Source organism: Microcaecilia unicolor, chromosome 3, assembly GCF_901765095.1.
Source record: "Microcaecilia unicolor chromosome 3, aMicUni1.1, whole genome shotgun sequence".
In the NCBI taxonomy this organism is placed as follows: domain Eukaryota; kingdom Metazoa; phylum Chordata; class Amphibia; order Gymnophiona; family Siphonopidae; genus Microcaecilia; species Microcaecilia unicolor.
The window spans coordinates 245,160,673-245,220,639 of NC_044033.1; the positions used below are offsets into that span (position 1 = coordinate 245,160,673).

At 44.2% G+C, this 59,967-nt stretch overlaps 1 protein-coding gene across 1 annotated transcript; it reads left to right on the top strand.

Annotated features, from left to right (window-relative positions):
* Positions 1 to 1,148: 1,148 nt before the first annotated feature.
* LOC115466392 (zinc finger protein 665-like) lies at positions 1,149 to 30,203 on the top strand. Its single transcript, XM_030197590.1, has 6 exons — positions 1,149 to 1,387; positions 1,683 to 1,809; positions 17,340 to 17,450; positions 17,591 to 17,704; positions 27,432 to 27,560; positions 27,881 to 30,203. The coding sequence occupies exons 1-6, from the start codon at positions 1,364 to 1,366 to the stop codon at positions 30,103 to 30,105; spliced, it is 2,730 nt and encodes a 909-aa protein (XP_030053450.1). The 5' UTR covers positions 1,149 to 1,363; the 3' UTR covers positions 30,106 to 30,203.
* Positions 30,204 to 59,967: the final 29,764 nt, after the last annotated feature.

The following is a 59,967-nucleotide window of genomic DNA, read 5'->3' on the forward strand; positions in this document are numbered from 1 at the left end:
GCCATTGACAAACAATTAGCTTTCCTACGGAATTTAACTACTCATATTACTATTCATAATAACCTACTCTCTGATGTATGGGATCAATTGTGGCAATGGATCCCTTGGACCTGGCTCCGCCCTATTATCCAGTATTTAGTCATTGGTATTTTTGTTTTCACTATTTTTTGCTGTTGTATACAATGCATTCCTAACCTTTTTTCTTTATGTTTTCCTCGTCCATTCGCTCCAACACGTCACTCTGCTCAATATGTTTATAAGCTATTACAAACATCTCCACCTCCATCTCCAGCTGGCACACCACGGAGATTTCATTAAAAAAAAAAAAAAAAAAAAAAAAAAAAGGTGGAGATGTAGATAGAATGTATTTGGATACAGGCAGCAGATGATGTTTTGTATATTCCTGAGAATCTAGCATGTGATGTTTTTGTTCTTTCCTGAGAAAGTAGCAGAATAGCAGGTGATGTTTGTACATTCCTGAGCAGGTTCACGAGCTGTTCATGTAGAGTTGTTCTTGTAAGCAATGCATGATCATGGTTGTGTAAGCAAAATGTAACCAATAGTAATGATAATACATGTAATATCCATGAATATTCATAGAGTATATAAGAAGGGGATTGACTCCCAAATAAAGAGTTTTTTGCCCAGACACACGAGAGGAGAGTTATTTTGCAACACCAATATCCTCTCTCACTGTATGCTCTGGTGCTCCAACAGCCGCTCTCTCTCTGTATTCCAAGCCTTATTCTGGTGCTCTAATAACCTCTCTGAGCAGGGACTGTCTCTCTTTGTTAAATTGTACAGCGCTGCGTAACCCTAGTAGCGCTCTAGAAATGTTAAGTAGTAGTAGTAGTAGTAAAGTATTCCTCTGGTGCTGCAATAGTCTCTCGCACTGTATTCCAAGCCTCATTCTGGTGCTCCAATAGCCACGAAACTGGAAAAGGATGACGACAAAACGTTGAAGCCAATTAGATTAATCCAAGGGATAATGAGCTAGAGATAGGCTCATACAGTCTCCTGTTCTGAATCTGGTACAGCTGCACTTTAAGAACAGGGGAATTCCTACCTATGACGTCAGCTGAGGGCTTTGCGCATGCTCAGATACTGTCTCTACTTGGTCCAGCGTCTGCAGGGCAAAGAGCAAAAAGACTCCCATGAGAAGCAGAAAAGTTCTGTCTCCCGGTACTGGGAACCCTGTAAGTTCCAGTCCTAGAGCTGCACAGTGGAGAGGAGCGGGAGGCACTTTAACTGAGACCTTCAGGACTGCGATCCGCCTCCTCTCCTGTCTTTCCGGGGAAAGGAAAATCTCCAGCCTGATCCATCCCTGCAGCTGCAGAATTCAGGGGGAAACAGGAGAGAAATTATGACTGCCTTTGTTTTTGATCAGGTAAGAAGTTGTACTTTGTCCTGGTGTTCCACTTTCTGGCTCATGCACACATATTTGCAGGCACAGAAAAAAATAAACATTTCTGCTACCTTTGCTAACGAAATATCATAATTGTTTGAGGCTTCTGCAGATGAGGACAGAACCCATGGGGATGGGGTGGGGACAAAGTCATTCTCAAAGTTTCAGATCTTCTAGCTTCAGCCAGTAAAGAGACAGAAATTGAACTACAGAAAAAACATTATACAAAAGGGCCTAATCTCTTTCTAACAACCCTAACTGTATTATCTTTACACAGGCATCAGTCACATTCAGTGATGTGGCTGCTTATTTCTTGGAAGTGGACTGGGACAGTCTGGGAGAATGGCAAAAGGAGCTGTACAAGAAGGTGGTCAAGGAGATTCACAACTTCCTGTTCTCTCGAGGTAAATCTGCGTATTTGCCATCTTTTCCCCACAAATACATTTGTTATATATTAAGTAATTTGTATTCCTTGAGCACATTTTCTGTGTGTTTATAAGAACATAAGACGTGCCATGCTGAGTCAGACCAAAGGGCATCTTAGGCTTTTCCTGTCTTTTAAGAGATTAGTGTTTAACCTAAACTTTTCAGCAGCATCCCTCAGTATTATTGGCTTCATATCACGTCTAAGGGATGCAGGGCTGGAGTTACAGGGTGGCAAGCAGGGCACTCGCCCTGGGCCCCCATACTACAGGGGGCCCTAAAATCTCAGTGAAGGCATTTGTTTCCTCATCACAGACTTTCCAATTGTAAAAAGTGAATTTTAGTTTCCGCCCTGTGCCCCTGAATGTCTAACATCAGCCCTGAAGGTTATAAGGCTGGAAAAATCCCAGATACCAGGGCTCTAAAATTAAGGGCTTGACTCTGATAATCTTCCATCCAACAGGAAAGACGCCACTGCTGCAGGTCAGGCAAAAGATGCTGCTGTGTATTAAACCAGATCCTTCATACATGCCTCTCTTTAACCTGACAAAACTGGTATGGCATAGGGGATTTATCTCTGATGACTCCTAAAGAATCACAACTTTAGCGCAAAGGCTTGATATGTTAGATCTGCACAGGGATTAATTTCTGGGGGCAACAGCCTGGAACATGGATGTACTATTTCTTTTCAGACCAGAGCACCAGGGATATTCTGCACTGGTTCAGGGAAGAGAAGGGAAAGGGGTGACCCTGAAGCAGAGAACAGTCACTGTATTTCCTAATCCTGCCCGATTTCTCGCTTCTAACCCCAGCCCCCCTTAACTCGCCCGTCGCTCCACAGTTTCACTTCCCATTTTGGCTACAAATTAAGCTCTGGATCTGTACATAATTATATTACACCTGCAGGTAACCAGATGTCACAGATCAAATATTCTCTTTCTGCCTCTCATGTCCTCTAGGTAGAGTTATCTTTAAAACCCAGAGCTTGGACTTCCGGTTGGAGTACGGAGTAGCAAAGACGCATGAAAGAGCTGCTCCGGAGCGTCTCAGATTATCTGCAAGTTATACCCCTGTTATCCCTCAGAGTGGATTGAGAGATTTAATCATTGGCATTGAGTGTACGCTAAAGAAGCCAGAGGAATTAGTTGCAGTGGCAGATGGCGTCTAAATCGCTGCGGAAAGACCCGAAAGAGAAAAACCGTGCCAGTGAAACTAAGATGGCGGATAGGGCCATGCCGCCGTTCCCAACGCCTAGCTCCCTATGGGCGGCAGAGATTACGGAAGAGGTAAAGGCGGCGGTTGAACAGGAGGTGGGGAAGAAGCTGCAATTAATCCTGGACAAACTGGAAGGATTAGATGAGTGGCACGCAACGATGATAACAGAGTTACAAGCGGTACAGCAGAGAGTACGACAAGCAGAAGAGGATATCTTAAAAGTCTTGGAGGAGCAACCACATCTAAAGTCCCGACTCGCGGAAGTAGAAGTGAAGTTGGAGGACTTAGAAAATTGCTCCCGAAGAAACAATCTTTGCCTAGAAGGGTTACTGGAGGCACTGCCAGAGCGGGATTTGTGCACATTCCTAGAAAAATGGCTGCCTAAAGCACTCGCAAAAGCTGAGTTAAAGGCCCCTCCGAAGGGACACCACCTTGTAGTGGTGGAGGGGCTTCTGTGTTTCAGTGACTCAGAGGGCTATGCTGAAGGGTTACCCATATCAGACAGGCCTCTGAGGAGAAACCAGACAAAGAGTGCCCCAAACTAGGGAGAGTGGAAAGATGGCGACCTGAAACTCGTACGCTCAATGGCCCAGCTGTCCTCTGAAGTTCTGTGTTTGTTTACTTGAAATTTCCTCTCTGCATTTGCATTTACCTTAACTGAGAGGAAGAGGACAATGGGGGGTCAACCGCCGATGGCCAGCATTTTGTCCCCTGTGCAGCAAGTGTGGGACCGCTGCGCGACGAGCTGCCCACAGATGACTGGGTTGGTGAGTCCTTTGATTAGCGCAGGCGAAGGAGCGTCGATGCTCTTGGACCTGGAAACAACTTCATCACTCCCGAATCATTTAACCACCATGTTCAAAAGAGTGGAGGAGTGAGTTAGGAGTGTATGCTGAAAAGGAAATCGTTTACATCTGAACCCGTGTCAGCGGTGCCACTCCTAAACCCGTAAGAGCTATCAGCTTGGAGCTTTTGGCTCCCATGGAGGTTACATTGAATATCATCTGGAAGGCGCTTCAGGACCTAACGGTGGTAGTAAATAATTGGATAATCTAATCAAATCCTTTGAGAATGAAAAATTGATACAGCAAATGAAGTTCTACAGGAGTATAGGAAACACTTAAGATTTTGAAAATGATAATAGACCAGAAAAATTTGAACAAAATGAATATTATTACAGATGATTAATATCGAGATTGTTGTTTTCCCAGAGTTCCGGGTATGACTCCTAAAGTTTTTTCCTCTGTAATGATTCCTCTTAATATATTAATTGAAAAGAAGTGAAGCCTGTGAAACTGGGATTACCTTAATCAATGGGAATTGGATTAGAGACTCAAGTGTTTGTATTGTTAAATAATTTCTGGTTTTAAAAGAGAAAAAAATGAAATCAGGTGTATTATTTCCACTAATATTGGACAATAAGTATGTTTCCAACGAAATAAATTGACTATACACTGTTTGGGTTTGAAGAAGCCAACCAGACGATCAATGTGGAATAATGATTCAGATAAATAATAACTTGGAATAATCAGGTTAATACCACGTTTTCTTTGTATACTGTTGTTTAATTGATCTCTTTGTCTTGTTTCATTCTCCCTATTTTGTGGTCTAAGGAAGAGTATAGAATTACCTGATTGAAATAATTCTTGTGTGGTATTTTCTCTGTATTTCTGGCAAGTTATTTTAGTGCTTGTAAAATTAAGTTGTTATAAATAAAATAAAAAAAGAGATCTCGCGATGCTGTGAGCTGGTCAGACGCTTCGCGCTACAGCTCTGGGACCCCGGCTCCTAAACGCCCCCAAAACAACCGAAAAAGGCTGATTTACTCCCCTCACGCGACTATAAGCAACGGAGAATTTTATGGACAGATATTTACGCCGTTCACCCGGTCAGATGGCGCATAAAGCGGTGAAAAAAGAGAAAAATAAAATCGGGAATGAAAACAAAATGGCGGACAACGAAGGTGAATTGAGAACAGAGTTCTCGGAAGCCCAACTAGCGCAGATTACAGCAGCGATTATGAAGGCACTAGCCCCGCAATGGGACTCCTTGTCCGAAAAACTTGACAGTTAAGCAGCTGGCTTTGATGGCTTACAAACCCGCGTGGGAGATGCGGAGACTCGAGTAATGGCTCTGGAAGACAATGTGAGAACACATGGGCCTGAGATCGCTAGCTTGAAGCAGCAATTGATAGAGCTGACTGATAAGTTTGAAGATCTCGAGAACCGCTCGCGGAGAAACAATATAAGGTTAGTTGGCCTACCTGAAAGCATACCGGAGGCTAATATGGCAGAGTGGCTGGAACAATGGCTGGGCAAGGAACTGGCTCTGACCGATTCAAGAGGACCATTGGTAGTAGAAAGAGCCCACAGAGTAGGCCGAAAAAGTGAAGACACTAATCGGCCCCGAGTGGTAATAGCAAAAGTTTTGAACTATAAACATAAACATGAAATTTTGCAAGGCTTCAAACTGAAGAGAGACACTCTGACCTATAACTCCAAAAGAGTATTGATCTTCCAAGACTTTTCCCGGACGGTACAAGAAAAGAGGAGACAGTTTCACCCTATCTGTACAATGTTGATTAAGAAAAAAATCAAATTCATGCTAACATATCCAGCTCGGCTACGAATCTTTCACCAAGAGAGGTGGCAGCACTTTGACACAGTACAACCTGCAAGAGCATTTCTGAACGGCCACGGATTGCTGGCGGGAGACTGAGAGTGGCTGAATAACCACGGGAGTTTGGTCATGAGACATAAGCAATTTGCAAGGTGAGGGAAACACGAGAATGGGGGGGGCAGGCGGGAGTCGGGGCTCCTTGGCGTCATAAGAGATCCCCACTTCCAGCTAGCACTGGAAGGTTACACAGGGTTTTGGCAGAGGGTGAGGGGGGGAAGGGAGGGAGGGATAGGAAGAACGGGCAATTAATAATGTGTGAAAAAGAAGCTTCTGGGCAAGGAAGACGGCGATTAATAAGGGAGGGCAGGTGCCGTCGATTTCCGGGAGGGGAAGGAATGGACAAAGAATTAGGCATAATACATAGGACTAGGACTAATACAAAACAACACCATGCGACGTAAACATGCCAATTAGACTAGCTACATGGAACGTAGGGGGAATAACTTCCCCCATAAAAAGAACAAAAATCTTGGCTGCCCTAAAGAGACATAAAATAGACATCGCTTGTTTACAAGAAACATGGCTGTCAGACCAAGAACATAAAAAACTAAAAAAGCAGTGGGTTGAAGAGGTTTATGCGGTTTCGGCCCAGGGGCGGAGGGGAGGAGTGGCTGTTTTAGTAAGAAGAGGAGTGTCCTGTAAATTGACTACAATAGAACGAGGAGAACAAGGGAATTACATACTGCTCCAGGGGTGGGCGCAAGGGAAAAAATTCCACTTGCTAGTAATATACGGTCCCAATATACCGGATAAAAAATTTTTCCAACGCCTGATGGCTAGATGTTTAGCAATCCGGGAGGGGGAACTGATGGTTGTGGGAGATCTTAACTTGATTTCTGACTCCACCCTAGATTGCTCAGCGACCGCATCCCCATATTACCGAGGTTATAGATCTCAGATGTGGCAGACTTTCACCAACACACTGGGACTGGTGGACACTTGGCGGACCTTCCACATAGGAGAAAGGGATTATACTCACCGTTCCCGGGCCCACAACACACAAGCTCGCCTAGACTACATATTAACAGATCGGTCTCTGTTCTCCCGGATACAGGCAGTCCACATAGGACCTGAGGAGATCTCGGATCATGCCCCGGTGTGGGCAGATATTGAATTTACTTTGGAGACAGAGGGGGGTGGCCCAGGCTGGCGTTATCCATCTTACTTGGCTGGGGACCCCCACTTCAACCAATATATACATACTAAATGGGCCGAGTTCAAAGAGTATAACGTACAGCATAAGGACCGGCCTAAACTATACTGGGCATCCTCGAAAGCAGTGCTGAGAGGTGACATAATTGCCTATGTATGCAGAAGGAAAAAGCAGCTCGCGAACAGTATACTACAGTTAGAAAAACAAACCCAAGTAGCTAAAAGGCAATATATTAAACATCCTAATGCACACACAATGGAGGCCCTGAGGGTGACACAGGTGGCTCTTAACACTCTTATACATGAGAAGACTACCCACTCCATGAATTATCAGAAATATAGGCTCAAGCGATTTGGGAACAGATCAGGGAGATTGATGGCCAGAATAATTAAGGGGTGGGGAGGCTCCAGGGTTATAGAAGCAATTAAAGGCCCTAATGGACAGATAATAAATACTCATAAAACAATACTAGACCAGTTCACAAAATATTTTGCCTCTTTATATGGGGCAGATGTGGGGGAACAGGGGGCGCCCTCGGAGATCCTACACTATCTAGAACAGGCGAAGGTCCCCAGACTGACAGAGCTAGAACTAGAAGCCTTAAATGCACCTTTACAACTCACTGAATTACAGAAAGCGATAAAATCTTTAGAGACATGCTCAGCCCCGGGACCTGATGGATACTCTGCAGAATACTATAAAAACCTGCCGATGGAAGTAGTGGGAGATCTGTTAGCTTATTTTGAAGAGGTAGTTGAGACAGGTTCATTTCCCTTACATGAAAATACAGCACTAATAACCCTGATCCCGAAACCAGAGAAGCCCAGAGAGCAGATGACGTCTTACCGGCCCATCTCCCTCATAAATGTAGAAGTAAAGCTGCTAGCTAAGATATTGGCAGAGAGGATGGCAGTGCCTCTTGCTAGGATGGTGACCCCTGAACAGGTGGGTTTTGTCAGAGGGAGGCAGTCTTCTTTTAATGTCCGACGTCTGCTGCTGGCGATGGCTCGCTGCCGGGCGGGAGAGGACCCCGCCCTGGTGGTGAGCCTCGACGCAGAGAAGGCTTTTGACAGAGTCGCCTGGCCATATCTTTTCCAAACGCTAGAATATATGGGCTTTGATGGATGGTGTGTAGAGGTGATACGAGCACTTTACAAGGATCCACGGGCGGGACTATTGGTGAATGGAGTACGGGGCCCATGTTTCCCGATAATGAGGGGGACTAGGCAGGGTTGTCCCCTATCGCCACTCCTCTTTACTGTAGCCCTGGAGCCTCTGCTCCGAACTGTGATATTAGCGGAGGGGGTGAGGGGGGTGGATCTGGGGCGTGAGCAAGTCAAACTCTTAGCTTATGCTGATGACCTACTCTTGGTGCTACAGGAGCCAGCATGCTCTCTCCGGGGCATGTTAACCTGCCTGGAGACCTATGGACGCTACTCTGGATTTAAATTGAACTATGATAAATCCTGGGCACTCCCAATGATGCCCTCGGTGAGGAGCGCCTGGCGTGGACCTTTCCCCCTCAGATGGGCAGAAGATTCCCTCAAATATTTGGGGATACAGATACCAGCAGACTTGAAGAAATTATATGAACTTAATGTGACTGTTTTAATGTCAGATACTAAGTCAAAGCTGGAGGGATGGGAGAGTCTTCCACTATCCCTATTTGGGCGAGTGGCACTATATAATATGTTCATTATCCCAAAATGGCTATATGTCTTCCAAACAGTGCCTCTTTACCTTTCCAAGGCAGATGAACGACAGCAGAATAGACTTTTAAATAAATTTCTGTGGAGGGGGAGGAAGCCACGGCTCCCGTTAAGGATGATGTGCACCCCAGTGGAATATGGGGGGGTGGGCCTTATTAGCTTACGTCATGTGACTGTCGCCTGCGAAATGCGCCACATCAATGACTGGCATAGACGAACCTCAGATTTTTCAAACACCCCCCTGGAGAGGCAGATGTCCCCAGTTACAGACTTGGGATGTCTCCTGCACTTGTCAGATGGGGAGACTCCTATGGAGTTATGCCAGTCAGGCATAATACCGGCGGCGCGGGCCGCGTGGCGCTGGATATGCCGACTACATCATTTCTCACCAAGAATAACACCATTCCTGCCTATATGTGGCAACCCGAGGTTTCCTGCGGGTACTTTGTATCCAACATTTGAACGCTGGGAGAGACATGGACTCAAATATTTGCTGCAAGCAGTTACCGATGAAGGGAAAGTTAAACCTTTTACGGAGCTACAAAGAGAGTACAATATTCCCAACAAAGACTACTGGCACTATTATCAGCTGGCACATTATATTCGAGGCCTTCCTTGGATGGACCTGACTGAAGATGTTAAGGAAGAGCTATCGACGGCATTCTCCTTTGAGGCTCAACAGCGAGTGCCACTGACCTTCCACCACAGATATATCAAAGACTCAGCCTCTGAGTTGGATTATAAAAAATTAGCAGAGGCCTGGACCAAAGACCTCGGGACCACTATTCAGGTGGAGCACCTCAAGTCCTTTATTCTGGGCATTCGTAAGAGGTCCAGATTCACTGAGCACTGGGAGACATGGTATAAATTTGCGCTCCGAATGTACATTTCTCCACGTAGAGCATTCCACATGGGGTCCTCCGCCTGGGGTGAGTGCCCGAGATGTGGCGCAGAGGGCCTACTGATTGGACACATGTTCTGGGGATGTGGGAGTGTGGAAAAGCTGTGGAGAAGGGTGCTGCTGCAGGTCTCTGCTTGGTGGGGAGCTAGGTGGCACTATGATGTCTTATTGCTGTTTGGCAGACCCCGCCTAGGAGTGCCAGCGCCTAGAGGCTATAAACCTTTTGCCAATAAGGTGACTTTAACAGTACTACAATTGCTCCTGGCGGGATGGACATCCGGGCAGTCCCTAGGAATTCAACAATGGCGTATCAAGTTGATTGAATTGATGAGACTTGAAAGGCTGGAGATACAGGATTGGAACTCGGAGAGAGGTGTGGAATACCAAGACTGTTGGAACCCCTTCTGGAGATCGTTGTCACCTGGAGCTCGAAGCAGACTTTTAAATGTTTAAATGCTTGCCTGTTCTTCTGGGAAGGGAGGGAGGAAGGGAGGGATAGGGAGTTAACATTGGGAGGGGGAGGAGAAAAATAAAATGTTTGGTGACGCAGTTAGAAATGAAGATATGACATGATCTTGTTTATGTTCGTGTTGGAACATTGTATCAGTTGTGTTACCAATAAACAGAATTAAACATAAATAAAATAAAAATTTTAAAAAAGCTGAGTTAACGGGATCCCTCCGGGTGGAGAGAGCACACAGACAGGCGAGAAGGATTGGACAGGCCTAGAGTGGTCATTTTCAGGATCCTCAATTATGCGCATAAAGTGTTAATTCTGCAGGCTCTGAGAGCGGGACAAAAACTTGAATACCAGGACTCACGAGTACTCTTCTTTCAAGACTTTTCAACCAAAGTATCCATGGCGCGGAAGAATTTTGCTCCTTTGTGCACAAAGCTCTTTGGTTTGAAATATAAGTTCAGCTTGCTATACCCAGCTAAACTCAAGCTGATTGATAATGGGCAAGCTATATTTTTTGATCGAGTGGAAGAGGCAAATTTATATGTGAACAGAATGCTGGCTGCCAAACAAGCGGGCTAAGGATTTGCAAGTAACTGGAAAGAGGAGGAATTGAAGCAACAGGACAGGACACATTTTGTGGAAAGTTCAACCTATGTTTGAAGTTGTACGGAATGGGTTGTTGGAGTACAAAGATTTTTTTAAAAAAAAGGACTTGGGAAACATCGCTGAGATAATTGCAGACACCGGGACATTGTCGCAGAAAATGAAGGCTCGAAATTGACTTTCGTATGAGGCCGAGAAATGAGGCCTGTGGGGGTGGTGAGCTTTTGAACTGGAGGGGGGAAGGGGGATATGATGATCAGTATTTTTAGGGGGACGCTCCAACCACTGTAAAGTGGGAAGTTATGCAAAGAGGCATAAGTGGGATGAGGATAAGGGGAAGGGGATTGGGAGGGGTGGAGGGGGGAAGCGAAGAGGAGACGGGGGGAGGGGAGGTCAAGGGAACATCCTGTATGCATGCTGTGTACTTATTGTTTTGGGACAGGAACGGAAGTTAGATTTAGAGGCTGATTGTTATGGGGGAGTGGAGGCTGGGACACTCTCTTGGAATGGGGATAGATTTTCAGAACAACACTTTGACATGGAATGTTCTAGAATTGAAAAAGGTGTAACATGACTACATTGCAGGTGATGACATGGAATGTGGGGGGCATACACTCCCCGGTCAAAAGACAGAAGATATTGAAAACTTTGAATGATTGAAAGGTTTCAATAGCATTTTTGCAAGAAATGCATCTTTCGAGAGAAGAACATTCTAAGTTGAAGCGATGGTGGGTAGGAGAATTGTTAGAGGCTCCAGCAGTGGGGAAGAAGGGTAGTGACCTTAATTAGAAAAGGTCTCAATGTAGAGATAAAGCGTGTAGTGGTCGATCCGGGAGGGAGGTATGTCCTGGCCTCAGTGGTACTAGAACGGCAATCATTATTGTTATGTAACATTTATGCACCAAACACCTATGAAAAACAGTTTTTTACACAAATAATTCACAAGATTCATGCCTTGGAGGACATACCAGTCTTGGTGGGGGGAGATATGAATGATGTGATGGATCCTTCGTTAGACAGATCTAAACTGACGGGGAGAGAATTGGCCAGAATAGAGAGAGGCATTTCTAGACTGTGTGCTGCTCTGGAATTAGTTGATGTGTGGAGAACACTGTATCCTGTGGAGAAAAATTTTATGCATATTTCTAGGGTTCATTTAACGATGTCTAGAATAGATTACATTCTGTCGTCACGAGAGCTATTGACAAAGGTGGAAGAAGCTCAGATAGGCCCAATAATGATCTCTGATCATGCTTGGGTGAGAGTGCAAATAAGGCTGGGTGAGGGAGTTCCCGTATTTGGGGCATGGCGCTTTCCGGCCTTTTTATACCGGGACAGTCAATATTTGCCCTTTTTGGTAGACAAATGGCATGAATACAGAGACAATAATGAGCAACACAGGGAGGATCCAATTCTCTTTTGGGAGTCGGCAAAGGCCATTCTCCGAGGAGAAATTATTTCCTATGTAGACTTCAAAAGGAAGGTCAGAGATGGGGAGGTGATAAGATTGGAGAAGCAGGTGACAATTCTTAGGAAGCAGTATGGGCGAGGGCACTTGTTGAGAATCAGGATGCAATTACTAGAGGCGCAACAAGCCTTAAATGAATTATTGCAGGAAAGAGCACAGAAGTTGAGCATGCATTACAAATATCAGTTATATAGATTTGCAAACAAAAGTGGGAGGTTACTGGCTAGGTTAGCTAACAAGAAGGCTAGTACTAGGAAAATACTCACAATGATGGATGATACAGGAGAGCGGGTCCATACTGATGAAGGAATAAATTCAATATTGGCGATTTTTTTCAGACAACTGTATAAGCCGCAGGTGGAGATTATGATGCCTATTGAAGCACATCTTACTAGCATTGAGTTGCCACAGGTGTCGGAGGAAGAGTTGGAAGTGTTGAATGCACCAGTTGCCATAGAGGAGGTAGAATGGGTGATCAAGCAAAGTAGATTAGGTAAGGCAGCGGGGCCAGATGGAATGAGACCTGAATTTTATAAAATCTTAGGTGCCGAGATTAGTCCATTGCTCACTATGGTATTTAATACATCCATACAACAGGGAGGCTTGCCTGACCATCTTAATAGGGCACCAGTAGATCGCCTTGACTCATATAGACCAATTTCACTACTAAATGTGGGGGCTAAGTTCTTGGACAAGATACTGGCAAATAGGCTATCAAGATTTCTCCCCTCTTTGTTAATAGAGCCACAGGTGGAATTCACCTGTGGCAGAGTGATTGCTAAGAACATGCGACGCATATGGGTGGCTCTAGAAAGGGTGAGGACAGAACAGGCTCCAGCTCTGCTAATAAGCTTTGATGCCGAAAAGGCATTTGACAGAGTGGATTGGAATTTTCTTTTTGGAGTAGTGAAGGCCTATGGTATTACTGGTTTCTTTGCACAGGCGTTAAAAGTTCTATATACTGAGCCCAAAGCGCAAGTATATGCCAATGGGCTACTCTCTGAGTGGTTCCCAATACAGAGGGGAACGAGGCAGGGATGCGCGTTATCACCGCTCCTATTTATCCTCACACTGGATCCTTTATTGAGAGAGATTCAAGGCAATATAGCTATTCGAGGGGGTCAAAATTAGAGAGGTTACTTTTAAGACAGCTGCTTTTGCAGATGACCTGCTAGTATTGTTGAAGGAACCCCGTCAGTAGCTGCCAAATCTCATGGAGAGTCTATAGGAATATGGTGATTTGTCCGGATACCAATTGAATCTTATGAAATCAGAGGCGTTAGCTAGCACTGAAGAACTTAAGCGTGAGTGGGGGGATAGTTTCCCATTACGTTGGGCACAAGGGTCATTTTGGTATTTGGGAATCTGACTGCCGATGGATATGGGCAGTGGTGTGCTGGTAAATGTTTAACAACAGGCTCTCTCCCCGGTGCCCCCCCCCCCCCCCCCCCCCCATTGCAGAGCTGGCTATAGCTGGGGAGAGAGCCTGGGGGGGGTGGCAATGCATTACTCCAGGAAAAAAAAAATTAAATGATTCCAGGTTCCAATCTAATTCATGTTTAATGTGCGATAAAATGCCATAAATAAGTAAATAAATACAAACTTTTAATGTTGAGCACCTGATTCTCAAAGTGAACATATTCCAAACACTGTAATGAAAATAAAATTATTTTTTTCTACCTTTGTTGTCTGGTGACTGTTTTTCTGATCATGCTGGCCCAGTATCCGATTCTGCTGCTATCTGTCCTCTTATCTCCGTTTCCAGGGCTTCCTTTCCATTTATTTCTTTCCTTTCCTCCTTTCTTCTTCATTTCTGGTCCTCAGCTTCTGCCTATTTTCTTCATCCTTGTGCAGTTTTTCTCCTCTCTTCCTTTCCCCTCATCTCATCTCATCTCCTTCCTCACTCTTCCCTCCCCTCCATCCATGTCCAGCATTTCTTCTCTCTCCCCTCCTCTCCCCTGCCCTCCATCCACCCATGTCCAGCGACCCTTCTCTCCCCCTGTCCTGCATTCACCCATACCCAGTGACCCTCCTTTCCCCTGCCCTCCATCCACCCATGTCCAGCAGTGACCCTCCTCTCCCCTGCACTGCATGCACCCATACCCAGCGACCTTCCTCTCCCCTGCCCTGCATGCACTCATACCCAGTGACCCTCCTTTCCCCTGCCCTCCATCCACCCATGTCCAGCAGTGACCCTCCTCTCCCCTGCCCTCCATCCACCTATGTCCACCAGTGACCCTCCTCTCCTCTCCTCTCCCCTGCCCTGCATGCACCCATACCCAGTGACCCTTCTCTCCCCTCCATCCACCCATGCCCAGCGACTCCCTTCTCTCCTCTGCCACCCCTCCCGAGTTGTTCACCGGCGACTTCTCCTCCCTCCCTCCGGATCCGTCCCTCACCGACCCGTCCTTCGAATTCTTCGGGGCAGGCAGTCTTGCCTGCCCGCTACCAGCGCTGACTCTTCCCTGCCGGTTTGCGCTTCAAAATGGCCGCCGAGACTTCAGCAGAATTCTCGCGAGGCCACCTCTGGAAGTATCGCGTCCATTTTTAAAGCACGAACCGGAAGGGGAGAGTCAGCGCTGGTAGCGGGCAGGCAATCTTGCCTGCCCCGAAGAATTAGAAGAGTCAGGTCAGTGACGTGAGGGACCTGATCGGGCGATCGATGGGCGGGAGGGAGGAGAGCCGGCTCGCACTAGGGAACAACCAGTTCGCAAGTCGGTACATAATTTAGCAACCGGCTCTTGCGAGCCGGTGCGAGCCGGCTCCAGCACACCACTGTATATGGGCCAAATATATGATCTTAATGTTACCCAACTGCTAAAGGACATGAAAGACCAATTAATAAAGTGGTCCGCACTACCTTTGTCTTTGATGGGCAGAGTGCATATATATCACATGATAATTTTTCCACGTTGGCTATATACCTTACAAGCTCTCCCAATACAGTTGCTGAGACGAGATTTGACTGCACTTCGGAGAATTGTGGTGAACTTTTGTTGGGCGGGTAAGAAGCCTAAGATGAAATGGCAGCATCTGGTGGGGGCCCAGAGGCAGGGGGTTTGGGACTACCGGATATGTGTACGTACAATCATGCATGTTTATTACGCCACCTACGAGATTGGATCCTGGGCACTACCACCTATACAGATATGGCTATGGAGCGAGCATATTTTCATCCGTGGCATGTGAACTACCTATTACATGTAAAACAGGAAAAAATGCCTGAGAGGGTTAGACATAGTATGCTGTTGGGACCTTTGTGGCACTTATGGAGGGAGTTGCTTAAGAGGTGGGGACAGGATCCGTTCAATAGCGTATTACTTCCATTATATGGAAATAATGATTTTACACCAGGTAGAGAGAATGTTGTTTTCCGAAGACTTAAAGTTCAGGGAGTAACACTGCTAGAAAGTTTTATTCAGGAGGACGGAACAATAATCTCCGCAAATGATTTTAGGCAGAAATGTTGAAGGGGACCGGTAATGATCTTGGCGTATCATCAACTGTCTCACTATATACAAAGCTTTCCGAAAGATGGCTTATCGTTGGGCTTTGGGAAGAAGTTGAGGGAATTCTTAGAGGAAGATGCAGTCGGACAAGTCTCGGTTTCCTGGTTTTGTAGGGAATTGGAGAAAGGGCAACCAGCGAGGAAGGTGCAAGAGGTGGCAGCACGATGGAGCCAGGATGCACAGAAACTAATACCTGAGTGTCTCATAAGGATGTCACTTGTAGGGGTGCCACGGGTATTACACAGTGCAGATCTCCAAGAGTGTCGATTCAGAGCAGTACACAGAGCTTACTTCTCCCAAAGGCGGGCATTTCATGCAGGGGTAGTAGATAATGACAAATGTAAAAAAATGCGAGCAGGGGGGTGCAACATTTATGCATTGCATTTGGCAGTGCAGATATATTAAATCATTCTGGCACAATCTAGCTAAATTTCTTAGTGGGATCTTAGGATTCCTGGTAGTTCTCACATTTGAAAGAATGATGTTTAGTATAATTGGACAATGGGGAACAGGCACACAAGGGGAACATATTTTCTTAAGTAAGTCTTGCATAGTGGGGAAAAATGTATTCTCAATCATTGGATTTCGGACATACCTCCCTCCTACTGGTTTTGGAGGAATAAGCTCCACCAACTTATGTTATGGGAATCAAGGGGGGGGGCGAGACTCTCGTCAAAAAGACAGTGGAGATTTCTGGCCACATGGAAACCATATCTAAATAAAGTGTCTCCAAGAGCACGTAGTCAAGTCCTGGTTGCCATGGGGCAATACAGGGAGAAAGGAATCATAAGTTTTGGGGTACGCATACAGGATTTGGGAGGGTGGGTGGGTGGGATCATAGTGGGGAGGGAGATGGATGGGATAGGAAGGGAGGAGGGAGATAAGGATTTATAATAGGACACGATTAGTAAATCTAGACAGGGGGTTTGGAAGTGGAGTTGGGAAGGGGGGGGGGAGGAAATGTTAAAGCTTTGATGGTGCAATCAATGTATTGTCATTATTTAGAGTGTTTGTTATTCACTAGTTGTGTTCTGAGATGGTGGAATGTTAACTTTCTTGTGCCATCAATAAAAATTGTTGAACCTAAAACCCAGAGCTTGGTTTTATTTTTTTTTCCCCTTTTTGAATCTTTTTAATAGGAAGCAGAGATTACATTTCCCCACGAGGGTGCCTGCTTACAGAGAACATTGGCCGCTGCAATGCCCCTGATCATGAACAGAATTGACTGTATCCAGTGGCGTACCGAGGGCGGGGCAGTGGGAGCGGTCTTCCCCGGGTGCACACACAGCAGGAGGGGTGCAGGGGGCGGCTGTCGGCTCCGCTGGTTCCCTTCTCCCTCTGCTGTTACTTCCTGTTACTACTACTACTTAGCATTTCTATAGCGCTGCCAGGGTTACGCAGCGCTGTACAAGTTAAAACATGGAGAAGGACAGTCCCTGCTCAAGAGAGCTTACAATGTTCCGGTTCAGAGTTAGCAGGAACCTGTGGAGCCGACAGCCGCACGGCTGCTCCCAGCACCCCAGCAGGGAAGAAGAAAGCACCCCGGGGGAGGGGGGGGACACTGCACCCGGGGGAAGGGGGAGTGCGCAGCAGCGAACTGCCCTGGGTGGCAGCCGACCAAGGAACGCCACTGACTATATCAGAAATTGTCCAAGGTCTAATCTTAATCAGGTGGCAGGGTGTAGCTGCCTCTTTTCAGTAGACTTGTCATGAAAATATACACCTGTATGCACACACCGGCACACTGCCCATAAAACCTCCAGGGACTTCTACTAATATAATTTAAAATGCAATTTTCTATCTATTATTGACAGGCTATTCAATTCTTAATCCTGATGTTATCTTCAAGATTAAAAAGGAAGAGAAACATCTCACACAACACTATGAATTAGAGGGAAAAGAAAACATGAATGACCCCAGCATGAGTAAGTAAATGTTTGGTAGTTAAAGGGATTTACATTTTCAGATCACAGGAGATGATGTGGAAACTTAAAAGCTGCTTCCTACTATAATATTATAAGGCCATCAGTGAATCTTTGTTGACATGTTTGTTTTCTCATCACAGGTCTTCCGATTGTAACGTCTGTGTTCTCACTGAGCATTAAACAAGAAGAAGATCTTCCCTTCATGGAAAATCGTGAATCAGAGATGCCTGAACAGATTCACCCTCCTGTAACAGGTAAGCGTAAAATTCACTTTTTATTTTATTTATTGTTTATATTCGTAAAACTGCCTTATGCACTTCAGGCAAATGATAGAACAGAGAACGTGAAATATAAATAATATCCAACAAGTACAGTATAATAAAGACAATAAATAACAACCAGACCAAAAAGATAAATAGAATTAAAATACAATTTAAGATCAACAAAAGCACTAGAATAAACATTTTAAAAGCAGAGCCATCCGAAACAACAAAGACAAATTTTATACAAATAAAAGCAGATGAAAATAATCAAGTCTTACAGATGGACCTTTTTTACTAAAATGCAGCAAGTTGGTTTACAATTATAGTGGCGGAGTAGCCTAGTGGTTAGTGTAGTGGACTTTAATCCTGGAACTGGGTTCAATTCCCACTACAGCTCCTTGTGTGTCTGGGCAAGTCACTTAACCCTCCATTGACCCAGGTACAAATAAGTACCTGTAGATACTATGTAATATATAGGAACAGTTTTGAATGTAATTGCAAAAAACACGGAAAGGCAGTGTTTCCATATCATCATGCTGATCAATCCATAGACTGGTGGGTTGTGTCCATCTACCAGCAGGTGGAGATAGAGAGCAATCCTTTTGCCTCCCTATATGTGGTCATGTGCTGCCGGAAACTCCTCAGTATGTTCTCTATCTCAGCAGGTGGTGGTCACACACAGCAGCAGCTCTGGCTAGGTCTCCAAGCCTAATTCTTAGGTTTTGTCGAGTACCTGGGGTTGAGGGCTCTTCTTGAGCAAGTGCAAACCTGGTGGTGCCAGGTCCCTCCTTTTCTCCCCCCTCCCGCTGGCTCCGTTAAAAAAAAAAAATTTTAGACGTCTTTTAAGGGCGTTTATTTCAACGTTTATATCAGCGTTTATTGCAGCTGCTCACTGGGACACCAGTTCGTTACAGCTCGGAGCGAGAAGCAGGTTATTTTTACCTTTTGTAGTGGGCAGGGGGTTCCCCGTTCGGTCTCCACGTAGCTTATGTCGTCGGAGGGCGAGGGCGTGAAGAATCGCTCCCCGGACCGCGTATGCGCGTCTAGCGGGGATGCGGGGGTTTCAAAGCCTGAATCGCCTTTTTTGGGAGTCAGTTTGGGGTCCGGTCAGTGTCCCGGTTCTTCCTCCAGTGCGGCGGTTTTTCCCCGCCATAAGCGCCCATCCCCCGCTGCTCGCCCCCCCCCCCCCCCCCCCCCCCCCCCATTTTGGCCGCCACTCTGCTCGGACGGCTTCTTCTTGGGCCGCCCTTGTGGTGGGAGACGTTAATGCTATGGTCGCCCTTGATTCGGGCGACGGCAGGAAAGCGGCAAAAGTTAAGCGCCGTTGTTCCCGCGCGGCTCCTTCTCGGAGTTTTGCGCCGGATGCCATTTTGGATGCGCAGCATGTTTCTCCCCCGCTCTTGCGAGCGCCGGTTGAGGGTGCGTCTAGGGCCGTGGCCCAGGCTGCAGAAGTGCACAGTCTGGGGGGTTTCTCCCCTGAGTTCATTTTGCTGCTGCATCAGGCTTTTCTTATGCAAAACGCTGCCCCTGCTCCCCTGTCTGATAAAGGGGTTGAGGCCTCCGGAAGCAAACGCCCTCGGGTGGATTTCCAGGCCCTAGAGGACTCTGTCTCCTCTGATGTAGATGAGGGCAGCGTATCTGAGTTCTCCCAACGGTCCTTTGGGGATTCCTTGGAGGAGACGGATTCCCGCTCAGATGGAGCGGATGACCCCTCTGCAGCGCGGATCTTTTGCTCAGAGGATTTGCCCAACCTGTTAGTGCAGGCCATGAGCATTTTGAAGATTTCCTCTCCGGAGGACGTCTATCCCTCAGCCTCTGCTGGCTCAGCCATTATGCTGGGGACGAAGCGCCCGCCTAGAACCTTCTACGTGCATGAAGCTATGCACACCTTGATTTCGGCTCAATGGGATTTCAGTGGCTAGGGCTATGTCCCGCCTCTATCCTCTGCCTGAAGGTGAACGGGAGGCCTTTCTTTGGCCTACCATGGATTCCTTAATCACTGCGGTGACTAAGAAAACGGCGTTGCCGGTGGAAGGTGGCACGGCCCTAAAGGACGCCCAAGACAGAAGATTGGAGGCGGCTTTAAAGTCGTCCTTCAAGGCGGCTGCTTTAAGTTTGCAGGCCTCAGTTTGCGGCTCCTATGTGGCCAGGGCGTGCCTGACTATTGTGCAGCGGGCTTCCCCCTCGGATCCTTCCTTGAGGGCTGATTGGCCGGCCCTGGACTCGGGCTTGGCCTACTTGGCAGACTTGCTGTATGATGTCTTGAGAGCCTCGGCTAAAGGTATGGCTAGACAGTCTCTGCTCGGCGCTGGCTTTGGCTGAAGCATTGGTCTGCTGACCACGCCTCTAAGTCTCGCCTGGCTAAGTTGCCTTTTAAAGGCAAGCTGCTCTTTGGGGTCGAGCTGGACAAGATTGTGACCGATCTCGGCACGTCCAAGGGCAAGAGGTTACCGGAGGTCAGGGCTCGGGCCAGTGGTGCCCGCCCCGGTTCCTCCAAAGGGCGGTTTCAGGAAGCCCGTTGGTATCACCCGGGCAAGTCGGGCTCCTCTGCCCCCTCTTCCTTCAAGAGAAACTTCTCCCCCAAGCAGCATTCCTTTCGCAGAGACCGCCGTCCCGGAGGTGCGTCCTCCGGTCCTCCCCCAGGGTCTCGTACCCAATGACGGGGCCCTGGTCCATGGCCCAGAGCAGATTGGAGGACGCCTATCCTCGTTTCTGGGCGAGTGGACCAGGGTAACTTCAGACGCTTGGGTGCTGAAAGTCATCAGAGACGGCTACAAGCTAGAGTTCTGCCACCCCCTAAGAGATGGGTTTGTGCACTCCCCCTGCAAGTCTCCGGTCAAAGCTGTGGCAGTGCAGCAGACTTTGGACAATCTGATCCGCCTGGGTGCGGTCGTTCCGGTGCCAGAAGATCAGCTTGGCAAGGGACGTTACTCCATTTACTTTGTGGTACCAAAGAAAGGAGGTTCTGTGCGGCCTATCCTCGACCTCAAAGGGGTCAATCGGGCCTTGAAAGTTCGACACTTCCGAATGGAGACTCTCCGCTCTGTTATAGCGGCAGTGAAGGCAGGGGAGCTTACTTGCATATTCCCATCTGGCCTCCTCATCAACGCTTTCTGCGTTTTGCAGTCCTGGGCCGACACTTCCAGTTCAGAGCCCTCCCGTTCGGGTTGGCTACTGCTCCGTGGACCTTCTCCAAAGTAATGGTGGTCATCGCGGCCTTCCTACGCAAGGAAGGAGTACAAGTCCATCCTTATCCGGACGACTGGTTGATCCGAGCCCCCTCTTATGCAGAGTGCGGCAGAGCTTCAGACCGGGTGATTGCTCTTTTGAGCTCCCTGGGGTGGATCATCAACTGGGAGAAAAGCCAGCTACGCCCAACTCAGTCCCTGGAGTATCTGGGAGTTCGTTTCGACACCCAAGTGGGCAGAGTGTTCCTGCCAGACAATCGGATTGTCAAGCTTCAGGCTCAGGTGGACCAGTTCCTAGTAGCCTCTCCTCTTCGGGCTTGGGACTATGTGCAGCTGTTGGGCTCTATGACGGCCACGATGGAAGTAGTGCACTGGGCCAGGGCCCATATGAGATCTCTACAGCACTCTGCTGCAGCGATGGACTCCAATGTTGGAGGATTACGCTGTGCGCCTTCCCTTGGATCCAGCGGTGCGCAAGGCGCTGAGCTGGTGGCTGAGGCCAGACAAGCTGTCCGCAGGAATGCCTCTTTTGACCCCGGAGTGGGTTGTCATCACAACGGACGCCTGACGGGCTGGGGAGCCCACTGCTTGGGAAGGACAGTGCAGGGGCTCTGGTCTCCTGCATAGGCAAAGTGGTCTAACAACCTCCTGGAACTCAGAGCCATTCGGTTGGCGCTTTTGGAGTTTCTCCCGGTACTGGCGGTGAAGCCAGTACGGGTCCTGTCGGACAATGCCACGGCTGTGGCCTATGTCAATCGCCAGGGAGGTACCAAGAGCACCCCTCTAGCCAAGGAGGCCATGAATCTATGCCAGTGGGCGGAAGCGAACCTGGAACAGCTGTCGACGGCCCACATTGCGGGAGTCATGAATGTCAAGGCGGACTTTCTCAGTCACCATACCTTGGATCCCGGAGAGTGGCAGCTATCTGCTCAAGCGTTCTTGGACATCACGAAGCGCTGGGGCCAGCCGAGCATAGATCTGATGGCGTCATCGGCCAAGTGCCGCGCTTTTTCAGCAGAGGACGGGACCCTCGATCTCTGGGAGTAGATGCTCTTCTCCAACGGTGGCCGACACAGGAGCTTCTCTATGTGTTCCCGCCCTGGCCTATGTTGGGCAGGGTGCTAGACCGGGTGGCAAAGCATCCGGGCCGGATAATCCTGGTGGGTCCGGACTGGCCCAGACGTCCCTGTTATGCGGACTTGATCAGGCTCTCAGTGGATGGCCCTCTGCGGCTGCCAGCGGAGCGGGGCCTGTTGCATCAGGGTCCCGTGGTGATGGAGGATCCCTCCCCCTTTGGTCTTACGGCTTGGCTATTGAGCGGCAGCGTCTGAGGAAGAAGGGCTTCTCAGACAAGGTCATCGCCACTATGCTGAGAGCGAGGAAGCGCTCTACTTCTACTGCTTACGCCAGGGTTTGGCGTACCTTTGCATCGTGGTGTGAGGCAGGCTCTCTTTCTCCCTTCACTACTCCAATTTCTTCAGTGTTGGCGTTCCTGCAAGAAGGTCTGGAGAAAGGCCTGTCGCTCAGTTCCCTTAAAGTCCAGGTAGCGGCTCTGGCTTGCTTCAGGGGTCGCCTGAAGGGTGCTTCCCTGGCCTCGCAGCCAGATGTGGTGCGCTTTCTCAAGGGAGTTAATCACCTACGCCCTCCTCTGCACTTGGTGGTGCCTGCGTGGAATCTCAATCTAGTGCTAAGAGCCTTGCAGAAGCCGCCTTTTGAACCCTTGTCGAGGGCATCTCTGAAAGACCTGATGTTGAAAGCAGTCTTTTTGGTGGCTATCACTTCAGCCAGACGAGTTTCCGAGCTCCAGGCGCTATCATGTCAAGAGCCCTTCCTGCAGTTCACTGAGGCAGGAGTGTCTATTCGCACGGTGCCTTCCTTCCTGCCCAAGATTGTTTCTCGTTTCCATATGAATCAGCAGCTCTGCCTACCCTCCTTTCGTAGGGAGGACTACCCAGAGGAGTACTCTGCTCTCAAATATCTAGATGTGAGACGAGTCATCATCAGATACTTGGAAGTGACCAATGATTTCCGGAAGTCGGATCATCTGTTTGTGCTGTTCGCAGGTCCTCGTAAGGGTCTGCAGGCATCCAAGCCTACAATGGCACGATGGGTCAAGGAAACCATTGCAGCGGCTTATGTGGCCGCGGGGAAGGTGCCACCTAGCCAGCTGAAGGCTCACTCCACTAGAGCACAGGCGGCCTCGATGGCAGAGGCCGAGTCCGTCTCCTTGGAAGAGATTTGTAAGGCGGCAACTTGGGCATCGGCTCATACCTTCTCCAGTCATTACCGCTTGACTGTGGCTGCTCGGGTGGAGGCCCGGTTTGGAGCTTCAGTGTTGCGGTCAGGGATTTCTATGTCCCGCCCTGGGTGAGTACTGCTTCGGTACATCCCACCAGTCTATGGATTGATCAGCATGATGATATGGAAGGTAAAATTATGTATCATACCTGATAATTTCTTTCCATTAATCATAGCTGATCAATCCATAGCCCCTCCCAGATATCTGTACTGTTTATATTCTGGTTGCATTTCAGGTTCAAGTTTAGTCTTCAGTTCCTGTTCAGGAGGATCTTCGTGTTCAAGTTTTTTCGATTGAATTCTTCTGGAGTTGAGACGATTTTGTGTTACGGTGAGCTGCTGCATTCCTCTCCCCTCCGTTTTACGGGGCTGGATTGAGACATAAATTCTGTCGGCGCTCCCTCCCGCTTTGTGCGGCAGTAGGGCAGCCTTATATCCCTCCCACTTCGGCGGTGTTAGGGTCAGCCAGCTCCTCCCGCAGTTGCAGTCGCAGGATAAGCCAGATCCCCTCGCATTGGCGGGTGTGGTGTCCCTCCCCCGCTCCGCGTGGATGAGCTGGACGGATTCCCCTCCCCCACTTGTGTGGGGATGAGCTGGGTTGACTCCCCTCCCCCGTTTCGGCGGTGGTGAGCTGGGCAGAGTGTCCCTTTGTGGGTGTAATTCTCTAAGTGCTGAGTCCTGCGGATGGAGCTTTGATATCGACATACTGAGGAGTTTCCGGCAGCACATGACCACATATAGGGAGGCAAAAGGATTGCTCTCTATCTCCACCTGCTGGTAGATGGACACAACCCACCAGTCTATGGATTGATCAGCTATGATTAATGGAAAGAAAATTATCAGGTATGATACATAATTTTACCTTCCCTATTTGAGATTCTACATGGAATGTTGCTAGTGGAGGAGTAGCCTAGTGATTAGTGCAGCAGGCTTTGATCCTGGAGAACTGGGTTCAATTCCCACTGCAGCTCCTTGTGACTCCAGGCAAGTCACATAATCCTCCAAATAACTACCTGTATATACTATGTAAACCACATTGAATGTAGTTGCAAAAACCACAGAAAGGTGGTTTATCAAGTCCCATTCCTTATCAGCAACTAATAAGTGCAAAGGTTGTGTGGTAACTGTTTGGGATGTGCCCATCATATTCTTTTTTTCTGTGGATAACACTCTCATCCTTCCTGTCTCATCAGCTCGTAACCTTGGGGTCATCTTCGACTCCTCCCTCTCCTTCTCTGCACATATTCAGCAGACTGCTAATACCTGTCGTTTCTTTCTCTATATCAGCAAAATTTGCCCTTTCCTTTCTGAACACACTACCAGAACCCTCATCCACACTCTTATCACCTCTCGCTTAGACTATTGCAACTTGCTTCTCACAGGTCTCCCACTTAGCCATTTCTCTCCTCTTCAAATCTGTTCAAAATTCTGCTGCACGACTAATATTCTGCCAGTGTCGATATGCTCCTATTAGCCCTCTCCTCAAGTCCCTTCACTGGCTTCCTGTTTCCGCATACAGTTCAAACTCCTCTTATTGACCTGTAAGTGCATTCACTCTGCAGCTCCTCAGTACCTCTCCACTCTCATCTCTCCCTACATTCCTCCCCGGGAACTCCGTTCACTGGGTAAATCTCTCTTATCTGCACCCTTCTCCTCCACTGCTAACTCCAGACTCCGTTCCTTTTATCTTGCTGCACCATATGCCTGGAATAGACTTCCTGAGCCACTATTACATCAAGCTCCATCTTTGGCCGTCTTCAAATCTAAGCTAAAAGCCCACCTTTTTGATGCTGCTTTTAACTCCTAACCCTTACTCACTTGTTCAGTACCCTTATTTTATCATCCCCACCTTAGTAATTCCCTTATCTCTTATTTGTCCTGTTTGTCTGTCCTAATTAGATTGTAAGCTCTGTCGAGCAGGGATTGTCTCTTCATGTTCAAATGTACAGCGTTGCATACGTCTAGTGGCGCTTTAGAAATGATAAGTAGTAGTAGTCTTTGAAGTTATTGTGCTGAAAAATTCTTTACCGGACATTGGGGTCAATTCTATAAAGGTGCAGCTAACAGGAGCCTGAGGTAAGAGCACTTAAGCCAGCCATTGAGTAGATTCTGGAGATGCGCATGTAAGTTACAATATATTCCGTAAGTTACGTGAGAAATTGAGTGCCTCTGCCCAGATTCTGTCCATGTACGGGCCCACCTGGAAACTACTCACTCTCGAAGACGTGCATGTACTTAGAGTAATGTGTCGGGACCCTAAGACTTATAACAGCAGGGCTTTATTTGCTTCCCTGTCCTTTTCAGGATGTTGGGCTTGATAGACCTTCGGTCTGTTCCAGTATGGCAACACTTATGGCTTATTTTCGAAAGTTATCGCCGGCCATCTTCCGACATAAATCGGGAGATGGCCGGTGATCTCGGAAAAGCGGAGAAATCAGTATAATCAAAAGCTGCTTTTTTGACAGCATCGCCTCGCCAGCGAAAGTTCAAAGGGGCGTGTTGCTGGCGAAGCAAAGGCGGGACATGGGCGGGCATGGGCGTGGCTACCAGATGGCCGGCTTTCGCGGATAATGGAAAAAAAAAGTAGCGTTAAGCAGTATTTCGCTGGCTTTACTTGGTCCTTTTATTTTCACAACCAAGCCTCAAAAAGGTGCCCCAACTGACCAGATGACCACTGGAGGGAATGGGGGATGACCTCCCCGTAGTCCCCCAGTGGTCACCAACCCTCTCCCACACGAAAAAAATAAAAATAAAGCACTTTTTTGCCAGCCTGTATGCCAGCCTCAAATGTCATACCCAGGTCCCTGACAGCAGTATGCAAGTCCCTGGAGCAGTTTTTAATGGATGCAGTGCACTTCAGGCAGGCAGACCCAGGTCCACCCCCCCCCCCTACCTGTTACACTTGTGGTGCTAAGTGTTGAGCCCTCCAAACCCCTCCCTCCCCAACACCCACTGTACCCACATGTAAGTGCCCCCCTTCACCCATAAGGGCTATGGTAATGGAGTAGAGGTGTGGGGAGTGGGTTTGGGGGGGATTTGGGGGGCTCAGCACCCAAGGTAAGGGAGCTATGCACCTGGGAGCCTTTTTTTGTATTTTTTAAACATTTTTAGACGTGCCCCCTAGGGTGCCCTGGCATGTGAGGGGGACCAGTGCATTACAAATGCTGGCTCCTCCCACGGCCAAATGCCTTGGATTTCGCTGGGTTTGAGATGGCCGGCATTTTTTTCCTTTATCGCTGAAAAACAAAACCAGCCATCTCAAACCCGGCGAACTCTGGCATTTGGCCGGGCTAAACCGTATTATCGAAAAAAAAAAAGATGGCCGGCCATCATTTTCGATAATTCGGTTCCGGCCAGCTGTTGCGCCGCTGCCATAATAGATCGCCGGCCATCTATTTAGCCGGCGCCTTTCTATTATGCCCCTCTATATTACTAACGTACTCCTTTTAGTTTTTTCAATAAGTTTATTTTTTATGACATAACACACACATAAATGACCTATAACCTTCTATACAGTCTTTGGAACTCACTCTTTCAAACCTTTCACTTCACCATTCAGCCATAATACATACTATAAAAGAGTTAAAGATTTAACCAACTTGGCCCAATTGCCCCCAACGCATTACAAATGTTTTCCAAGCAATTACATATATACCATGCTGTTCCGTTGTTAAAAAATCAAGGGTTAATGCCCCTACCCTTATGTCCTTGCATTGTCCATATGAGATATACAAAATTTTTTTTGTAAAAATATCAGCAATGGAAAATACAGTTCTCCAACCAAGCGAACTCCTTCAGTTAGCAACATATCCTTATGAATTAGCTCAATGGCTCAGCGCAGCTTGAAGAGGGCTTCCTTATGACTGTATCAAACTTTCAACATTTGAATTCATTTTAGCTCCTCTTCAGCTCCTCGCTGTAACGACAAGGAAAAAAGATCTAAAGACTGCACACACCCACACATTCATCCTAGCAATTCTTTTTCTCTCCTCCCCCTCACCCTTACGTGTCCCGGCAGCTTTTTGTCTCCTGCAGCCCTCGTGTTTCTGGAATGTTATTTTCCATCCCCCCTTCTCTGGCAACCCTTCGAACTTGCCTGTACAGACAGTATCAGTATAATGGTACGAATATACTGTATGTATTTCTTTAAACATCTGTTCAGTTTTTACAAAATCATGCTATTTACCAGCTTTAAAAACTGACCCAATTGTAACTATATTTTTCTAAAACAGGCTCCCCCAGCGTCAGACCTGATATCTTAATCCGATTTAAGAAACAGGAATTCAGGACCGAGACCCAGGGATCTAAGGAAAGAGGAAAACTTCTCAATACAGGCACATGCGAAGACCTGCATGAAACAGGTGATGTGGCTTGGATTGAATGAATTCTGGATCTCCAGCAGGGTGTGGCAGAGTTTTGATTAGCAAAGGGAGTCATTGCAGAGAAAGGAGATTCAAATACGATGCACAGAACCAGCAGGATGAGATTGGATATGGTCAGTCTCCCTCTTTTGATATGCCATTGACCACCTGTTCCCATCTACTTGCAGCACAACTTCCTGTCATATGGAATGTTAGCCTAGAAAATGTCTTCTTTAAATAATCACATGTTGTAGCTGCCTATATATGTGCTTGTCCATAGATGTAAAATTAATGATGGTACTTTCATTTTTCTCCAACAGATCATGGATATAGGTATAATAGTAAGAAACTGAGATTGTGCAATGGACAGCAGAGGGAGGAATGCAAACAGAAAGACCCCTCCAGAGATAGCCCAGATGCTTCTGCTGAGTGTGAAGGCAGCAGCAGTAGAATAACAGCACCCAGGATGAAAGATAGAGCTGAAAACAGAGAAAGATCAAATGCACAAGATACAAATTCCAACTGCTGCCAAAGCCTTGTACAAACTCAGGGACGAAAAGAAGGTGAGAGACCCTTTAGAAGTGCTGATACTCAGGAAAATGTAACCACAGACTGTCATTTTGTTGAAAAAGACATAATCTTGCATAAGCCCAAGGTTCCTTACTCTCATACTATAAGCAGAACTGACAAAATTGTAGACACTATCACCCAAAAAAAACTGTTTAAATGTTCTGCATATGATACATGTTTCAGTCAAAGTATCAATATACAACAGCATAAAGTGACTCACACAGGACACAAACCATTCATATGTTCTGAATGTGATAAAAGCTTCAGTCGAAGATCAAATTTACAACAGCATAAAGTGACTCACACAGGATATAAACCATTTAAATGTTCCGAATGTGACAAATGTTTCAATTTTAACGGTAAATTGCAACAACATATGATGACTCACTCAGGACACAAACCATTCAAATGTTCTGAATGTGATAAATGTTTTACTAAAAAAGGTGTTTTGAAACGGCATAAAATGATTCATACAGGCTACAAACCATTTAAATGTTCTGAATGTGATAAATGTTTCACTCAAAAAAGTGTTTTGAAACGGCATAAAATGACTCACACAGGCTACAAACCATTTAAATGTTCCGAATGTGACAAATGTTTCAGTTTTGAAGGTAAATTGCAACAACATGTGATGACTCACTCAGGACACAAACCATTCAAATGTTCTGAATGTGATAAAAGCTTCAGTCAAAGATCAAATTTACAACAGCATAAAGTGACTCACACAGGATATAAACCATTTAAATGTTCCGAATGTGACAAATGTTTCAATTTTAATGGTAAATTGCAACAACATATGATGACTCACTCAGGACACAAACCATTCAAATGTTCTGAATGTGATAAATGTTTTACTAAAAAAGGTGTTTTGAAACGGCATAAAATGATTCATACAGGCTACAAACCATTTAAATGTTCTGAATGTGATAAATGTTTCACTCAAAAAAGTGTTTTGAAACGGCATAAAATGACTCACACAGGCTACAAACCATTTAAATGTTCCGAATGTGACAAATGTTTCAGTTTTGAAGGTAAATTGCAACAACATGTGATGACTCACTCAGGACACAAACCATTCAAATGTTCTGAATGTGATAAAAGCTTCAGTCAAAGATCAAATTTACAACAGCATAAAGTGACTCACACAGGAAAGAAACCATTTAAATGTTCCGAATGTGATAAAAGTTTCAGTCAAAGATCAAATTTACAAACGCATAAAATGATTCACACAGACCACAAACCATTTAAATGTTCCGAATGTGACAAATGTTTCAATTTTAAAGGTAAATTGCAACAACATATGATGACTCACTCAGGACAAAAAACATTTAAATGTTCCGAATGTGACAAATGTTTCAATTTTAAAGGTAAATTGCAACAACATATGATGACTCACTCAGGACACAAACCATTCAAATGTTCTGAATGTGATAAATGTTTCACTCAAAAAGGTGTTTTGAAACGGCATAAAATGATTCATACAGGCTACAAACCATTTAAATGTTCTGAATGTGATAAAAGTTTCAGTCAAAGATCAAATTTACAACAACATAAAATGACTCACACAGGCCACAAACCATTTAAATGTTCTGAATGTGACAAATGTTTCCGTTTTAAAGGTAAATTGCAACAACATATGATGACTCACTCAGGACACAAACCATTCAAATGTTCTGAATGTGATAAATGTTTCACTCAAAAATGTGTTTTGAAACGGCATAAAATGACTCACACAGGCTACAAACCATTTAAATGTTCTGAATGTGATAAATGTTTCACTCAAAAAAGTGTTTTGAAACGGCATAAAATGACTCACACAGGCTACAAACCATTTAAATGTTCCGAATGTGACAAATGTTTCAGTTTGAAAGGTAAATTGCAACAACATACGATGAATCACAAAGGAAGAAACCATTCAAATGTTCCGAATGTGACAAATGTTTCAATTTTAAAGGTAAATTGCAACAACATATAAATGACTCACTCAGGACACAAACCATTTAAATGTTCTGAAAGTGATAAATGTTTCAGTCAAAATGGTGCTTTGCAAAGGCATGAAATGACTCACACAGGTTGTAAACCATTTAAATGTGCTGAATGTTATAAAAGTAAACCATTTAAAAGTTCTGAATGTGATGGTTTCAAAGAGCAAATCTACAACAGCATAAAATGACTCGCACAGGACACAAACCATTTAAATGTTCTGAATGTGATAAATGTTTCAATTGGAAAAGCTCTCTAAAATTGCATAAACATAGTAGCATAGTAAATGACGGCAGATAAAGACCTGTACGGTCCATCCAGTCTGCCGAACAAGATAAACTCATTTTACGTGGTATGTAATACTTTATATGTATACCCGAGTTAGATTTGTCCTTAAAATGTACACTCTAGCCCATCCCTATCTATTAGATTGTAAGCTCTTTGAGCAGGGACTGTCTTTCTTCTATGTTTGTACAGCGCTGCGTATGCCTTGTAGCGCTATAGAAATGCTAAATAGTAGTAGTAGTAGTAGTAAGTCACGATCAGGGCGTAGACCGTAGAAGTCTGCCCATCTCCCGTTTTGTTTCCCAATTACCGGCGTTGCCACCCAATCTTTGCTAAGATTCCGTAACCATTCCTTCCACGGGCCACAAACCATTTAAATGTTCTGAATATAGTAAATGTTTCAAATAGAAACGCCAGCTGGAACTGCATAATATGACTCACACTAAAGATAAAACATTTAGTGTGAGATGACTCACACAGAAGAGAAGCAATTGATAACTGCAGCCCAGGACAGCTGATTACAGATGAGATGTTTGAGTCTGTAAAAAAGAGCTGAGGACGGTTACTTCTTCTCCATGCCCACAAGGTCATCTATAAGAATCAGTGTATGCCAAGACTGTATATTTCTAGAACTGAAGGAGAAATGGACCTCATAGAAATAGATTATATAGAGAGAGCTACTATCATAGGCCTTCTTAACTGAGGCTGTCCTCAATGACTCCTATAGCTCCATGGAGCATCGATTATCTTGCAGCATTAATCAACCAAATCATGCTAAAATTCAGAAATGAGTATAATTCTGAGTTAAACTTTACTTTCAAATACTATGTAGTCATGTATATAAGTATTGCCACACTGGAATAGACCGAAGGTCCATCAAGCCCAGCATCCTGTTTCCAACAGTGGCCAATCCAGGTCACAAATACCTAGCAAGGTCCCAAAAAAGTTCAATACATTTTATGCTGCTTATCCCAGAAATAAACAGTGGATTTTCCCCAAGTCATTTTAATAATGTTCTATGGACTTTTCCTTTAAGAAGCCGTCCAGACCTTTTTTAAACCCAGTAAGCTAACAGCTTTTACCACATTCTCTGGCAACGAATTCCAGAGTTTAATTACATGTTGAGTGAAGAAACCTTTTCTCCGATTCGTATTAAATGTACTACTTTGTAGCTTAATTGCATGCCCCCTAGTCTTGCATTAAAATCTGATTAACAATGAGCTAGTGTTAAAACTTGAGCTATGTTTTCTGACATTGTTTTGGTTGTCTAAATTGAGCTCACATCACTAACCTGTTGAATGTTTTAATACATGCTTTTTAGATGTATCATTAGTATTATGCTAACATTGTATTCTATCTCTGGTATTTGAATTCCATTGCTCTGTTTCAGGGTAGTTCTATTATTAGGTTTCAATTTACTGTTTTCAAGTTTACCTCATTTATTGTATTTATGTTTATTCTTGGTTATTTTACTATTGTTATGCTGTTAACAAAATTGTAATTTTATGTTAAACTGTACCTGCTGTATACCGCCTTGGGTGAATCTCTTCATAAAGGCGGTTCAGAAATCCCAATAAATAAATAATACTTTAATTGTTGATATTGTTTTAGGGAGCCTGCATATCTCTAAATCTCTTTATGTACATGACCTTTGATCCCCTGGCATGCCTGAAAAGAAGGGAGAGAGTGGTGGGGGGTGGGATGGGGCTGGTGAGGTTTCTCTTCTGTCTCTGTTTACAGGAATCTCTGCCATCACCATGAATGAATGAGGGCTTTTTTTCACCAGTTAGCCAAAAAGAGGGGAGGGGGAGGGGCTTTATTTATTTATTTATTTATTAATTTTAAACATATGGTTTACAAACATAAATATCTTTGAGGAAATATTACAGGGCATATGATTCACTTAGTTTCAAAAAATCATTTTCAAATATATACATCAGCTGACTCAAAGCTCTGAATTAGTCCACTTATTGAGACCCAAGATGTCCTAAAGAATAACCCAAGAGGAGTTGGGAATTAACAAAATTAGCAAAACAAAAATTTAGGCTTCTTATTTATACAATCCCTTTAAACTATGAGGATTGCCCAGATTGCCTCCTGGCCATTATAAAATCAGAAAGTTCATCAATCTCGTAGAAAATAAATTTCTTGTCCCCATATATTACAACACATTTGCACGGGAAGCGCAATTGAAACTTGGCCTGCAATAATATCACATCTTGTCTTAATTCAAGAAATGTCTTTCTTCGCATTTGTGTCCACTTGAATACATCAGGAAAAATAAGAATTCTCCCTCCTAGAAAATCTATCTTAGATCTCTGGAAATAAAGTTTAAATATTGCTTCCTTATCTTGGAGGAAGACAAACTTCACAATTAATGTAGATCTCTTTTTTTTCTTCTTCAGTGGATTGTTGTAGAAAAGTAGTCAGGTCCAAGTCCTGTGCTTGACCTCCAGGCTGAACCTGAGATTCTTGTTCTCGTGTTTTTTCTTGTACTTTAACTGGCAAGTAATATATTTTGTGTACAGGAGGATACATTTGTTCAGAGTACTTAACCTCCTCTCTCAAAAATTTAAAGAACATTTCTTTCGGTGATATTAAGTCATTCAAAGGAAAATTCAAAAGTCTTAGGTTTTGAGTCCGCAAGGAATTTTCTAAATTTTCACTTTTCCTTATAGTCACAAAAGAGAGGGAATACAGTATACAAGAACAACCAAACAACCAAACAAAGCAAACACTGGGCCTTCAGGATTGAGAAAAATGTAGTTCTTTATTTATAATGGAGACCCGACACGGTCCGTGTTTCGGCGTACAAACGCCTGCATCAGGGGTCTAACATAAAAATACATAAAAATATATCAATAAAAAATATACATATATGTGATGTATATAGAACACAATAGTACAGAACCAACATCAAAGTAATATCTAAAAGTTAAAATACATGTGCAATCCTACATGAACATACATTCACATGTACACTTAAAAATAAAAATAAAATAAAACTTAATGGTCATAATTTAAAAAGATATAAATCGATTATCATATATACAATCCTACATGAACATACATACACATATACATATAAAAAGGTAATAAAATATAAAAATATAAAAAAACATCATTATCATGGCCTGAGGAATATACATTCATACATATGTCTACATATATATATATATCCACATTTACACATGCCTGTTCATAAACATCAGAGCATATCCACGTACATACACATATGCACACAATAATGTCATATTTCATATTCATGTGTACAGGTGTGTGAAAAGCTCGACATATAAAGTGAGCTTGTGGACTTATGGTGCACACCCACAGATGCTCATATCATATACACAACTTTATTACAGCATCACCAACTTAAAAATAGACATAAAAAAATCAAGCCTTACCAAGGGACTCCTATAGGTCAGCAAGATAATAAGTTGACAAAGATGTGGAATAAACAATCAGGTTATATTACCTAATGTAAAAAAGAACACAATATTCAGACTCAACAGCTAATAACCAAAACCCAACCTTTCTTAACCGATGTTTATACTGATAATTACACACCTGTATGTATAAAAAGCCAAAATACTATCCCCTCATATTCCAAAGCAGTCATGCTCATCGTTTCCACCTAACAAACTCATCACTGACGTCGAGGTATTCCTCCAAATTTCATAGTATGATGACAATGTGTCTCCATGCATCCACATGCAATAAATAGACAGTGCCAGCACCCTTATTGTGTATTAGATGAAATAAACGTCTGCTTTGAAATGCTTTAGCAGACGAAGAGACCAACAATTATTCAACACCGCATAAAAGCACATTGAAGCAGATCCCGTTGTCTAAGAGTATGTTCTTAAAACGGAGAACTTAAGATCTTACCCGCTATATCGACAGCTCGTTTGTAGGACGCCTTCAATCGCATAAACCGCCACAAGTGAGCACATGTGCAAAACAGTACTTAAAAGAAATATGTACAGAGACATCACGGGGCACGTCCTAATGTTTAAAATAACTCCGCATTCGCACATCGTGGGCACACTAAAATTATATATATGTATATCTCCATGCACATAGATCCCTTCATCCACATCGGACGAGCCCCATGACGTCACTGTATCTGGATCCTTCCACTTCCCCTTTTTAAGCACTGTTTTGCGCATGCTCTTACTTTTGGCGGTTGACACAGCTGAAGGCGTTCTATAAACGAGTTGTTCAAACAGCGGGTAAGATCTTTGGTTTTTAAATAATACACTTTATGACGATCTGTACCCTCTTGGTCTATTTTCATGTAGTGCACATAGATATTCGATTGGATTGTTTTTTATATATTTGAGAAGTATGCTTGCACTTTCCGCTTTTTTGTCTGATGCTGGGTTAGTAACTTTGAGGTTCCGATGTGGATGAAGGGATCTATGTGCATGGAGATATACATATATATAATTTTAGTGTGCCCACGATGTGCGAATGCGGAGTTATTTTAAACATTAGGACGTGCCCCGTGATGTCTCTGTACATATTTCTTTTAAGTACTGTTTTGCACATGTGCTCACTTGTGGCGGTTTATGCGATTGAAGGCGTCCTACAAACGAGCTGTCGATATAGCGGGTAAGATCTTAAGTTCTCCGTTTTAAGAACATACTCTTAGACAACGGGATCTGCTTCAATGTGCTTTTATGCGGTGTTGAATAATTGTTGGTCTCTTCGTCTGCTAAAGCATTTCAAAGCAGACGTTTATTTCATCTAATACACAATAAGGGTGCTGGCACTGTCTATTTATTGCATGTGGATGCATGGAGACACATTGTCATCATACTATGAAATTTGGAGGAATACCTCGACGTCAGTGATGAGTTTGTTAGGTGGAAACGATGAGCATGACTGCTTTGGGATATGAGGGGATAGTATTTTGGCTTATTATACATACAGGTGTGTAATTATCAGTATAAACATCGGTTAAGAAAGGTTGGGTTTGGTTATTAGCTGTTGAGTCTGAATATTGTATTCTTTTTTACATTAGGTAATATAACCTGATTGTTTATTCCACATCTTTGTCAACTTATTATCTTGCTGACCTATAGGAGTCCCTTGGTAAGGCTTGATTTTTTTATGTCTATTTTTAAGTTGGTGATGCTGTAATAAAGTTGTGTATATGATATGAGCATCTGTGGGTGTGCACCATAAGTCCACAAGCTCACTTTATATGTCGAGCTTTTCACACACCTGTACACATGAATATGAAATATGACATTATTGTGTGCATATGTGTATGTACGTGGATATGCTCTGATGTTTATGAACAGGCATGTGTAAATGTGGATATATATATATATGTAGACATATGTATGAATGTATATTCCTCAGGCCATGATAAAGATGTTTTTTATATTTTTATATTTTATTACCTTTTTATATGTATATGTGTATGTATGTTCATGTAGGATTGTATATATGATAATCGATTTATATCTTTTTAAATTATGACCATTAAGTTTTATTTTATTTTTATTTTCAAGTGTACATGTGAATGTATGTTCATGTAGGATTGCACATGTATTTTAACTTTTAGATATTACTTTGATGTTGGTTCTGTACTATTGTGTTCTATATACATCACATATATGTATATTTTTTATTGATATATTTTTATGTATTTTTATGTTAGACCCCTGATGCAGGCGTTTGTACGCCGAAACACGGACCGTGTCGGGTCTCCATTATAAATAAAGAACTACATTTTTCTCAATCCTGAAGGCCCAGTGTTTGCTTTGTTCAATTTTCCTTATAGTCATTAATTTTTCACCAACTACCTGGGTTTGGACTTCACTTATTTTTCTCAGGGAGGGGCTTTCTTGCCTGTTTGTGAATGAGGTGAGTAGTGCCTGGCTGTCGTATAATGAAACAGTTTTGCAGGTAAGTAAAAACCCAGGTATCCTTTAACTAAGGTGCACTAAACAATGGCTTGCGGTAGTGTAGGTGCGGGTTTTGGGCATGCGACGATCCATTTTTTAGTGTGCCTGTAAAAAAAAAAGACCTTTTTTTGCCGAAAATGGATGTGTGGCAAAATCAAAATTGCCGCGCGTCCATTTTGGGTCTGAGATTTTACTGCCAGTCATTGACCTAGCGGTAATGAACTACTACTTGGTAAAAGGACCCGCCAGTGTTTAAGTGTGAGGTTTCTGTACTCTTTTGCATTTCAGTGTTTTATTTCTGTGTACCTTTAAGTTAACTAATTGAGGGGTCCTTTTACTAAGCCGTGGTAAAAAGTGGCTTGCGATAGTGTAGGTGCGGGTTTTGGGCGTGCACAGAAATATTTTTCAGCGCACGTACCAAAAATGCCTTTCTTTTAAAATTTTTTGCCGAAAATGGACATGCGGCAAATCAGTCTTGCTGTGTCCATTTTGGGTGTATGACCTTACTGCCAGCCATAGACCTAGCGGTAAGGAATCTGTGCGGTAACGACCGGCACGCGTCCGAAAATAAAAAATATTTTCCAGATGCGTGTAGCGGACGTGCACAAAAAATTAAATTACCACAAGAGGTACACAGTAGTCGGGCAGTAAGTTCATTTTGGCGTACGTTGGGCATACATAGAGCTTACTGTGGCTTAGTAAAAGGGGCCCTGAACGTTCTAATGATGACAATTTATTTTACATATATTTATAAATGTATAGTCTACTCTAGGCAAGCACTTTTGTTAAAAAGAAGAAAAGTATTGCATTTTACATTAGTCCAGCCATTTGCTGCTAACTCTGGATAGTCAGAATGCTTGCTTGCTTGCTCTCTCTCTCTCTCACACACACATACACACACATACATACACTCTCTCTCTCACACACACACACACTAGCTGTAACATCAACAATGTGAAGTTAAAAGAGAGTCTTGAAGGACTTTTTTCAAAAACAACAAGGTAAGAGGCCCGCAGGCCGTTTTTCATGAGAAAGCCAGAAAGAGGAGGGGGAGATGGGCTGCTTTCCTGCCTGTTTGGGAATCAAGAGAAGTAATGCCTCCCTGTCTTAAAATCAAACAGTTTGCATGCACATATGGGTTTGCTGTAATTTCAACAGCGTGAAGTTAAAACAGAGCTGTTTGGAGTTTTTTCAACAGGTACTCCTCAGCCAGCTTATATGGCATTACAATAATCTGACTCATGCACAAATAGGAATACTACTACTACAGGCACATTTTTTTTTTTTATGTAATAGTGTTTTTATTGATGAATGCATAAATGATACAATATCATGCAAATCCTTAAAACTCCAGTAGTAAACATTCCAAACTTGTACTAATACATCTGAACTTCTATCATCAACATTTTTTTTATTCCCCCCTCCCTTTCCCTACCCCATCCCCCTCCCTTTTCTTTTTTGTAATATGTTTATTGACTGTATCCATTGTTGAAGAGAAAACTGTACAGAATTATTGTCAAGAAAGCTTTACAGGAACCTTTGGACTGTATCACTCAATAACCGTAACATTGTTCAGCAAGATTCATAATGAAAATAAATATGGAATGCTGTCAACATTCTGTAGTCAGTACATGTAGTTCCTGTGTTTCACTACTTTCCATGTCTCCTCCATCGTATGTCAAAGTTGTGATTCATCAACAAGTTAACGCCCACAGGGCAGGAGGAACATATCATGGTTTTAAATGCCATCCTCCTTTTCCCATCTCACAGACTCCCTTCATTCTATTTCATACTCTTCCCAGGCACATTTAAAAAAAAAAAAACCTGCCAGGTCTAATCCAGCTCCTTCCCTTCTATTACCCCACCCCCCACAAATAGTATTCTTCATTGGCCCCTTTTTGCCCCCCCCCCCCCCCCCCCGACATGATCCCTCCAACTTAAAAACACAAATCCCTGGTAGTCTAGAGGCCCAATCCCTCCTGCAACCAAAATCTGTCCACCATTAAAAAGAAAAGAATTCCCTGTTGAATGGTGGCACTCCTCCCCTCCCCCCAAGCCCCCAAGGTCTCCCCCAGGGCATACCTTCAAGAGGCAAGAGCAATGTTCACTTCCTCCTGCCTCAGTGCCGCCATCTTGGAAAACAGGTTGATGCTGGGATGCCGCAAAAGAGAGGTCAGTTTGCCATAATTGGAGCGGCAGCTTCTGTCCAGATAAGTCTTGATATGAAGTAGCATTATTCTAAGTTAGGATTCTAAATTCATGCCCTATTTTGATGCAAATATAGGAGCATACTGCCCGCTAAAATTGTTTCTGACCATCTAAGTGTCAATATCCAGTATCTCTTAACTGGACAGTGCCTCTGCACTGCCGGGGAGGTCCGTGGGCAGAACTTGGGTAGAGTGTGGAAGTAGCTGGGACTTAACCAGTTAGCAGCCATATTCAGACCACTAACTGATTAACTAAGGGGCTAAAACTAGGACAGCAAAAAGACTGTCTTATCTAACTACAAAGCTGCGTGGGCACTGTTCTAAAAATTGGCCACTGCCTAGATGTGTCATCTGCCTTTCTGGTATCCATCCCCCTCCCCCCCTCCCCGAGGGCAACAAGAGCATACCAAGCCCACTCCTGTAGGCTCCCCAGGGCCTACAGTGAAAACTATCCATTAAATGTGGAATTCAAAGGTTTCTAAAGTAATTCACGTACTTTAATAATGAATCGAAGTTTCTGACTGATGGAGCATAAATGAAAACTTTCTTCGATGTAGACGCTTTCATTTGAAATACAGAGCTATGTTTCAACAATATTTATTGAAGGTACCAACCAAATAACAGCTCATCAATTCCATACATAACATATACATATTCAAACCACTTAACCAATACAGAGCTATATTGGAATGGCACCAGACAATTTTAATACACAATTTCTAAAGCTTTAATTTTTTTTTTTTTTTTTAAATCTTTTTTATTGAAGTGTATAAAGAATACAACAAAGAACCAATGACATTTGAAAACACAATATATGCTACAAATGTTGAATTCTCAATAAACATGTTATATACGATCACATATCTTGTCTCCTTTGAAAGTCATTAAGTTTCATCTATTCATTGTCTCATTGTATGAAACCTGTTACTTAATGTTCGACAGATGGCCTTTCTGATACCACGGACACTTGTGATCCTTCCGCATACTTCAACTCATTTTCTTCTTTTATCCCTAGACCCCCCCCTCCCCCCACCCTCCCGTCCTTATAATTATAAAGATCAACAGATTTTCTTGGTGATCCTGCGAAGCAAACAATGTTCCTCTAGTGCTTATACAGCACTACAGCATATTAAAGAAAACTCTGTTACAACCTTATGATACGACTTGATACCAAATAAAAAAAAAAAAAAAAGAGGACATAGCCGCTTATAGTCGATTCAGAATATAACTCCTCGCCCTGGGTGCCAGGGACTGGATATAGGGTTCCCAGATCCTCAAGAATGCCTTCTTCCCCTTGGGGGACGATCCCACCTCTCTTCTCTCCATCAACAGTAATTCATACAATCTATTTCTCCAATGCCAATACTCCGGCGGATCAGAGTGTACCCAGGCCTGCATGATCAGTTTCTTGCCTACCAGGCTGGCTTTCCTGATGAATTGCCGGGTTCCCCCCCTGTGCGAGACAAAGAGCTCATACTGATCCAAAAGGAGACCCTGCGGAGTAAGTGGAATCTTATTCTTTAATATCCGCTCTAAAAATCCCACAATTTGCCTCCAATAATTCTGGATCTTGTAACACTCCCAAAGGTAATGATATAATGTGCCTTCCCTCTGCCCACACTTAGTGCACAAAGGATCAGCTCCTCCTCCGAATTTGGATAGTTGCTGCTTGGACATGTAAGCCCTGTGTAAGATCCTGTATTGACATTCCCTCATAGCCGCATTTCTCGATATGGTGGGAATCCTAGCAGATAGTTTCTGAAAGTCTAGTTTCAGGTTTGGACGCTTTAGATCTTGGGCCCATTTCCCTAGAATATAGCCTGTATCTTTACTCCTGTTCGTCTCTCCCAATGCTTTTTGTAAACCAGAGACCGATAAACGCTCCCCTCGTATAGAACTAAAGAATGCCCTTATCTGGCGCCCATGCCCACTACTCAATTTCCCTTGTTCTAGAGATCTGACATAATGTGCTATCTGGTAATACGCAAATTGATGGCTTTGAGTTATACCCACCCCCAAGGCTCCAAGCTCCAATAGTCGTCCCTTAGAATCCAGTACATGTTCTAATCTGGTGATCCCCATCATTGCCCACCTACATATTACTTTGTTCTCCGTATCTGGTAAAAACTGTGGGTTGCCCTGCAGCGGTAGAAGGTCTGTCCCATCCGCTGCTAGCCCCCAGATCTCATTTAACTCTCTCCACATTTGTCTCAGAGGTCTTACCAATATGCTATTGCTTGCCCATGGCGGGAGTTGTCGGCTTGGGCATTGTAACATGAAATATAAATGGTATGGTTTAAAACATTCCTGCTCCAAGTTACGGGGAGTGTAGTCTTGCCTGTCTAGTAACCAATCACCCAGGTGCCTTAGTAAACTTGCCTGATTGTAACGGCGGAGGTTTGGTAGCCCAATGCCTCCCTCTCTCCATGACCCCATCATTAACTTCAAGGGGAGTTTTGGCTTTGCTCCTCTCCAGATAAATTTCCTGACATATTTACCGATTTGATTTATGTCTTTAGCCCGTAATCGTATAGGGAGTACCTGAAATAGATATAACCATCGTGGAAATTCCACCATACGAAATAGATGCACTCTCCCATGCAGATTAAGTGGCAGGGCTCCCCATCCGTCTAATCGATCCTTCAAAGCTGCAATCCTATGACCAATATTCATCAGATGTATTTCCGATGTTTTTTTAGGAATCTGTACTCCCAAGTATTTAAGTGACTCTGATGCCCATCGCAGCGGGAACTCTGTTCCCCACAGCTGCCTTACCTTATTATCTGTGGCCAGTGCTAATGATTTTGAAAAATTTATTTTAAAGCCGGCGAAATCCCCATATTCCCTAAAGAGTTCTAATAGGGCCTCCAATGAGCTCTTTGGTTGCGTTAAATGAACCAACAGGTCGTCCGCAAATGCGGATATCTTAAACCCTTCAGGTCCCCATTTTACCCCCTCTATTTCTGGATGGTCCATAATTTCCCTAATCAGCGGGTCTAAGGCCAAGACAAATAGCAGGGGCGAGAGAGGACACCCCTGTCTCGTGCCCCTCTCTATCGGAAACAAGGGCGATTGTTCCCCATTGATCCATAAATATGCCTGAGGGTTTACATATAGTGCTCCTATCGCGTCCTGGAAAGCCCCTTCAATGCCCATCTTTGTCAGCACCGCAAACAGAAAGCCCCACACCACCTTATCAAAGGCCTTCTCTGCATCAAAACTGACCACCAGAGAAGGCCTTTTCTGTCTATCCACTGTCTCCAAGGATGCCAACAGGGCCCGCACATTTTTTGCCACTGTTCTCCCTCGCACAAACCCAGCTTGAGGGGATGCTATTAACCCAGGCAAAAGCTTTGCCAGTCGATTGGCTAGGATCTTTGCATACAGTTTTAGATCACTATTTAAAAGGGAGATTGGTCTATATGAACTTACGTCAGTATCATCCTTCCCTGGCTTTCGTAATAGTATGATTTTTGCTATGTTAATGGAGTCTGGCGTTGTCCCAGTTGTGATCATGTGATTATATAAATCTAGCAGAGGAGGTGTAACCTGTTCTTGTAGGATCTTGTAAAATGCTACACTAAACCCGTCTGGCCCTGGCGCTTTGTGCAAATCACTTTGTTGTAAGGCCAGCATCAATTCCCCTTCCTCAATAGGTTTGTTCAAAGTCTCCCTCTGCACCTCAGTAATCTTGGGCAAATTTTGGTTTATTAAATATAGGTTACTGTCTTCTATAATATCAGTAGGTTTTGCATATAGGGCCCTAAAATAGTCCCTAAACCTCCCTATAATACCTCCAGTTTCTTTTATAAGGTTCCCTCCTCCATCCTTCACTTGCAAGATCCTTGAGGGCCCTTTCTTCCCTTGCACTAACCTGCCTAAAAGTGTACCTGCTTTATTTCCGTATTGAAATAATTGATATTTATAGTACATTTGCGTTTTTTGTGCTCTTTGATGGAGGAGCTCGTTTAGGTTTTTCTGAGTTATGAGCAGTTCCTTCTTGTTCTCGTCCGTTACTTCCTCCCCTAGTCTCTTCCTTCTTGTCCGAACCTCCCTTTCCAAGCGGAGAATCTCTTTATCCCTCAGTCTCCTAGCTCTGGCTCTGTAGGCTATCACCTCCCCCCTCATTACAGCTTTGGCTGTTTCCCAGTATAGTGCCACCTCCTGCCTATGGCCCTCGTTAAATTGCTGGAAGTCCTGCCATTTTTCACTGATAAAGGGCTTGAAATTTGGGTCTCTATACAATTCAAACGGAAATCTCCATCCTCCCCTCCCATGCCCCCTTCCCGTAACTTGTAATTCAAACCATACCATCGCGTGATCCGATATCTCGCATGGGCCTATCTCTGCTTTTGGCACTTGGGAAAACAATGTTGGGGATATGAGAAAGTAGTCTATACGGGACTGGGTCAAGTGCGCCCTAGAGGTATGTGTATAGTCCCTCTGCGAAGGGTGTAATATCCTCCACACATCTATCAGGTTGAGGGCGGAGCAGAGGAAAGGCACACCCCTTGATTGAAATCTATGCAGTAGTCCCAGTGTACCACTTCTATCCATTTCAGGGTCCAACACCATATTAAAGTCCCCTCCGAAAAGGCCCCAGGCCCTGATGGATATAGGGGAGAATTATATAAAATGATGAAGGAGGAAGTAGTAGAACCCCTTACTGCAATGTTTAACACGATAGTGCAAGAACAACGAATGCCCATGTCATTACGAACGGCGCAGATTATAGTTCTTCCAAAGCCAGGGAGAGATGTACAAAAACCTGAATCATACAGACCTATTTCGTTATTAAATTTTGAAGCAAAATTGTTTGCAAAAGTCCTGGCAAACCGCCTGTCCCGAATACTACCAGATGTTATAGAGGACTCGCAGGTAGGATTTGTACAGGGCAGAACCATCACTAAAAATGTAAGGAAGATATTGGTAACATTGGAGGAGGTATCTACAAAGGCCACACCATCAATATTAGTCAGTTTTGACGCCGAAAAGGCGTTCGACAGGGTGGTCTGGGATTTTTTATTTGGCACGCTAGACGCGTATGGCATAAGAGGACCATTCCAGGATGCAATTAGAGCATTATATTACCTCCCACAGGCTCAGGTGTGGGTTAATGGAATTCTATCCCCTTCGTTCCCTATCCATAGGGGGACCAGGCAGGGTTGCCCCCTGTCACCCTTATTGTTTGTGTTAACGCTAGACCCACTGCTTAGAGATATCCAATGTAACCCTGATGTGCAGGGAATCAGGGTGGGTACAAAAAACTTTAAAATAGCGGCTTTCGCTGATGATTTGTTGGCACATGTGACTTCTCCTGAAACATCACTGAAGGCGCTATTAGAATGTATGGCAGAGTATGGGGACTTCTCTGGCTTTAAGCTAAACCTGGAAAAATCAGAAGCCTTATGCAGGAAGGAGGCCCAAGTGGGAGAGTGGCACCGACAGCTTCCATTGAGATGGGCAGAGGAATCCTTTCGATATTTAGGGGTGCGATTAACTATGGATACTACCACTCTGTATAGGATAAATGTTGACAAGCTGTTACAGGATACCAAAAGGGTTCTGGAGAGATGGAACCACTTGCCTTTATCACTAATAGGCAGAATAAATCTCTACAAAATGATCATATTTCCGAGATGGCTCTATATCATGCAGGTGTTGCCAATTCATATATTAGGTAAAGATTTACGGAAATTAAATAGGATGTCTAGGCAATTTGTGTGGGGGGGGGAAGAAGTCTAAAATGCGATTTGAATATTTATATGATGGATGGGCTCAGGGTGGGCTAGGTTTCCCCTGTATTAAGCGATATAATCAGGCGTGCCTTTTGAGACATATCAGGGATTGGACACTTAATACACATCAACACACACCGACGAACTGGGAGCGAGCGCTATTCGACCCCTGGCATTTGAACTTTCTTCTGCAGGCAAAAACAAAGAATTTGCCAACTACTTGTAGAAGAAGTATACTGTTGCAACCACTGCGACGTGTCTGGCAGTTCCTAATGCACAGCTGGAGACAAGACCCGAATGTTAGTGATCAACTTCCAATACAGGGGAATAGGGATTTCCCCCCCGGGTTAGAGAAAGGGATAATGGCTAGATGGTCGGAAATGGGCATCACTTTATTTGAACACTTAATGAATGAAGAAGGAAACCTGCATAGCTTTCAGAGCCTGCAGCAGAGACAGGTGTTGGCCCAGAAGGACTATTATACATACAGACAATTGCATCATTACTGGCATAGTTTAGATCAGGCAGCCCTGGGCACAAAATTGGGTCAGAAGATACGTGAATTCCTGGAGGGGGATGCACATGGACAGGTATCAATATCGAGCTTACATAAGGCTCTGGTCCCGCTAGGTCCTCCCAGAACATATGAGAAGCTTAAAGACACATGGAGCAAGGACTTGGGATATGAGTTGAAGGGAATAAATTTTGCAAAACTAATCAAAGGTATACCGGGGCAGGTGGGGGGAGCAGAATTACAAGAGAGTCAATTTAGGGTTATTCATCGAGGCTACATAACACAATCCCAGGCTGCAAGGGCGGGATGGGGCTCTGATCCCCAATGCCTTAAATGTCAAAGAGAGAGGAGCACATTTTTACATGCATTTTGGAGGTGTGATAAAATTAAAACATTTTGGAAAGCGATACAGGAATACCTAGAACAAGTATTGAGGCAAAGGGTGCACCCCTCTTGGAGAGGAGTACTCTTGAACAAAAATAATGCATATGGGATATCGGATAAAAACTTGGAGGGATTTTTATGTAAAGCATTTGCAGTGGGCAAAAAATGCATACTGAGACATTGGATGCAGGCAGACCCACCCTCTGTTTGGCTGTGGAGGAATAAGCTACATGAGCTAATGTTGTGGGAGGCAAGGGATGCATATGATAATTTGAGGAAAAGAAAGAAATTTCTTAATGTTTGGACTCATTATTTGCAAAATATATCCCACAGAGCCAGAAGTGCTATACTTAATAGATTAGGACCGATACAATGAAGTTATGAGCCCCTCGTGTAAGTGAATAAAGATTGGACAAGGTTGTACAAGAGTGTCAATAGGATGTATGAAGCTTTAATCCAGAGTGTAATGTTTCATTTTCTTTTGGGGGGGGGGAGGGGAAGGGGTAAATGCTAAAAAAGTGATGGGATAGACATGCTGTCAGATAAGTTGCTGTTATAGAAATATTGATAAGTTATACACTGTAAGCATTTACTATGTTTGAATTGAAGTTTGACCATCAATAAAAACCGTTTATACTTAAAGTCCCCTCCGAGTATTACATTGCCCCCCTGATAGGGGCCCAGCAGTTCCAATAATTTGCTATAGAATTTCTTGTCATACACATTGGGTGCGTATATGTTACACAGAATATATGAAGTCGTGCCTATTTCTATTTCCATTATCACTATTCGGCCTTCCTCATCTCGTCTTATTCTTTTTGTTCGCATTTGCAGGCCCCTCCTTATTAGTATCAACACTCCTCCTTTTTTCCCTTGTGCTGGTGATCCTACTGCCTGTTCTACCCAGCCCTTCTGAAATTTTTTATGCTCTGTAGTTGAGAGATGGGTCTCCTGAAGGAATGCTATGTCAGCTCTGTGTCTCTGCAGCGCCTGCAGTACTTTAGAACGTTTCACCGGAGAGGAGATCCCCCCCACATTCCAGGATATTAACCTAATTGGGGTCATCTTCTTGTTTTACAATCATTACTATATCTGATAACTTTCGTATTCTGAAGAGCACCCCCCCAGCCCCAGGGCACCCTCCTTTCTTTGACCTGCAATTGTATCCATGTACGGCTGTCCAAACCAATAATAAAAAAAAAAAAAAAAACCCTTTACACTCATTGCTCCTTTCCGTAGTTCCCCTTTCCCCTTCCCCATCTGCCCCTTAACCCTCCCTCCCCCCTCCTCTGTCTTCCTTCTTTCCTGTCCTGTTGTTCTCGCTAGAGAACGAGTCACGCCCCCCCCTTTTCCCCCCAGCGCTGACCCCCAAATGTTATATTTCACCCTTTGTTAATTATAAACTTCTAACTTTTATGCAGACCTGCATTTTCTTATACATAGTATTAGCCTTAGATTTACATCCTTTCTATGTGAACTTAGACACAGCCTTTAATACAAAAATCTACGGTGTATGTCCCTGCTAAGGCCTAGATAATACCTGCAGTTATTTAAGCATTCTACCTTTCTGCACAGACCTTACAGTCCTGTCAGCTTAGCAGAGATTTAGTGTCCGGGCTTACTCCAATCAAGCCTTTATCACCGCCTTATCCCTAATCTCCTGGGCTGTTGTTCCTTGCGGCCTCACTCCCTTCCTCCGGTCTCTGCTCCATTTTGTTGGCAAAATGCAGGGCTTCCACATGTGAACTGAAAAGGTGTTGTTTGCCCTTATACTGAACTCTTAGTTTGGCAGGGTACATTAGAGCGAAATTCGCTCTCTTTTCATGCAGGCTCTTGCACACTTCTACAAATTGCCTGCGCTGGGCTGCTACTGCTGTTGAGAAGTCTTGAAAACATAGGACATTGCGGGCCTCGTACTGCACCTTGCCTCTCCCTCTCCATGCCCGCAATATTTCTTGCTTGTGAGTGTAGTTGAGGATTTTACATATTATCACACGAGGTCTTTCCAAGTTCTGTCCCGCACGGCCCAACCGGTGCGCTCGCTCAATTTTGAACTCCTTCTCCAATTCTGGTAGGTTCAGGACCTTAGGCAGCCATGTTTCGAGAAAGTCCCTCAACTCTACCTCGCGTATTGACTCCGGGAGCCCCACCAGTCTGAGGTTGTTCCGGCGCGATCTGTTTTCGAGATCTTCTATTTTGGCTTCCAGTTTATTCAATTGCTCCCTCATTTGTTCTTGTTTCTTATCTCTCTGCTGGCACTGATCTTCCACGTCCGACAGTCTCTGCTGAAACCCAGTCAAATCTGTGCGTAAGCTTTCTAATTTGCCGTCCATTTGCACTATTTGATCTGAGATTTTCTGTAGTTTTTTGTCGACAGATGCCTCCAGCAAAGCGGAAACCTCCGCGGCTATCTCTGCCGCCCAGGCGGAACTCACCGCCTCGCCCGACACGCCGACCTCCGCCATTTTGTTTTCACCCGTGCGGCTCCTTGTGCTGTCTTTCCGGCTGATTTTTGTGGCCATTCCGACCCGAATCGCTGTTTACTCGCCGTCGTTTGCACCAAGGGAGTTTCCCACGCTTTTCCAGCTCGATTTTGTGGGCTCTCTGCCGCTGTGGTCAGCGCTAGGGGAAGTTGTTTTACGAGGGGTCTTGGAGCTCTCTCAAGCGGCGACCTTCCCCTCGCCTAGCATCACGTGACCTCTCCTAAAGCTTTAATTTTATTTTGCAAAATGTCAGAGCGGTTTACGGGATTATAATACAAACAGTTTCCAGTAGGAAAAAGTTAGGAACTGAATTTTAGGTTTATTTATCCCTTTCTAAAGTGTATGGACCAGCCACCTCCTAATAGGTGGAATAAATAAACCAAGGCTACGTTTAGAATGAGAAATGTGATCGTTTGTATGTACTCACCAAGCACAATACCTAGGAATACATAAATCACTGAAGGCTGCAGCAGTTTGCTCTTTATTAGCTATCTTACTTCTTATCAAGTATTTGCACAATTAGCAGATCAGTGATATCTCACTGGGAATACAGAACACTGCTACACAAAATTACTTCTATATCTGAGACTCCAAAGAATATATATACTTTTATTTAGTATTCTTCAGTATATGTACAATCAATTGCTTATGGGAATACAGTACCACAGCTACACATAGGTGTTTTCTGGGTCTGAGTCTCTAATGTCTTATTTTAGGGTCTTCTTTGCCCTCACCCCAAATTACCAGCTAAAGCCAATTTACAGATATAAAAGATTCCAGGGTTCTTATGAGAAAGCAATAGGATTACTTGCCAATTGATTGGTTTCTCATGGGAGTGCAGCCCGGCTAGCACAAAGGTGCTAGCTGTGGCTGTCTCACCTCCCAAAGAAATAGGAAGTACAATCACTTATATATACTCATTAACATAACAGATCATTCTGACAATAATCCCATTTATTGGATATATGCTAATGTAATAGTTAACACTGGCCATGATAATGAGTTGATTAACATTTACTGGAAAAGCTAACAATAGACCAGCTCTTACTGGAAGAATGTCATCTTCCTGATAAGTTGTCTTATTCTATTTTTCACCAAAACATCTGTGACCACTATGTTGCTAAACGATGTTACTCTGCCTTTCCACCTACGCCCTTTCCTCTTTCTGCTCCATGATCATAAGTTCTGCAGTCCCACTTGAAGTACAGGTTAAAATCATGGGCCTGTAAGATTTTTTTCTCATTTTTGATCCTGAACCAAAGTCTCAGGCCTTGAACGAAAGCTCATAGCTGTAATAATAATAGACAGACCACAGATAACTGGAGTATCAAAACGGAAGAATAAAAGAAGTAACATCAAATTTATAACTAAAAAGGCATTAGAAGCAGGCATAGCTGAGCCTCACTACAAGATCATTAAGTATCAGAGGTTATTTGAAATATCCAGGTTTCAACACCTGCTTTGAACTTTGTGACAAGGCTACTGGCAGGGTGGCTAGGATGAAGCATTTAGACCCTGAAATACAAGTACCAGAAGCCATTGCAAGAGGGAGGCAGAGAGTAATCTGGAAACAATGGAATGGATTCCGAGCTCCAGCAGAGGGAGCCAGAGAGATAGCCAGGCTGAGCCTATAATTTCGTCCCCCACTAGGGGGAGGCGGAGGGAAGAAGCTCAGTTCCCCTGGATACACAATCAATATACCATGCAGCCCAGCTGGAATAGAGAGGGGCCCATGGAGAGGAAAGAAGATGATTGGATGGATTATATGGAAGGAGGGGTAGATCAGAGGGGAGAGGAATCCCAGGAGGGGGGAGAAGCCTCTATTTATTTATTTGTTGCATTTATATCCCACATTTTCCCACCTATTTGCAGGCTCAATGTGGCTTACATTATGCCGTGATGGTGATCGCCATTTCCAGATTGAGAAATACAAAGTGGTATTGCATTAAGGTTCACAAATGATAGAATAGTTTACAGAGTGGTATTGCATTAGCGTTCATAAATGGTAGAGTAAATTATAAAGTTAGACATTTAGATATAGAAAGTTCATTGCAGCATAGGAAATCTAGTGGTAGTGCTTGTTCAAGCCTCCTGAAATCTGTTATTATAAGATCTCAGTATCTTGATGTATAACCTCAGCACATCAATACGCCCTGAAGTCTCTTTATATTTCTGAAATGTCCTTTATTGAATAATAAATAGTTTACTCACAAGTCAGAAGAGGTGCCTCTTCTTAGCACAGAGCCTTTGTATTCTGAAAGCTGCCTCACTGGATGGAATCAGACCTGAAGAAAAGGGCAGTTCTACTGCTTAGGCAGAAAAGCAGTTACACAGGCAGAGCAGCTCACAGATGGGAGACTGAAAATGCAATATCTCGTTGGCAAGATATGTATGAGGTAAAAAAAAACCCGAGTTCTCTCCAGGGAGTCTGTGAGGACAAGTGCTGACAGACATAAGATGGAACTATCCAAACTCTGGGTTTTCTATAAAAATCGGTTTCAATACTGGTACTCAACAACTTAACCAGAAACCTTATTACAAAATCAAAAAAATTAATTAAATTAAATGTGCTCAGTTTTTTTTGGGGTGCTATAGTGTCTCACAGTTTTGAGAAGCATTTACACTCCATTCTCACATCATCGCACGTCCTACCACCAGCCAAGTACTAACATTAAAAATTATAACAAAAAATCTTTTTCATTAAAGATAAAAACAGCTGTTAGATATTTGAAATGACTTAGCTTGGGTGTTGGTGCGAACAAAATTATCAATGTTCATAGAATATCTTCTCAAAACCGCGCCCCAGTCATCTTGGACTTCCTGGACGCCGATCTACTACAGAGGCTCCAATAGCATTTTTTCTTCTAAATTCATGTGATGTAAATTCCTAAATTCCCTGTTCCCAACATAGGCCATGTTTCGCCATTAGACTGGCGTCATCAGGGGAACTTAATCTATAAAAATAAAAATAGTGCATTAAAATCCTCAAAACTAAACTCAATAACTGAAAATCTTCTTAATATTATAAACTAATCATTCCAAAAACTTCTTAATTATGCAATATCATCTTAAACTTACTATACAGCAAAAACAGGTCAGGAGTCCGTCCAACCGGAAGAAAAACCAGCAAAGAACGCCCACACATGCGCAGTATATAAAAAAGAAAACAGCTGATATGCAAGCGCGGGAAAAATTCACAAGGCTTGCCATTCAATTTCCTTATTCAGACCACTAGGGGTCACTGTTTGCCAGCGAAAAATAAATTCCTGCTCTTTACTAAGAAGTATACGAGATGCATTTCCTCCTAATGGTAAATGGATTTGTAAAAGAACGACAAATTTTAAATCCTTAATGTCATGTTGAGTTTGCTGCCAGTGATCTACAAGTGGTGCCTCTTGCTTTTTTATTCTTAAGTTACTCAAGTGTTCTCCAATTCATTGTTTGATCTTTCTAGTAGTATGCCCAATGTACCACAAGGCACATGGGCATACTATCCCATAAACCACTTGAGAGGAGTTACAATCTGTAGATCCCTTAAGGAAATAAGGCTTGCCAGTAGCTGGATTAATAATCACATCCGTGTGCCACACATGTTGACAATATACACATCTCCCACAACTAGTGTGTCCATTTGTGTCAACATTTCCATCAACTTGTGAGGGATTATTAACTGATGATAAAATTTCTCCTAAATTACGATCTCTTGTGTAGGCAAACATAGGTTGTGAATCAAATCCATGAGACGCAAGCATAGACCAGTGTTTAGAGATGATCTTTCTAATCGCAGTAGTTTGACAAGAATGTGGCAAAACACAAACCAGTCTATCACTTCGTTCCTCTGATCTTAATGGTGGATTAACCAACCAATAGCGGTTAGCATTTGTGGCTCTTTTAAAAGCTTTCTTAATAACTTTAGCAGGATAGGCTCGGCATTTGAACCTATCATACAAATCAACAGCTGATTTTTTAAAGCTCTCTTCAGAAGTGGACAGTTTTTTAATCCGTAAGAATTGACCCACGGGTATACCATTTTTCGAGGCCATCGGATGATAGCTCCGATAATGTAATAAAGTGTTGGAGTCTGTTACCTTCCGGTACACTTCTGTCATAAATTTCCCTTCTTGAATGTGTATATTAATGTCCAAATAATTAATGGAGTGATCCCCAATAGATGCTTCAAACTTGATGTTGTTATCAGCCGAATTCAAATGATGAAAAAATTTTAAGATCTCCTCTCTAGTGCCAGCCCATATAAGAATAACATCATCGATAAAGCGTTTCCATAAAAAGATATTAGTGGCAAGTCTGGAAGGATATACAAATTTCTCCTCAAAATTAGCCATGTACAAGCAAGCAATGGTCGGAGCCACAGTTGCTCCCATGGCTATTCCATGTTTTTGTAAAAACAGTTTACTGTCATATTGGAAATAATTTTGCTTAATAATAATATCTGTCAAAGCATTCAGAAATGCTATTTTATCGGAAGATATATCCAGTTGTTGAAGATGGTCATCCACTAGACTGCAAGCAGCATCATGTGGAATGCTGGTATATAACGATGTCACATCCAGAGAAACGAGAGTGATCAGTTATTTGAAAATCCTGCAAGATCTGAAGTAAATGGGCTGAATCTCTAAGATAGGACGCTGTCTGAAGTACTCTAGGTTGTATGTAGAAATCCAAATATTGAGAAAGAGGCTCATTAAGAGACTCACATCCAGAAACAATAGGACGCCCTGGAGGAGGTCTTGCTTGTTTGTGAATTTTCGGTAGAAAATATATGAACGGAGTACGTGGATAGAGTTTAGCCAAATAACGATATTCTTTATTTGTGATGATTCCAGCCCGAGCTGCACTTGAAAGTATATTATGGACCCGTTGTTGAAATGCAGGTCCAGGATCATAATCCAAAAGTTGATAAAATTTCGTGTCCAATAACTGACGGTTCGCTTCTTAATGATATTCTACAGTATTAAGAACAACCACTCATGTACATTCATGTACTGTGTAAAGGACGTCTCTGTGCCTCCTGTTTCCTTGTTCATATTTTGAATAGGTTTGTTACTAAAATGGATATTCCTGAGTCACGTAGCGGCATATAGAGGACCATTTCACCATGTATTTCAGAACCAGTTCTATGTCAGCAGATCCTGTTCTAAAATTAGAGGGGAACTTCAGATGTCCTGACTTGGGTGTCAGATTTCCCATTTAAATGTTCTTTCTAAAATGCCCTTCCATAGTGAATATGTGTGGAAGTGTTTTAACTGGGATGTGTATGTGACTTATTATATAATATTAGGTTATGGGCTAGAATGGCAGTTGATTCTAAAACATAGAGTCTAAGAACAACATTGTGCTAATGACATTTTGTTAAGGAATTGGGCATAGGCGGTCGGTGGCCCAACTGTTTGGGGAGGCTAAAGGGGGCGGGGTTAGGGATGGGGCCAGGGGTGGAGCTTAAATCCATAATTGTCTGATCACACACAGAAAAAAAAAAAAATAAATGTCACAATTAATACCTTTTATTAAATTTAGATATTAGCTATGTATCATATGTCAAAGAATAAAGTGGTTGCTCAAAGCATATACTAACCACAATCGCTCAACTGCAAAACACTATGCACAACTTTGTGCAAAAACACACTCTGAACCTTACTGTACCATAAATATTACACTGGGCAGAACCTAATACACCAATATACCACCCATACGGAAAATGTAGACCGTCAACAATATTGAAACAAGGGATCATAATATCACAATTCTCATGTAGAGCCACAAAACATCCTAATTCATGTTTAATGTGGGATAAAATGTCATAAATAAGTAAATAAACTTTTAATGTTGAACACCTAATTCTCAAAGTGGACATATTCCAAACACTATAATGAAAATAAAATGATCTTTTCTACCTTTGTTGTCTGGTGACTTTGTTTTTCTGATTGTGCTGGCCCAGTATCCGATTCTGCTGCTATCTGTCCTCTTAACTCCGTTTCCAGGGCTTCCTTTCCATTTATTTGTTTACTTTCCGCCTTTCTTCTTCATTTCTTGTCCTACATCCATAAGTAAAAGCTGGGTCCTCCGCAAACTTGACTGTCCAGTGGATCCAGCTTTTGCCTATTTTCTTCATCCATGTGCAGTTTTTCTACTCTCTTCCTTTTCTGTCATCTCATCTCCTTCCTCACTCCTCTCTCCCCCTCCATGTCCAGCAACCCTCCTCTCCCCCCCTACCCTCCCCTCCATCCACCCATATCCAGCAACTCTCCTCTCCCCTGCCCTCTCCTCTCCCCTTCTTCCACCATGTCCAGCAACCCTCCTCTCCCCTTCCCTCCATCCAGCAACCCTCCTCTCCCCTTCCCTTGGGGGAGTATGGGGGAGACGCTTGTTGTGGGGAGAGATGAAAGACTCAGATATAGATAGCATACATATCTCTGATCATGCTCCAGCCTGGGTAGTAGTGGGACACGTGATAACAAAACGGCGGGAGACAATGTGGAGGCTTAATGAATTCCTGATAGCGGAAGAGAAAGACTGTTTAGAAGTGCGCAATATAATAAAGGAATACTTACAATTTAATGATAACGGAGAGGTCTCGGATGGCATACTATGGGATGCCCTTAAAGTGGTGATTTGGGGGCATCTGATAGCGAAGGAAGCCCGCCGGAAAAAACTCCGGGAAGAATCAGAACTAAATATACGACAACACTTAACTCAATTAGAAGCACAACATCAAGCAGATAGGGAGGCTCAAACCTTTAAGGAACTGACACAATGTAGAGGGGAACTCCAAAAGCTGCAGCTGAGTAAGATGGAATTTCACTGGTCGATGATGCAGCAGAAATTTTTTGAATTTAGTAATAAAGCGGGGACTATGTTGTCCCGCAGTTTAAGACAAAAACAAGTTAAGAATATGATTACCAAAATCAAAGCACAGGGAGATCAGATGGTCTATCATGATAGAGACATCAAAGACCAATTTGTGAAGTATTACACAAAATTGTACATGACAGAGGGAGGGATGACCCGAGAGGAAATGCAAAAAAACTTACAGGATCTCGACCTCAATAAGATATCACGAGCCCAGAGAATAGAACTAGAGGCAGCAATAACAACTCAGGAGGTGCTGAAGGTGGTGAAAGGGCTAAAGGGCGGGAAAGCTCCAGGGCTCGATGGTTGCACGGGGAAATTTTATAAAGTATTTGGGGGGGAAATAGCACCTCTATTAGTACGGGTTGGAAATGCAAACTTTGAGGGGAAGGGCTTACCCCGTAGCATGAAGGAAGCAGGAATTTCAGTAATACCAAAGCCAGGGAGGGACCAGACAGTGTGTGGGTCATACAGGCCAATTTCACTATTGAATATAGATGTCAAGATTTTGGCAAAAGTAATGGCGGACTGACTGTCCCACATTATGCCACAAATCTTACATGCAGACCAATCCAGGTTCATAATTCATAGAAAGGTAGCAGATAACATCAGACGCACACTGAATATTGTATGGGGAGCACAGAGAAGGGGGGACTCCCTGACACTATTAGATGCAGAGAAAGCCTTCGACAGGGTGGAGTGGGGCTATCTCTGGGAAGTAATGGAAGTAATGGGTCTGGGGGCACCTTTTATAGAGAGGGTACGAGGATTATACGAGTTCCCGATGGCTAGGATAAAGATATATGGGGAATATTCTGATCCTTTCCTAATCCGAGGGACACGGCAAGGATGCCCGCTCTCCCCCTTATTGTTTGCGTTGACTATTGAACCCTTAGCGCATCGCATTAGAACTCTGGACGATATAAGGGGATCTAGACTAGGGGGCCATGAACACAAGATTGCACTCTTTGCAGATGACATTCTGTTTTATGTGGCTAATCAGATACATTCGCTACCTATTATTATTTTTTTTTGTTACATTTGTACCCCGCGCTTTCCCACTCATGGCAGGCTCAATGCGGCTTACAGGGGGCAATGGAGGGTTAAGTGACTTGCCCAGAGTCACAAGGAGCTGCCTGTGCCGGGAATCGAACTTAGTTCCTCAGTTCCCCAGGACCAAAGTCCACCACCCTAACCACTAGGCCACTCCTCCACAGTTAGAGAACTTAAATCATATGGGCGCCATGCGGGATTTAAAGTAAATTATGACAAATCTGAGTTAATGGGCATAACAATCATGGATGCGGAACAAGAACACTTGAGAGAGAGGTTTAACTTTAAAATGACGGCAACAGGGTTTCGTTACTTGGGAATACAAATCCTCAAAGATCTTACGAACTTATACGCTTGGAATTATGAGCCATTACTTAGAACAGTGAGAAGGGACTTGCACAGATGGAAGACGGGTTGGCTATCTTGCTGGGGGCGGATAGCAGTGATAAAAATGAACATTTTGCCGAGACTCCTGTTCTTGTTCCAGACCTTACCCATACTGGTCCTGAGGCAGGAGCTGATAAGACTACAGTAGGAATTTGGGAGATTTGTTTGGGGGGAAAGGCCAGCCCGTTTATCCAGGCGGATAATGTGGGGAAAGGTCCAGGATGGGGGGTGGGAGATGCCAAATGTATAATGGTACTATTGGACGGCGCAAATTACACAAATAGCGGAGTGGTGCAAGGTGGATCTGTCCAAAATAACCAAATTAGAACAAGTTTTCGTACGAGAGGGATACCTTGAGGGTCTGCTATGGGCATCACTTCCAGAACAAGCGTACAGAAAAATGACATTGAACCCCTTTGTTTCCCATCTTCTAACCCTGTGGGGGACCCTAAAAGTTAAGATGCGAGGTACCCAGGGTAGGTCTTCATATGCTTGGATAATGCAGGAGCCAGGATTCCCGGCAGGGAAGGACACGAGGGTATTTTCATTGTGGTTTCAGAAGGGACTAATCAGGTTCTGAAATTTCCTAGAGGGGGGGGGGGGCGTATAAAAACATTTGAGGAACTGCAAGACAGGTATGAATTACAGGGGAAAGATGTATACGCTTACACACAAGTTAAACACTTTATCAAAATTGAGAAATGGGAACAGAACTCACCTAAAGAACATGAAAAACTTGAAAACTTGTGGGAGGAGATTGACCTGAGGGGGAAGGGGATTTCCAAAGTGTATCAATACCTTAGAGACCAGGGATTTAGGAATCTTCCATATATGGAGGCGTGGGAAAAAGACCTGGCACAGATAATGAGCCCGGCTGAATGGAAGAGAGTGTGCATGGAGGTTAAAAAAGCTTCAATATGTGTGTTAATAAAAGAGAATGCATACAAGATACTGAGCAGATGGTACTATACCCCAGACAGAGTTAAGAAAATGTACCCAGAGGCCTCGGCGGTCTGCTGGAGATGTGGCCAAGATACGGGCACCTTTTATCATATATGGTGGGAGAGTACGAAATTGCAGGGGTATTGGAGAGAGATTGTGGCTGCACTAACTCTAGCACTGGAGACCCCCTTCCCACATGAGCCTAAGTGGTGCCTGCTGGGATGGGGGAATCAAAGGGGGAAGAAGTGGCATCAAAGAGTTAAACACATAAGCCTTGCTGCAGCGAAAACAGTCATAGCTCAGCATTGGAAAAGTACTGCGGGACCCAATCTATGTGACTGGAAGGTGAAGCTCAGAAGCATTGGAGCCGACTCTGTGGGTGCTGTGGGTGCTTGAGCACCCCCAATATTGAGAAAATTCCTTGTATGTGTCCAGGGAGCGGTAATTACCATTGGGCTTAGCACCCTCAATAATTTTGAAAAGTTGGCTCCTATGCTCAGAAGTGTTATGGAGCTTGAAAAATTAACAGATAAAAGGAAGGGTAGATATAACCCAGAGGGGCAAGAATGGGTGCGCCTAAAGGCAGCTTTGGAAGGAAGTAAGGGGGAAGAGAACAACACGTCACCCTGAGGGGAATGGGGTAAGGATGGGGGGGGGAGAGAAAATGATTTAAAATCACTTGGTGATATGTTTTGTTATATGTTGTATGCTGTTGAAAATCAATGCTAAAGCACAGTTGTGTTATCTTGTTGTTTAATAAAAACTTTATAAATTTAAAAATCAGCAGAGGTAAAGAGGACAACTGTCCAAGCCGCGGCCACTTAGGGAAACTGACTCTCCCTCAATCAACCATTGACTAAGCACTGGAAAATACCAGAGGGAAGAGACATTTGCTAGAGATCACTCTGCTCTCCTCTGAAGCCAATTTCCCAATTCTGTAAACAACTTTAAGCTGCCCCGGTCCCCCTCCCTTCCTCTGTTTCCCCCAGGCGGGGGCGGGCCCAGGTCTCTCTGCTGAGCTAAAGGGGATCACAGTGAAAGAGGTCTTTTGTTAGAAAGGGGGGTTTATGAAGGACGTCCTTTTTGGAGTCTTGAGGAGGACGTCTTCAACTGCACTCTCCTGCTAGGATCACACAGCTTAATGCTCGCACGTCCCGATCCCCCCCCCCCTCACACGCCCCCGTCTGACATAAGCAACCTACGTAGGTTTAATACGTAGGTTGCTTACGTCAGACGGGTGTGTGCCCAGGTCAGGGAAGGAGAGACGTCCTGAAGACTCGCGTCAATCAGCTGTTCCTCTTGCCCATGCAGCGCCTTCACACAGAGGTGAGAGGCACTGCGTGGGCCCACTAAGGCGGAGGGGGGGCCCGGTGGAGGGGGGAAGCGGCAACGATGACCTCAGGGGGGCGGGGCATGGGGGCGGAGGATGGCGGGAGGCAGAGCTCTGGGAGAAACAGAGAGAGAGGAAGGGAGGGAGGGGGGCCGGGGCTGCTACAGTTTTGATTTTTGTTTAAATTTTTTATTTAATACAGGGAGAAGCGGGGAGCAGTGGCGACCTCGGGCAGGGCGGGGGGGGGGGGGGGCAAGGCCGTCCTTACAGGACGCTCATGACGAGCGCCTTTGCCCTCTCCCAATCCTTTTTTGCTTTATGCAGGGGGAAGCGGGGAGCCATGTGTTTGTGTTTTGGGGTTTTTGTTGTTTTGCTTTGACGTTTGTGGCATGCGCAGAGCAGCCAGCATAACGCTTGGCTGCTCTGCGCATGCTTTAGGGGCCGATTACCAACGGGGATTAATGCATTGTACTTTACAATACCGCACCGAACATGTGCGACTTGTTTTTTTGGTGCATTCTTCGTTTTTTTAAATTCTTTAAGGACTTTTACGTTTTAGATTTTTTTATGTTTGGTTGATGCATCTGGGCCTCAGAGCATTGAAATGGTTTGTGCTCTGTGGGAATCATTTTATGCTTTTGCAGGTCACTTATCTGATGGAAACATTTATCACATTCTGAACATTCAAATAGTTTTTCTCCCATATGAATCATTTTATGCAGTTGAAGATTGGCTTTTGTTTTGAAACATTTCTCACATCCAGCGCACTTAAAAGGTTTGTCTCTTGTGTGATTCATTTTATGCAAGTGCAGTTCAGCTTTCTTTTTAAAACATTTCTCACATTCAGAATATTTAAATGGCTTGTCTCCTGTGTGATTCATTTGATGCAGTTGTACGTTTTCTTTCCTCCTGAAACATTTATCACATTCAGAGAATTTAAATGGTACAGAAAAAGGTCATTTTTCTGACGGAAACATTTATCACATTCTGGACATTTAAATGGGTTTTCTCCCGAGGTACGGCGCCCTGCCCCGTTGCGTATGGTGGGGTCCATCCCGCGCCAGTCGGCGGGTTCGACCAGCTGCCTGTTACGCCTGGGCTCTGTTGTAGCTGGTTGGTCACTGCGCCGTTGGCTGTGCCGCATGATGTTCCCGGGGCTCCCTCTGAGGTCTTCTTCTTGCTTCTTTTCTTCAGCGATGGTGTGGCCACCGCTGCGAGGGTGGCTTGTGCGGTTGCTTTCTTGCCACTTTGCTTTCTTTGACCTTTTCCTTTGTCTCCGCTGCCTGCCGGTTGCTTCCTCCCTGCGAGGTCGCTCGGGTCGGTCACACATGCGGCTATCTCGCCTTCCTGTTCTTGTTGTGCGCTGTGTTCTTTGTCCACTCCCATTTCCCGTTCCGGATACACCTCGGCAGCCTCTGTGTTTTCCGTCGTTTCCATGCTGCACGAGGGAGGGGAGGGTGATATTGTCATCCAACGGAATCGCACCCGAGCTTGGGACTGGAGTTGTGACCGTATCAGGAATGCACGTGGCTGCTAAGGCCCGCTCACGCGAAGGTCAGTGTAGTCTGCCTGCCCTGGACGCCAGAAGAGTTCATCCAGGCTCTTTCGGGCGTCTTTTAATCCCCTGTGGCCAGCGGGGTGCCTCGCGGAGATGGGCTCCCGTCCCCCCCTTTTGCGCCTCCATCGCTCCCCCGCAGTCCTTGGCGCGCATGCCCCTCGGGGCACGGCACCATGTTATCTTTG

Coding starts and splice junctions, on each gene's coding strand:
- LOC115466392 (XM_030197590.1), top strand. CDS start 1,364: ATGACTGCCTTTGTTTTTGATCAG. Junction 17,451..17,590: donor CATGAATGACCCCAGCATGA/GTAAGTAAATGT, acceptor TTCTCATCACAG/GTCTTCCGATTGTAACGTCT. Junction 17,705..27,431: donor GATTCACCCTCCTGTAACAG/GTAAGCGTAAAA, acceptor TTTCTAAAACAG/GCTCCCCCAGCGTCAGACCT.